The following is a 71164-nucleotide window of genomic DNA, read 5'->3' on the forward strand; positions in this document are numbered from 1 at the left end:
TTAAATGTATTTAATTTACTATTAGCAAAAAGGTAGGTCCGTCTTTCAGCTCTTTTTATTGTGTTAACGCGTATAAATTATGAATGATATTTTATATGAAATTTTGATTTTGACTAAAATTATAAATACAAATATTTGTGGCTTTCAAACTGCGACAGACGCAAAAAACTATGTTTATCTTTTTCAATTACAACAATAATTTTAACAAATACTAGTATAGGCTTGGGACATGAGAGTGTGCTCCTCTACGATGTCTCAGGTTCGATTCTATCCGATGCTAATTTGGATGCGCTAATTTAGCTTCTTAAAAAAAAAATCAGCTCATAATCTCTATCCCCTTCATATATAATATAGATAATATTGTTCTTTATTGTTCTTATTGTTTTGAGATATTTCTTATTTTAATGAGATTTGATTTTTTTTAATTAAAATTTAAAACAACTTTGTTAAATAATAAAATTGTTTAAATGAAAAGTAAAATAGGTAATGAAAAATTCGGTCTAAACTCATGTATTTTATTTATACTAGCATTCCATTAATTGGTGGTCGTTTGATTCTTCTTAAGTCTGTCCTGACTGCTCTACCTGTCTATGCACTTTCCTTTTTCAAAGCTCTGTCAGGTATAATCTTTTCCATTGAATCTTTGTTTAATAAAATTTTTTGGGGAGGGGGTGAGGATAAAAGAAAAGTTTCTTGGATTAGGTGGGATACTTTGAGTTTGAGGAAGGAGTATGGAGGGTTGGGGGTTACGAGGTTGAAAGAGTTTAATTTAGCTTTGTTGGATAAATGGTGTTGGCGGTTGTTATTGGAGAAGGAAGCTTTGTGGAGAAAGGTGTTGGTGGCTAGGTATGGTGAGGCGGATGGAGGTTTGGAGGATGGGGGCCGGAGTTGTTCTTCGTGGTGGAGGGAGATTGTGAGGATTAGAGATGGGATAGGTGACGGTGGAGAGGGTTGGTTTGGATCTTGTGTTAGGAGGAGGGTGGGAGACGGTGCAGAAACGGATTTTTGGCGTGATTGTAGGTGTGGAGATGTTCCTATGTGTGACCGTTTTAGTCGCCTATATGACTTGACTGTGAACAAACCAATCTCTGTTAGGAATATGTTCTTGTTGGGGGTGGATGAGGGTGGGGAGGCGTTGAGGTGGCGTAGGCGGTTGTGGGCTTAGGAGGAGGAGTTGGTAGAGGAGTTTAGGGCTTTATTACTAACAGTTTCATTACAGGAATCAGTGACAGATAGATAGCTTTGGTTACCAAATCAGGATGGTGGGTACTCTGTACGTGGAGCCTATGACATGCTGACATCACAGGAGCAGCCTCAGTTACATCAAAACATGGAGTTAATTTGGCTTACACAGGTTCCTCTCAAAGTATCTATCCTTGCTTGGCGACTTCTGAGGAATCGGTTACCTACAAAAAATAATTTGGCAAACCATGACATTTTACCTTTGGAGGCGCGGTTGTGTGTTTTTGGTTGTGGGAATGTAGAAGTTGTCAATCATTTGTTTTTGTCTTGTGCAACTTTTAGTGCCTTATGGCCAATGGTGCGGGCATGACTTGGAGTGGTAGGGGTCGACTCTCAATCAACTTCAGATCATTTTATGCAATTTATTAATTATGCAGGTTGTTCGAGAGGGCGACGTTCTTTCTTTCATTTGATTTGGCTGCTTTGTGTTTCGGTGTTGTGGAATGAACGGAATGATAGGATTTTAGAAATAGACAAAGTTCTTTGCCACAAATGCTAGATAAAGTGAAATCAACTTCTTTGTGGTGGTTAAAGGCTTGTAATGTTGTTTTTAGTTTTGGTACTCATCAGTGGTGGTCGAGCCCACTTTCTTGTTTGGGTATTGACTGATTGGATGTAATTTTGTTTGGAACTTGACACTTTTGTGATTGTTTTGGCACACCTTGTGCAGTAACAATTACGGTGTCAGTATTAATATATCTCATTTTCGCTTGTTAAAAAAAAATTATGGATTAAAATATGTAATATATAGTTTTTTTTTATATACTGTTCATATTTTTATTGGTGCTTGATATTTAGAAATTCTAATCACCATGTTAATTTCTTTTCATACAATATTAAAGTTTTTATTTAGTTATTTATCTTTATAATATTTACTTTTAGTGTCATGCGTAATAATGGTCTCCTCTAAAGCATAACTCTGATTTAGGCACTTAGGCAGGTGAAATTACCTGATATTGATGTATATTTGTCTAACCGAGAAATAATTAATTAATAACTAGGGAAAGAAGTCGAAAGAGAGCGAACCTTGAGAGTAAGATACTTAGGGAGGTGACATACCTAATATATATACACACACACCCACACACACACAAACACATTAGGTATGTCACCTCCCTAAGAAACAAGTGACTTCATGGCTTAAATCAGCCCAACAACTTTCCACTCTTCTTTCACCTTAGTAAGATAGACGCTGATAGGGTTGCCCGTTTGTTGAACTTGAGAGAGAGAGAGAGAGAGAGAGAGAGAGAGAGAGAGAGTGTGTGTGTGTGTTATGTGCTTCTAAGATTTATAGACGGACATACCTTTAAGAACATTAGGACTGCATTGATCAGAATTTAGAAAAGTCAACTTAAGTTTATGTTTAAATTACCACTGAGAGAGTAAAACATACGCGTACGTTCGCGTGATCAGCAGGTGCAACTCGACAACTTGAGGGAAATAAGTCCATATCTTTGAGAGAGTAAGGCCCCACACGTACTATCGACGTGTGATTAGCATGTGCAACTTGATAATTGATATGTAGTAAAACCCAACGAACTCATCACTAAGATAGATAACAGTTAATAACATGAATAAGATTTGAGTTACGTAATTCCAACAATTAATTATATGTGATTTGAAGAATTCTAACTGTCGCTAATATTCTGCAATCAAACGGGTAAACTTTGCTCTGTTTAAAACATATTAACTTTGCAAAAGTCTAAACCCTTATCTCTTATTTATTTTAATTGTTCCCAAATATGTAGCATGAATTGTTTGATATAAATGCTTATAATTTTAAAAACACCAACAATATAACATTAATATAGAAAAATTTGTTTAAGGGTGTTGAGGCAAAATCCCTAAAATATTTTAAAGATAAACAAACCTTGATGATTAGATGATTAATGAACTTTGATAAGTTTTCTTGGTTTTTATTATGTGTTCTCGAGTGATTAACTAAGACAAAAATAATTTATAAGTCAAATCAAGAATCAAATGATCAAAAAAATTAAAGATTATAAACCCAGTCAGAGTTTAGAAAGTTAGTCAAAAGGTTGTTCATATCGTTTATCAAGAACAAGCCCAAAATATGATGATCATACAAAGAGCATTCATGTGACATAAAGAAAAGTATAGAAAAGGACTATTGTTGGAACAAAATATGTTTAACAATAATAATCCTTAAGAGTTTTGATGATAACAAAGTATTAAAAATTGTCAATTGGATACGCTAATATTTGTTCAAGTGTACAGGGCTATAGACAAAGTTTGACATCTTAAATTGGTCCTGAAAGAACAAATAAAGAGCAAGTATAAAAAGGGAAGCTTAAAGCGTCTGAAGAAAACTGCTCCTGTAGTCCTCCTGAAGACAAAGTGCTTCTGAAGTGATGACGTCATCAGAAGCTAATTCATCAGAAGCAAGTTCATCAGAAGCTGTGAATCACCAGAAGTTGCAGTTCATCAGGAGATTGAACTTAAAGTTTCAAAAGATGTTTCAAGGACTCTAACTCGCCTAAAATTGCAGAAGACTGGAAAAGTGTGGCAACGACTATTTTGAAATGCATTGGATGCCTATTCTTCAAAGAGCGTTGACATAGTACGTCTGTACAAAAGTGTACAACCACTACTTCCACTACTCTGAGTTTGTCTCTGCTACAAGACAAGGATAACAGCTCTGCCTGCAACAATGTCTATATACATTGGGAATGCATTTGAAATTGATCCTTCATAGGACAATAACCATATCAAGCAAAAGATCAGTGATGATAGATCAAAGCTTCAAACGACTCTATTTTGAATGAGAAGACACTTCAACGTCTCTTTCACACCTCTATCTAAAAGAGTGGAGACTCGGAGTTATATAAGAACAATACTACACATCAGCTAAGCAAAAACTCTGTTGAAATTGCTCTTCACTCCAAAGTTCACTTAGAATTTCTTAACAAAGCTTACATCTTAGGAATTCTAGAGTCTTTAAGAGTTTGTATCTGATTTGTATTGTGAACACCACTGATTGTATATCAAGTGTTCAACCTCAAACATTTTTCATTGTAATTCTGTTTGAATTTAGAAGTCTCTTGCAGTTATGCTTGAGCAATAGAAGTCTCTTGATCTTGTTCAGGAGCATATGAAGTCTCTTGCAGTTGTGCTTGAGCAATTTGAAGTCTCATACTAAGTTTAGTAGTGAACATTTGTAATCAGATATTACATAGTGAACTCCCCTTGGTAGTGCAAGGGGGACAGGACTGACTTCTGGTTTGTGGAAGGAACCTGTATAAACTGCTTGTGTCTTTCTTCTCTCTGTTTTATCCGCTGCATCTAGTTCTGAACATCTATTCAGAAGTAGAACTCTATCTGCTTCTGAACTGCTTGTTTCAGTTAGGAGAAAAAGATTAAGAAAAAGCTAACATAATTCAACCCCCCCCCCTCTTGTGTTTTTCTCACCTTCAACTACGACCTTGGATTAAACAAGCAATAAAGACATTTATATGAATAAAGGCCAAACACACATTCATTGTTCATTAATGATTTAAGAACAAATGAAGTGCAAACACTAGAAATATTTTTCTAACAATATCATCCTACATGTTATACATGTTGCACTTCAATCAAGTTTCACTATTAGGTTATGATACCATCAAATGAAATTATTACAAATCATCCTTAGCGAGATAAGAAAAAATTCTGATGAACAAAGTACATGCTTTCTATGACAAATATCAAAATTACAACAAAGTACAAAAACAAAAGCAAAAGCAAAAATGCAATATCAGTTAGAACAAATAAGGATTCGACACACGAGTGAGAAAATACTGCTCATAGTCAGCAAATTCCCTAAAGCATCAGCATGAAGTGACAACTCCACTTTTCTCTCTCTTTCACAAGTTTCAAGACAACCAGCTAGACCATAAACCCAAAAACTTTCTGAAGTTCATACGAAGAACATAAAAATTCATATGAAGTTTATACAAAGAATCCAAAAATTCATATGAAGAACTCAATAACATTATGAAGTTCATACTAAAGAATTCATGAACATTTTAAAGTTCATGCGAACAACCCAAAAACTAACTCAATCTTATTCAATTAACTTCTAGCTCAAATAACTAACCTCTAACAAACTTGTGCTGATCTATGACATACACATCAAAACAACTATGTACTAGAATAATGAACCAACACATCCTCTATGAAACACCTTTTGTGGTGGATTATATTTATATGTGTTTCATCTTCTTAGGTGCATCCTATGTACCTATAGTTTGAATTATCAACCAATACAAATATTTATCCCGCGTAAATATTAAAAAAAAATGAACAAATATTTATCATTGATAATACAAAAGAAAAGCTAGACAAAATTTTATGTTGTTTAAACTCAATTGCATTAGTTAAAGCTTATTAGTCCTATTCTTGGCTATGAAATTAATTTTTTTATTAGTCCTTTGAATTATTTTAAGATTGAATTTTATATAACATGTAACGTGCACACTATTTGTGTTGTACCTAATTGACATTCACTTAAAAGTAATTTCAATTTAGAATTTAAGAATATGTTTTCCATATTGTCCAAAGAAACATTTTCTAAGCTTTCCAAGTATAACTTATGTGATTATCAGATTATACTATTACCCCTCAACCTTATCAAACAGATAATACTATTTTTGGTCATCTACCACAGAAAAAACCTTGGTTCTCTAATCCACTTCATCAACTTGTAATTATTATATGCTACTACTATTACTTTGTAAAATTGGTATGATGGTGTCGTGTGCTTTAATTTGTCCAAACCATTTGCTACTCCTTCCGTTCCATAATAACTGATCCATTTGCAAAAAAATATTATCTCAACAAAATTGATCCATTTCACTTTTCAATGCAATAATAACTACTTTTTTTTTCCTCCAAATTATAACTTTAATTAATATCACTTTCACCACTCCCAATTCAATATATTCAACTTTGCATTTATGATAAGAATGAATGCACCAATACTTGACAACACACTTAAAACTATTTTTCTCTCTGTTTCACTTATAAATTTTTTCTTAATATATGTGAAATGAAAAAAAGGTTCATTTAAAACGGAACGGAGGGAGTAGTAATTTTTATACAATGCTCGATTTTGAAAGGCTTAAATATGCAAACCGTCCCTGTAATTTGGGCTCATTTTGATTTTCGTCCCTGTAAAAAAAAAAAAATTAATTACATCCCTGTAAATTTTTTTTTTGTTTTAAAAATGTCCCTGGCCCCACTTCACTGGTGATGTGGCAACGTTTTGGGCCACGTGGCAGTTACTGATTGGACAACTCATGCCACATGGCGCTGACGTGGCAGTCCACATAATTAAAAAATTAAAATTATTTTTAATGTTTTAAAAATTATTTTTTTAAATTTAAAAATCTAAAAAAAAAATTAAAAATATAAAAAAAACATTTTAAAAAATCTGAAAAAATTTTAAAAAATTAAAATTATTTTCTGAAATTATTTTTATCATATAATTTAAAAAAAAATTATTTTTTTTAAATTATAAAATCTGATATTTCTGAAAAAAATGAAATGATTTTTTTTATTTTTTTTAAAATATGGAGAAAAAAATATAATTTTCAAATTTAGAAAAATTAATGGTCGAAAATTTAATTTTAAAAGTTTTTTTTCGATTTTTGAATTTATTTTCATATTTTTTTAATTTAAAAAAATAATTTTAATTTTTTAATCATGTGGACTGCCACGTGGCAGAAGTTGCACAGTCAGCAACTGCCACGTGGCAAGACCCATGCCACATCACCAATCAAGTGGGGCCAAGGACATTTTTAAAACAAAAAAAAATTTACAGGGATGTAATTAAATTTTTTTTTTTTACAGGGACGAAAATCAAAATTAGCCCAAATTACAGGGACGGTTTGCATATTTAAACCATTTTGAAATGATAATTACATATTCTTCTTTCTCCGGTATTCATCATTTTCAATTTCCTAAAAAGAAATCATTTTCAATTCCAATTTTTTTTAGAAATTAATAATCAAACTCCTACTCTTTTAGTTTTATTGCTTATATAGAGAAACATTTTGTGGGCTACTTGTTTAAGAAATTTGATGGAAAATTGTGATTTCATATCTCACATTGAGTAATTTGTGATGTTACTTGAAATGTTGAATTATGCTTCATATACTACCGTCACTTCAATAAAAAAAGTGTATTTGGTGTCCAACACACTGATATATATAGTTGCTTTTAATCATCTTAATTTTATTAAATACTGCCGGTATTTATGTGACAATGTGATTGTTGTGTCCGATGTTTTAGTCTATGTATGAGTAGGATTGTGTTGGCTCTTATCCTAAAAACATATATACTAATGTTTGGACAGAAATGAGAACATATAATCAAAACTTATATTTTCCTCATAACATCAATTACAAATAGAAATACAACATCTAGTATCAATTTAACCAATAGGGTTTGTGACACTATCAGAAGACATGTGTTTGAAATCACATTTCCATCTTTTCTTTCTAAACCCAATTTTTTCTCTAAATGAAACAGAACAAAGGAGAAAAAATCCCCAATGTAGGGAAACAAACAATAAACTTCAAAACTAAATAAAATTACAAATTTTCATAATTTGGATTATCCTAACACAAAGGCAGGTCCTCAGGAGGAGCTTCTATGGATTCCAATAGCCCTTCTCCATCCTCTACCAAAAACACAGTTGCCAAACCCCATCCAATGTGAACATCCAAGTGACAATGCATAATCCAAACACCTACATACATCAAAACAACCAATTACATAAGATCAAACATTGAATCATTGATTATATTTTTTTGTCTTCATTATACAAAAGTTTTATATCGCGGCCGCATATCGATGCTTAGTACTGCAGAGAATCGCAGTCAAATGAAATTGATGTGGCCTCAATTATGGTCACAAAAACATCAAAAACATTGATGTCACGATCCATATCATGTTTGTGAAACTTTAATGTAAAAACTATGGTTAAATATGTTTTTAATCCCTATAAAATTTACAATTTTTTGAGTTTAATCTTTTTGCAAATTGTCCGCTTTTAGTGTTTAATTTGATTTTATAGGGACTAAGTACAGGACTAAAAGTACTCCATTTTGTAAAAATTAATAAAAATAGGGACTAATTTTGAATAAAATTAATGTAGGAATTAAACTTAAACATTCATAATTTCATAGACTGAAAACTTGATTAATCCTAGCTATATTTTTCATGCAATGCAAAGTTTGAATTGAGCTAATGTTACCTGGATTGTCAGCAACAAATCTGATAACTGCCCAACCATTAACAGGTACAGCAACAGTGTTCCTCATAGGTGGATCAACAAGGTTAAATTTTGAAGCATCTTTCTTAGGGTCAAAATTTCCAAATCCCTCGGCAACAATATAGAAATCATATCCATGAAGATGAATAGGGTGATTCTCAGGAGTAACAATACTAGTATCTTGCAAAACAACCTGAACCCTTGATCCAAATCTCAACTTAGTAACTTTAGTCCCTTGAATCGGTTGCCACAACGACCGACTCACATTACCGGTGTAATCAAATTGCACGGGAGGTTTTGTGGGAAAATCCGTCGTAAAAACACCTTGTACTCCAAGTTTATGAGCCTGCAGGATTGAAAAATTGCTAGGAAGTACAAAAGACACATTGTTCATACTAGAAGTGAACCTCGTCCCGTTCGGTCCTTGACATTGATTTGAATTGAAATTTGATGGACAATTGTTGAGTCCTAATCCAATAGTGAAGAAAAGATCTTCATCAATTTCATTAGGAACTTCAACATTTCTTAGGCTTCTAAAACTTTTACTAAATGATGTAACAGTGTTTGTGTCATTGTAAGCAGGTAATGAAGGCATGATTGGTCTGATATTTGCACCCCCCTTTGCAGGACAAGGTGATGATTTGTATTCAAGAATGGCAGTGGTTGTTGTGTTATCGAATGCAGCGTTTTGAGCTGATTGGTAAGCGCGTCCGGCGATGTAGTATCTTGATGGTGGTTGGTCACCTTGGATGAGAACATCAGTGGTTTGGCCAGGTCCTAACATGAGGACATTGGTTGTGAATGGTTTGACATAGGAAGCATCAGCACCTACTACTGTTAGTTTATGGTTTGCAATTGTGAAGAAAAGAGGTTGGTTTAAGGCTGCATTGATTACTCTTATGAGGTTTGTTTCTCCTGAATCTATTGGAACAATTGTTGTGCCTGCATTGTCAATGATCATGTGTCAAATAATGGAAAAAAGTTTAGCCATGGTCATATATCATGAAGATTTTAATTTATATGCAATAATAACACATTCAATCACATTTCACTGTATTGATATTAGTATGTGCAATTCAGGTCATTGTAAGCTTAGCTCAGTTGATAGAGACAATGCATGATATATGTAAGGTTCAGAGTTCAAACTTCGGCCATCATCGAATATTTGACTATAGTATATTTTGAATATATATTTTATAAAAAATCTTATATGTGACATGTTGATAATGAGTTCACTAAAAAAAACTACTCAAAATTAAAAAATAAGAGAAAATAATCAAACCTTTGCTAGAGCACTTGTAAAGATCACCAGGTTGACCATTAATAGTGTATGCATCAGATATATTTGGAGCTGCTCCTGTTTGTGTGGCTTGTCTCACAACATCAATAGGGTTTGCATCCCACCATTCCCCTAATTAATAATAATCATCATAATTATTTTCACAGTTAAACCATCTCCATCATGAACATAATCTTTGTCTAAAAAGAAAAAGACAAACATATCTCATAATTTCATTTTCTTTATGATTTCATATCAATCACATCCTTAATTACCAAATTGAACAAAAACACATTTAATAAAGATAAGAATTAAAATAAGTTTGTAAAGAGTGACACTCTTCACTTTACAAATCGATGCTATACGCATCAGTTACATCGGATAAAATCATCATTACCTAGAAGAATGGGTGTTTCACGCTTTGGCTTAGTGAAAGGATAAGCATCTCCTTCCTTAGGATGAATGATTAGAGCTCCATAAACTGTGGCTCTAAGCCATGAACTATGAGCATGCCACCAAAGGGTACCTTCTTGTCCATTAATGGTAAATCTATAGGTGTAACTTTCTCCAGGACGAATAGGACACTGAGTCACAAATTCTGGTCCATCAGCCCACCCTGTTCTGATTTGTCTAACTCCATGCCTAAAGATTCAAAATGCAATAAAATCAAGCCATAAATTATTTGCATATATATGATCCTTTGTAGCATGCATGTAAAACATACCATCGAGATTTTAAATTGTGGTTGTAAATAATCTTGACTTTTTTTCAAAAATATATAGCTCAAATTATATACCCTACTATAAAAATACTATTATATGGAAGGTGTAAGAAAACAAAAAAGGAAATTTCAAAAATAAAAAACAAAAAAGGAATGTCACTCTACATGGTTGATCAAATTTAGAAACTAGTTAAAAAGTAACCAAAAGTACGAAAAAATGCCATTCCGAACCACCCAGAGAACATCCGGTCTGTGCACTTTTGCATAGGCAAAAGCAAGTGACGTAGCTTTTTTTCCGCTTGCTTTCTATTCATGTGTAGTTAATCATTGATATATATTAAAAACTTATCTTCATTCATTCACAATAATCATGCATAATATATTTTCCTATATACTAACGGCAATATAATTAAGGTGAGCTTGCAATCAATTCTTAGTACAAGTGTGAAGAAAAATACAAAAAGTGTTTGCTTGTGGGTAAAGCGATGTACTATTTTTTATTTATTTATAAATAAGCAAAGTAAGCTACTAATTTTGTCAAAAAAAAAATAGCTACTAATTTGTCAAAAAAAAAAAAAAAAAAAAAACTGAATCTACAAAGTTCTAGCTAGCTTGATAATTTACCAATGAATGGTGACATTGTAACGAGCTTTGTTAATGACTTTGACAACCAAAGTATCTCCATTATTAATTTCCAAAGTTGGACCAGGAAATTGTCCATTTACAGTGATGCTCATTTGTGTGTTGCACAGCCTCTTCACTGGAGTTGCTTGTACCTTTCACATTAATAAACATGCCAATTAATTATAATTAATCTCCCAAAGGTTAAATCAACAACTAAAAATAAAAAAACTTACGACAAACTCGTGCTCGTGAACTTTAGCATTAGCTAAAGAAGCAAAGAGAAGAAAAATTGCTAAGAAGATGGTGTTGAAAACTTCCATTGTTTAGAGTAGTAAACAATATAATCAAAACTTTAATGTGTATGAATGAAGGTTAAGGTTGCAAATTGCAATGGAAGTAAGAGTGGGAGATAATGGTTTTTATAGTGAAGATTAGAGTCTTTAAGGTTGGCAGATTTGGTAGTAATACGTCTATAAGTTGTAAAATACATCAAGAAACTTAGTTCAACCCTATAAAAGTTGTTGCACCAGATAGTTAATTATTTTCATCAACGTTTGCTTCTATCTCAAGTCTTTGTTTAGCTAGAGGTTGAATTTTCAAAAAAGGGTGATTATTCTGAGACTTTGTCAAGGGAATAAGACTTTGTTTTAATTTACTTTTTCTCACCTCCTTTTTCATCTAAGTATGACATTTGATAATTGATAGGTACTAACTAGAATTAAAAGCAAAACACAAAGGTTTTTATCTTTGTGTAAGATACTTACATATTTAGAATTTAATAACTATATGCCAAACAAGTTTTATAATTAAGTTCAAATATGTTTTTACAATTAAGTTTTATCTTTGTTGATATATTTTTTTGGCTTATTCAACAAAAATAAAATTTATTATTCAAAATAGTGAAAATTTGAAAAATGAAAAAAAAACATGTTTCTTCATGGTAATTGTGTTTGTGTGGGCATACGAAGAAATAATATGCTTATTTACATAGCTAATGTCTAATAATCTCAAATATTTAATTAAAAATGTGCTTATAATGTATCTTAGAAGTTTTGAAAGCAAAAAGAGTGCAAAGTAATTTTGCGTTAGTCCAATTAGACTTTTTATTTGGTTCGGTGGTTGTAGAAAATAAAGTGCTTAAAAAGAATGGTAATGGTTTGATGAAAAAGTAAAACCCATAAAAAACAAGTGTGCTATTATAAAACAAAGAACATGTTATAAAAAAAAAAATAGTTATAGAAAAAACAGAGAGCCTTTTATTAAACTAATAAATAAACAAATCCCCCCTTTTTTTTATCAATAAAGTTATCACTTCTTAAATATGACAATGATCTATATACTTATCGATCGGTCTCTAACCATGTAGTTCATTAGTTAAAGAGTTAAAACGTTGAAAGAGTTTAAGAAGAAGATCTAGGTTTGATCTCTGCTAATATTTTTCATTCTCTTTTAACAATATGTAACAATTAACATTTGTTGATGACAAAAAATACTTGATAAAAAATATATTTATAGAGTTAACCAAGTTTAAGGTTTGAGCGTTTTTTTTTTTTGGATGCATATAATAGCCTTATTTTCTTTTAGGATACCCTACCCCCGTTTTATTTTAGGATACTTAGGCTAATGAAATTGTTTATTTTAGGATACCCTCCCCTGTTTTATTATTATATAAATAAAAATGTGAAAAGTGTAGCAAATTAATAAAATATTGTCAACCATTTGGTGCTTAGCAAATAAAATAGTGTTGAATTGAAGTGATTTGATTGGGTCCAACAAGAATTTAGTTAGAGATACTTATGAAAAATGTGACTTAGAGTATTAAATTAGGTGGCCTGTCTCCACACATTTCAAACATGGATGATCAACAGCAAACAATAACACCCAGAAAGACCAGTTATTCTCATAGATACGTAATTTGACAGTTTGACAAATATAAGATCTACCTAGGCAACATATAATATTAAACTAAAAATGTCACAGCTGTTGATTTTTCCTGCCATCTCTTTGTTTTTGTTTTTGGCTTTTTGGGAAGTTTTTATTGAATCCTTTGAGGTTTCTATAAACGATACTAATATCACCCTAGTTTTCAAAATGCATTTATCTCCTCGTACTAATTAAAATAACCATGCTCAACATTTTTTCTGTCATACTTAGATTTAGGGGTGGGCATGATTTGATTCAGGATAAAAACTGAAATGAATTGAATTAAACTGCTTGCTAAATTTGAAACAACTGAATTGAATTGTTTGTATTTTGAATTGAATCGAACTATTCTAAACTGATCTGAACTGCTTTGAATCGAACCAAACTGTTATTATTGGTACCGTTGAAAAATATAAAAAAAAAAAAAAAAAATTCGAGTTTTAGTTACCGAACTGAACCGAATTGTTACTGAACTGTTTCGAATCGAACCAAACTGTTTTGAACTGAACAAAACTGTTTCAGTTCAGTTTCAGAATTGTTAGTAATGGTTCAGTTTTTTTTAGTTTGATTCGGTTCTGTTCAGCAATTCCCGTTCTGTTTTTTTGATTTTTTTACTCACCCCTACTTCGATTTTTATCCGTTATTTAGAAAGAAAGACGTTAGAATGCACATATCGGTTGTGCTACTAGAAAATAGAAACATAACCATATATTTCAAATTGCTTATACTAGATGTATGATTTGACCTCTACAAATTCACTTGAAAATTCTAATCGCATCATATAGCGATCGTGAGACGTAAGTGTGGTGAAAGAATGTCTAACACAATTTTTCTAATGAGTATAGAGGAGATGAATACTTTTTCAAACCTAGAGGAACTGCGAGTGTCATTTAAAGACATCAATATCTTAGCGGAGCTGATCAATGCAATTTCCTTTTTTATTTTTATTTTTATAAGAGTATCCAATGTGTACATTTTTTTTTTACCCTTCACATGAAAATACAACCAAATCAATATCCATGCAAAATTATTACTTGTACTACTTTTAATTTCTTTAGCTCTTATGAAAATTAAAATACATGATGAATTTTTTTATAGAAATCGATCGCAAGTACATGTCATGCTAGTGCTAACAAAAGATGTATTTGACTTTCATTGATGATTATATCATATAGCTTTATATATGCTAATCAATTTAGCTCCTCTCTAAACCCTAGTGATGATGAGGATCTTCTATATATCGACATTGGAAAAAGACATGGTAGCAAACTCTTGGACAAGTCTATTTTAGTATCCAATGTAATATGAATGAGTACAATTTCTCTACAATCTTAAATCACAAGGAACATGATATGTCAAATGTGTTGCTTTACTACCTTTGTTGGAAGGTCTATTTTCGCTGAAAAGAAAATCTAGCTAGCCAAGTATATCCAAAAACTATATTCTTTTGTCACAAAACCGTTAGATTTTAGATATTGAAAATAAAACCGTGTCAAAATGAAGGTGAGTGTAACAAATATCAATACAAGATAGAGAAACTAAATGGCTAGGATTGGATTGTTGAACAAGAAACAAAGAAATAGACATACAAAGGTTGTTAAGAGTTTGTTAATGACTTAATGACTTTATCATCATATTCTTAAGAATGAAAAATACTAGCAAGCACTTCAAAAGTCTTCATATAAAAGAAGTGAGAAAACTGAAAATTGACACATGAGCAGAAAAAGAAACTCAATTCCTTGTCAAATTTTGCTGGTGCTTGGTCTTTCTATTAAGAACTTTTCATTTTAATTTTCTGGTAAAATAATTATTTCTAGTCTTTTGGTTTGTTATTATTGTCTTGGCTTTTTTGATTTCTTGGGTTTTCATTGTCATGGTTAGTTAAAAGTGGGTGTGAACTTTGGCAATTTTATAAATCCACCGTCAACGTTTTGTCAAACCAATATAATTAGAGTGATTCAATCCAATTAAACTACTAATCCAGCGATTTTTATGTTTAATTTATTGCTAATGGGTCTATCTTAAATATCACGTTCAAATGATTTCTTGTAAAATTCACATGTTACACTCAATTGCTCATCAAAATTGTTCTGATGCCATATGCTCCTTCCTTCCCTATTTACAAATATTGAGATTTAAAATTACTTAAATGGTTCATGATCAATAAGTAAAACACTTCAAATTCTTAACATGCTTTAAGCATGTTTTTCAATTTTGTTTTTTAAAGTGTTTCTTTTTTAACTCGTAGAATGAAGTATATTTTATAAGTTTTTGAAAATATACATAAAACTTGTGGTTATTTATATGTAAATTCTAGCAATTTTTTTTTCTTCCCAAGTTGACACATCACATTATGTGTATTTAGGTGGATTCTAAAAGAGAGCTTGAATTAACTTGATTTTGTAAAATTAATTTCTTTAAATTTGAATTTCAAGTGAATTGATTTATTCTTTCAAAAAAAAAAAGTGAATTGGTTTATGTTTAAATGCTTTTAATTTAAAATCAAGTTGATATAATATTTTCCTTCAAAAAAGTTTGATATAACATTTATAATGAATTTTTAAACCTTATGCTATGTCTATGGCAATGAAGAATTGGAGGGTGATGATAGAAGGGAACAAAAGGGAGTCATCATACACATCCTCAAATATCATGCATATGGAAGACAACATTATTTTATTAAAATTATTCCATAACAGCATAAATTAGAATGCACATTTAAGATAGATCAACGACACTACCTTTTCTATGAACCCTAGACACATTGAAATGGAACAACGATCTCCTCATCATACTTTTCCAAACGTTCTTTCCAACCTCCACCTCTAGGTAATACAAAACTTTAATTTATACAAACAGTAAGTTAACAAACTTTTACACATTTAATCAATGATACACGTTGCCACATCAATTAATAAGGTATAACATATCATGTGTATTTAATTCATTAAATGATTTAGAAAAACATTATTGAAACTTTTAAGATTTTTTTTTATCCTTTTTATAAGACCTCTTTATTATTTTCAAATATATAATATTTTTTTACCAACATACCCTTATTTATTTTACATATTTTTCTTCAATCAATAATAAATATTATGTTGAAAATAAGTATAATATATTTTTTTTCTTCAATTAAATACAACACATCTTTGGTCAGCAAGACCCTCTAATTGTCGAGAAAGGTTAATCCAAAAAAATCCAACATATCTATCCGGTTGTAGTAGTACTACGTACAATAACTTTCTAACATTAATCCAATTAGATTTTGCCATCTGGATCATGTGACGCTATAGTCGAATCTGGTCAGCATTCTCCAAATCCTCAAAACACTGCCACCATTTTTGTCTTTAACTAAAATAATCACTTTTTCATTACTTTGGCTTCCACGTCAAACAAGCTTCATAACTTACAACTCCTGAACGTGACACATAGACTCAAAAACGCGCTTCTCAGCTTATTATGTGTCACCCATGTGATTATTATCCAAACAACTTTCCCGTTTCCGAGTTAACTCAACAAAAATTCTAACTCACTCCGAGTTTCATCATCTTCTTCTTCTTCACCATGAATAATCCATAATCCAAAACCTCTTAGAATCGAATTTTGAACCAACAAAAATGATGAACCAAGATCACGTTCTTCGCGCTTCCCAGGATGATGAAATGGAGTCATTAGTCCTCCATGACGACGCCGAAAACGGCGGCGATAGCTCCTCCGGCAACGTTCAACAACCTCCGCAAAGTCCTAAAGCACCGTTCAATTCATTCCTCGATCCTCCTTCTTACGCTGAAGCAATCTTCACTTCATTCGATTCCAACGGTCACGATCAAACCCTAGAAAACTTGACTCGAGCCGGATCCGGATCAGGAACTGAATCCGATTCGATTCATATTTCGGTTTCTGATCCTCAAGAGGAGCAAGAGGTAACGAACTCGCTTGTTCCAGGTGGAAGTAGTTATCATACGTATCTGATCACGACGAGGACTGGAAAATCGGAGTATGGTGTCAGGAGGAGGTTTCGGGAGGTGGTTACGTTGTCGGAACGGTTATCGGAGGTTTATCGTGGTTATGTCATTCCGGTGAGGCCGGAGAAAAGTTCGGTAGAGAGGAAGGTAATGTTGGAATTAGTTTATGTTAGTTGCAAATTAGTTAGTGTATGTTTGGTTCTGCAATGACAAAAATTGATTGTGTAAATTGATTATGTAAAATTGATTCTTAGTTGAAGTTCAAGTGGTTTGTGTTTGGATACACTGTGTAGAAATAAGTTGAAATCTAAATTTATGTGTAAAAATCAATTCTATAAATCCTAGCTTCGAGTAATTGCAAGTTAGTTGGATTAGTTTCTAGTTGGCTGTAATAAAGTGCATCCCACATCGCTTATTGTAATTAACATATATATTTTTTATAATAAATTTTACTTCCACTTTTCTCTCTTCGGTGCTTAATATCAATATTTTGCATATTCTATCAGGTGATGCAGAAGGAGGAGTTTGTGGAGCAGAGGAGATTAGCGTTGGAGAAGTATCTGAGGAAATTAGGGTTGCATCCTGTGATTGGGAAGAGTGAGGAGTTGAGAGTGTTTTTGCAGGTTCAAGGGAAGTTGCCGTTGATGAGGACGACGGATGTGGCGTCAAGGATGCTTGATGGGGCGGTGAGGCTGCCAAGGCAGCTGTTTGGGGCGGAGAGTGGGGTTGTTGATTTGAATGATGTGGCTCAGCCGGCGAAAAGTGGAAGGGATTTGCTTCGGATTTTCAAGGAGTTGAAACAATCTGTTAGTAATGATTGGGGGGGTGCTAAGCCATTGGTTGTTGAAGAAGATAAGGAGTTTATGGAGAAGAAGGATAAGTTGATGGAGTTTGAACAACAACTTAGCAATGTTTCTCAGCAGGTAGCGATAATGTGATATCTGATTAGTTTCTCTGATATCTGATTTTGTTTACGAAAAAGGAACATGATGTTAGTAAAATGTAGATTCATTGTGGATATATTCTAGATAGCCCTTGTGTCCTCTTAGTGCATGTTAGGAAGTTCATTGACGACATCTCAAGCATGATGCATTAAATTCAAAGTAGGTTTGAAGTTAGGGTTTTAGAAAAAGGTTCATAACCACAATATGGGTTTGATATCTCAGTGACCGCAATGTGATGTTAGTTAAAAGTAGGACTCATTGTGGATATATTCTAGATAGCCCTTGTGTCCTCTTAGTGTGGGTTTGGAAATTCATTTAAGATATCTCAAACATGATGCATTAGCTCCAAAGTTAATTTGAGGTTAGGATTTCCAAAAAAGAATTGCGTCTGCATGGTTTTTATTAATATCTCCGCGACTGCAATGTGACCATACTTGGGTCATATCTGAATTTTAACGTGACTCTCTTCGATACCAATGATCATTTAAAATCTTGTTTGTGGTGTAATCAAGTATTAGATCGCAGCATTTCCAACTTTTTCTCCAAGTCTTTCTTCTAGTTGAGTTTCTTTACTAAATATGATATAATAGTCGGTTGATTGAAAAACATAATTGTTCTAGTGTCATTGTGTTTTATGGACTATTATTTAAACTATTCTCCTTTGAAGAATTGCATTACCATTTTTTGTCACGTGGAACTTAATGAATTGTTTTGGAATGGTATTGATATTTTACTTCTTTGATTGCTAGGGTTGATTTTGTTTGTTCATCTGCATTTACTTGTTGCAGGCTGAATCCCTTGTCAAGTTTCAGCAAGACATGGGTGAAACAATGGGTGAGCTAGGGTTGGCTTTTGTGAAACTTACTAAATTTGAGACAGAAGAAGCTGAATTCGAATCTCAGAGAGTAAGGGCTGCTGATATGAAAAATGTAGCAACTGCAGCTGTCAAAGCAAGCAGGTTATATAGAGAGCTGAATACACAAACAATCAAACATCTGGTTAGTGCAGATTCTAATTACTTATCATTATGATAGAATTTTTTTCCAATTATATGATTGTATGATGAAAACTATGTGTTAACCTCCAAGTATAATCTTTAGCTGTCTTTTTCTGTTGTTGATGAGTAATATTTTGTGTGTTGCAGGATAAACTACATGAATACCTTGGGACAATGCTAGCCATCAACAACGCTTTTGCTGACCGATCAAGTGCATTGTTGACAGTTCAAACACTTTCATCAGAACTAGCTTCTTTACATTCACGGATTGAGAAGCTCGAAGTTGCTTCATCCAGAATATTTGGTGGAGACAAGTCTAGGATGCGGAAAATTGAAGAATTGAAAGAAGCAGTTAGAGTAACTGAGAGTGCTAAAATTTGTGCAGATAGAGAGTATGAACGAATCAAGGTAACATAAACTACATTTTTTGTATTCGGATTCACGTCTCCCTTAGCATCTTAACTTCGATTTCACTGTATTCCTGTAAATTTGTGCTTCCCCTTCAGCATACATATCATCATATTTTTGCTTTTAGAGCTGGCTTTCTGTTTTTTCTTTGCCATATATATTCATGTGTCTATATTTGCCATTATTATGAAGATTATTGTCTTTGTTAGCTTTCATTTCACAAGTACAGTTAAATTTCTAAATCAGTGACCAGATCTACCACTGTTTGATAATTTGACACACTAGAACTCGATGACTTCAGCTTGTACTGTTGACTAAACTTCAATAACTTGCATAACCTTATGGATAAGTAACAGTGCCATCTAATTAGATTATCAAAGAAATATTAGTGTCATCCAAACACCCTGGTATTAATTTGACTGGTAGTGATTATGTTTTCACATGATATTCTTCCTCTCTATAATGCAATGCAATTGTCTTTATAGACAAGTTTCATGGTGAAAGACAAAAAGAACTACAATATTGTCAAAACTATATTTTGATGCATTTGTAAAAGTTTTGTTGTGCGCTGCATTGAATGCTTTCATCAAAATCATCAATCAATAGCTGATTTGGTATCCTATATGTAAACTTGACTTCTAAATCTGCTGGTATCCTATATGTAAAATCCAATGTTTTAAAAAACCAGAATGTAATAGCTGATTTGGTCACATATGTAAACTTGACTTCTAATTGAATTTTATTTTCATACTTTGATGCATTTATAAATGTTCCATTGAGAGCTTCATTGGACGCTTTTATCAAAATCATCAAATAGTGGTAGATTTGGTCACTGATTTAGAAATTTAAATTCTAAATCTATTTCCATCTCAATATGTAAAATCCAATGTTTTATTGATCATTGAATTAGTAGAGAACTAGTCGACAATTCACTAATCCAATCAGGGTTGATGGTGCAAGCATACAATATAAGTTGGTGAGTGGAATATCCAACCAAGTACGATATAAGAAATTTAAAATCCAATGTTTTATTGATCATTGAATTAGTAGAGAACTAGTCTACAATTCACTAATCCAATCAGGGTTGATGGTGCAAGCATACAATATAAGTTGGTGAGTGGAATATCCAACCAAGTACATAACATGTATAAAAGTCGAGGATAACTATTGTGTTGCTTAGTGCTTAAAATTTCAACACAAGATAGTTAGTGATAGTATAAACCATGCATGAGATAGTGAGTGGAGTATCCAAGGTATAACTTAACATGGATAAAAGTGAACAGAGAAAGCCATCTGACCATCTCATATCCATGGCTGCAAAATCTTGAGTTAACTCAGAACGCAAGAGTTTATCACTTTAGGCATCAAAATTGAGTTCACTCACATAAAATAATTTTTCTCTAAACTCCAGTAGACTTCTATAGACTTGAATAGAATGCGAGTTTGAGGACGGTTAAACGAGTCTTTAACTTGATTGTGGTTATTTTCTACTAGATATGCCTAAAATGATTAGGCTTTGTAGCACTTAACTCCATAGATGCATCTAACATTCCCCTTTTTATCCATCTATAAAGGCCGCAAACGATGTTTCTTGAGTTTCAATCCCATAGCTCCCAACAAGATGAAGTCTCAAACTATAGAAAACACAGACATAACCATGGTTTCAAGTCTGGAAAGAGTCTGCAAAGAACCCAATAGACCATCCAGCTGATGAATCAAATGGCAATGAGGGGAACCCAATCCACCACATTTCACCCTTTGGCCTTTAGTGATTTTGTCCATCAGTTTGAACTTGTTATGCTCTTTTTGTATTCTGTCCTTTGAACCTATCTTATGATATATGAAAGCTTCTATCAACTTCAAATTGTGATGCTAGGTTGGCCCAGGGTGGTGTAGTTCTCTTTATTTTGTCTGTTATTCAATCTCATGCCATTTAAAATCTATATTTCTATTAAAAAAAAGAAAAAATAGTTTTAAGGAACCAATGCACTGAAGTCCTTTTTGAAATAATGTCAATAATATCAAGTGTAAATGTGGAAACTTTGCAGGAAAATAATAGGAGTGAGCTTGAAAGAATTGACAAGGAAAGGCAAAGTGACTTTCAAAACATGCTGCGAGGGTTTGTTGTAAATCAGGTAACCCTCGTTTATCTTCTCTTTTCTTCAGGCTGTTATGTTACCTGGCTATTTCGTGTTCTGATCTGAACAGTAATATACTCTTCTACATCACGTGTTTTACAGGCAGGCTATGCAGAGAAGATGGCTGCTGTGTGGGAAAAGCTTGCGGAAGAAACATCTACGTACTCAAGTGACAGCAGCTAGAATGTACTTGGCTGTAAATTTTTGTTTCATCCTTTTCATGATACTCTAGATTTTTATCTCATTAGGTCTAAAGCTTATGTAGTATAAAAATACTGAGCATTCGGCGGACATAGTTTTAACTAACCAGAGTTGTACATGATATATTATTGTCTGATGACATTCAATATTTCATTGTTGAAAATTATCAAAGATCTCAACCTGGAAATGTCTTGTAATTGTTGTCCTGTAATCTTTGTAGATAGTGTTTCCATCACAGCAAGCCACTCCTTTTTTTTTTTTTTTTTCCTTCTTTTCTTCATATTAGTCATTAGCTGTATTAATTGGAGGAATTTCAATTTTTTTTGCTGTAATAAACCGATGAGGCGGCTTTTCATAGTAATATTGAAGTTTCCAGATTTGATGCTAATCCTATTAGGAACAATACTGTTTCGTTTATGGTTGTTTTTTGTGGTATCACCCCTTGGTGATTGTTCGCTAGTGGGGAGGACTTTGGGATTACAGTTTGTTCTGGCAGGCTTAGTATCAAGACTTCCAAAATGCCGAGTTTGATGTCGAATCGAGGATTGTAGCAGATGCCACTGTTTCCCAAAAGCACTCTATTCTGAGTTTGGCTTAATGATTCAAAACTATAGGACATATTATACGCAATTCTGTAAATTTGTCAGTATGCTTTACCTGAAAATAAGGTAATGTAGTAGTTGCTCATTCTGGTAGTTTGGTTGCTCAAACCCAAAAGGGCACTTTTCATCAATTTGTTTTCTTGCCGGTGTTTTTCTCATGATTATTATTAATTGAGAAATGTTAGCAACACATATTTTAACACACTTTGCAATACACTCTCTTTAAGTGATTAAAATTCATATGGGATCCACCAAATTTATATGGGATCCACGTGATTCAGTGAGACCCATGTGAATTTTAACAGTGTATTGGAAAATTTGTTAAAATGTGTGTTGCTATCATCCTCTTACTGATATTCAACGAGTCTCCTTTTTCGGTCAGAAAGTAGTCACGGGTTTGACCTCATTTACTTGGGATGTAAAAGAGGATGTGAAGAAATAGTTGCATTTCATGGTTTTCAGATGTGAAGAAATAGGATTTAATAAATTCTGCATGGAAACATTAAAATAAAAGTGGGGAGGAGAGGAAGTTGAACAAATAGTTTCCATTATGAAATGCTGAATTGTGGAAACACTCGGTGAATTAAAACAAAACGTAATTAATTATTTGTAAGAATGAAGGAATAACAAAATACTATCCTAACGATTATCCAAACTAAGGAGAAACAAATAATTGCAAAAGTTGTGACACATTAATCACTAGAAATGGCTGATGATATCTGGGGTCACCATTTGCTGAAAAGCAGAATATTATTGAGACAAATTAAGACTATGCAGGTTGTCAATGACAAATCGAGCTGTCTATGCATTGAAATGTTTCCAATACTTTGACGAATGTAACCACTAAATTGGTTATGACTAGAGAAATTTCCCTAAGTTCCCTTAAGTTACTTAAAGATGCAAGAATGCTTCCAGTGAAGAAGTTAAGAATAGAACCCCAGAGATTATTGTGTTGAAGATATGAAAGTAAGAGAGTTCAAGATAGTTAGGGTAGTTGGTATTGAAGCTCATGCCTAAGGAATTTCCAAGGATCTCAAGGATTTTCTTTTTTGGAAAGAAGGATCTCAGGAATTGTGTTGTGTTTTATCATTTTTTTTTTATGTGGGATTTCTAGCTTTATAAATATATAAAAACATTTATAAAGAAATATTCTTGTTTTTATCAAGAAATATTTTGAATTGAAATGTTTTGAATTGTTTTATCATGCCTAAACAATTCAATTAAATTGTCTACATTTTTAAATATTCTTGTATTTTTGAATGGAGTAATAAAAACATTTATTGTCATTATTTCTTGGCAACTTTTATAATTTGTAATTTTTTGGGCCAAATTTAAAATTAAATTAGTTTTTTTTTTTGGGAAAAATCTTGTTAATTAGTTAAAATTACTTGAAATAAAACTTAAATGAATATTCTGTGTTTTTCGTGTGACAATAATCATATGAAAACGCCAACAAAAATCCAACTATGTTTATTGTTTAATGTCTAGTAAATGCTAGTACAATGACCAGGACAAAATTATTTTACATAGGACAAGTATGGACCAGTCCTACGGGGCATAAATTTGATTTTATTTTTGGAGAGGAGGAACCATAAAATTTTAATGCCCAAAATAATAAATAAAAAAATCAATAACTATTTAAAATTACATAAAGAAAAAATTGACATGTATCTTCTTCTTTTTGTTTTGCATGTGATAACCATACAAAAGAGAGAGGATACATTACAATTTTATCCTTAGATAATCGCGTACACCGTTGGCTCCATGTAATAACACAAGATATTTATTTATAGCCAAATTGCCTCTCCATAAGTCGTAAACTTCCGATGTGGGATTCAATTTTTGTGACCACCCTTAATTTTGTGAGCATCTTTCAATGAAGTTCATGAGTATGAATTACCATTGCTTGCTTCCTCCATTCTTCCTTATCTTCGTCTCAACCATGGTGTCCATAATGGTGTACACATGACATGCATGTTCCGAGGAAAACTTATTTTATATTCTCTTCGTTCAAGAGTCTGTTGACCATTTCACACAGATTAAGAAAAATGTATAAATAAAAGAGAGAAAATGGTTTTAAGTGTCTTTGTCAAGTATTTGTGCATTCTTCTTTATCATAAATGTAAAGTAGAATATACTGAATTGGAAGTGGTGAAAATAATATTAATTAGAGTTATAATTGGAAAAATAATAAATGTTGTATTGAAAAGTGAAATAGATCAATATTTTTGGACAATATTTTTTTACAAATGACTCAGTTATTATGAGACGGAGGGAGTATATACGCAATGTTTTATTCTACATATCAAATGGTGAGATGAGAATGAGACCGGATTATATAAAGTTCATTAATTTTTTAACATTTGAACTAAAAACACAACTTAAATTTTAGAGGTAAGCAAAGATAAATATGAGAAAAGATCGAAACCATTTATATTTTTATTTGTTAATTCAAATTCATGACATGAATTTTAAAAATTCTGTTTTTCTTTGTGATGGATGATGCAGGGGAATATTGTTGCTTGAAGGTTGTGATTTTGAAGCCTTATGTGAGTTAGTTAAATTAATATATAGCTCTTCATCATTATTAAATAAGTTCCTCTGGACAATAAGATTGGCCGGTGAAGATGTAATAGAGGCATATATCAATGTTAACTTTAGCAATTGATACATTTGATAAAAAAAAGATTAACAGATCTTGAAACAGTGATGTGAGTAAACTTTTTTTCATAATTTGTTCATGCATGTTTTGGTTACATGGTCATGGGGTAGAAGGTTGTCATGGAACAGAAGTATTCTGAAATGTTTTGTCTTGGATTATACATTTTGTTTCGGTTTCAATTGCCTTTGTGTTATCAGGTAATATTTGTTTATTCAAATATATATTCTGATGACTTGAGTCATTTTCTATTTTGTACTTACATATGGAGACATGAAGTTGATTTTCAAGCTATTAATGATGATAATATCTTGCTAAGTTTTTTGTGAGCACAATGTGTAATATTTTGTAATTTTCTTTCTCATTTACATACAATTTTGAGGGATATGTAATATTTGTCATTTGTAACTCTTTGAATAATATTTTTTTACCTAGTCCGTCTTATAATTAATATTAACTTAAACTATAAAAATATATTTTAGGATATTGTTCTCGGACATTGCTGACGTAGTAGATACTCCCACCAATAACTTTGCAACCCTCTAAAAATGAAAAGAAAAAAATTCATACGTCCATCAACAAAATCGAAAAGTAAGCATGGAGTGTAAAAAATAAGCTAAACTTTACAATGAAGTTGATTTTCATTATACATTTTACTAGGAACAACTAGACAGAGTATGGACCAGTCCCACCACAGGGGCATAAAATTTGTAAGGCCCAAAAAAATAAATAATAATCGTGATTTAATTATGGTTTTCGCTGTAAATTTTTGTTTTTATCCTTTGAACATTCGGCGAACTTGATTTTAACTAACCAGACTTGTATATTCAGCATATATTTTTGTCTTATGAGGTTCAGTTTCAACTTGAAAATGTTTTCACTAATCGTGATCCCCACTAATCTTTGTAGATAGTTTCCTTCACTACAAGACATTCTTATTTAGTCCTCCTCTTTTCCATATTAGTTACTAATCATATTAATTGGAGCAGTTTTGAATTTTTCATGTAATAAATCGATAGCATATATAGATAAGATAAGATCTGGTCGTATGAATAGTCATTGGTTGTCAACTGATCGAAGGGTGTGCGAGTAATAGAGTATGTTGGAATAGCCCATATTACGGTTGCAACAGGAAAGTGGTTGAAGGGAAACATTGAATTAGAGACTGGACTACGTAAAATTCTTTCATTTTTGAACATTTGAACTAAAAAAAAAAAAAATGTTTTGTGACTGACACTTTTTTGTTTCTTCACGACTTGTTATTTAGAACAAATGTTAATTACTCTTTATTTATAGTGTAATCAAGTATTAGTTGGAAGCAATTCCAATTGTGGCTCCAAGTCTATTGACTATTTCAGTTTCCTTACCAAACATGACGTAGTAGTTGGTTGATTGAAACACATTCCTATTCTAATGTCATTGAGTTTTATGGAATTTTTTGTTTAAATTATTCTCCTTTTAAGAATTACATTACCATTTTTGTCATGTGGAAATGGCTGATTTTGTTTGTTTATTATCTATATTGACTTGTCGGCAGTCGTTGCAGAAGCTGAATACTATGAGATTTAAAGAGAAATCAGGAGTATAAAGAACATTGGTGAGGTATAATGTGGGAGAAAAAGTAACAGTGGCTGAATATTTTGCTATGACAAATGAACCATTTGGTAAACAAACATTTATGCGACGAATTTTGCAATAAGAGCTTAACCAATGTAAAGAGGAACAGACATGATCATTGGCTCCTGAGTCAATGATCCAAAATTGGGATTTAGTGTTTATAGAACAAGAAACACTAGAAACAATACCTGAAATGGTAGGACCAGACAATGAAGCAAATATATGATTGGAACTAGGAGAAGGAGTAGAATTACTACTGGAGGAAGTAGGTAGTAAATTTGTTTATTGAAGTAAAGCCATGACTTGAGTGTACTTATCTTGAGAAATATTGAATTGGTTCCTTGTTGAAGTATCTTCATTAGTTGAAGATTGAAGATGTGTCTCTATACCATCACTGCTAGACACATTTGCAGAAACATTTTGTCTCCCAAAATGGGGAGGAAAACCATGTTTCTTATAGCAAGTTTCAATGGTGTGACCTGACCTATTGCAATAAGTACACAATCTGCTAGGTTTACCAGATGAACCATAATAAGATCCTTTGCCACGAGGTTGAAATTTTCTGGAATCAGCAGCATTTATGAGAGTATTAGGATCATCAGCAGATAGAACAGGATCAAGTTTAGTGAGTAAAGCAACATTGTTACTTTCTTCTTGCACAAACATAGAATAAACCTTGTTAATAGAGGGTAAAGGTTCCATAAGTAAAACCTGAGATTTTACAACTGAAAAATTATCATTTAATCCAGTGAGGAATTGAATTACTTGATCTTCAAGACGAAAAATACGAGCTGAACGCATAGCATCGCATCTACACTGCTGAGGACTAGTGCATGCTGGCATAGGCCTGTGAGAATTCAGTTCTTCCCATAACCCTCACATCTCAGTGAAGTAGTCAAGGACTGATTTAGAACCCTGCTTGAGATTGTTGATTTCAGAACGCAAATTTGCAACGCGAATACGATCTACCTTTGAAAATTGTTCTTTGAGATCTTTCCAAACGTCAATAGCATTCTCAAGAAACACAATAGTCTGTGCAATAGGAGGAGTAACAGAATTAAGAAACCAAGAATGAAGCAAATAATTGCATCGTTCCCACGCACTGCGATTCAAGTCAAGAAGATCAGGAACAGGGATGGAAGCGTCAATGAAAACCAATTTGTTCTTGGCCCCCAAAACTCTTTGCATTGATCGCGACCAAGAGAGATAATTGGATCCATTCAGTAAGGGAGTGATTATCAGAGTTTGGACTTCGCTGGGATGAATATAGTAGACAGAATCAACATCAGCATTGGAAGGTCGAACAGGATTCATGCGTGGAGGCATGGTGGAAACGAGAAAATGTAAGAAAATAGGTATAAGGATAAAATGCAAGAAAAAACTGCAATATGAAGAAGGATTGCAGAACTTGCAAAGAAAATCAAAGCAAAAACAATGAAGGAGCTGGAGAGGGACATGAAGATGAAGACCTATGACCAATAGTTGGAACAAGACCAGAGACGTTATTATGAGAAACATTGAAGCAACTAAGACTATGTAGGTTGTCAAAGGAAACTGCAATTTATCCACCGAGATTACTCCGTGACAAATCAAATTGTTTAAGATTTGAAATATTTCCAATACTTTAAGGAATGTGACCACTAAATTTACAGAAGCAGGAATGCTTATAGTCAAGAAGTTATGATTTAAGATAGATTTTGAAGCCTAAAGAATTCATTTTTGAAGCTACGAACCCATGAGTTAGGAATAGAACCTGAGAGTTATTGTAATTAAGTTGAAGAGAAGTGAAAGTGAGAGAATTCAAGTTAGTTGCTAGTTGGTATTGGAATAGAGAATTTATTGAAGCTCAAGTTAAGCCGGTACAACTTGGTGGAATTTACAAGGCTCTCAAGGATTGTGTTGTATTTTTTGTAGTGCTTTTTGTATATTTAAAAAACTAGAAGTCCCACATAAAACAATTTTGTGAGATTTTGAGTCTTTATATACTAGTGTGTAATGTACAATTATTGACAACTTAAAAGAGGGGACTCTCCATATTGTGTTTTTTTTTTTGTTTGAAGTTCACCAAATTATCCTTGTGTAAACTTTTGAAATTTAATATTTGTTTACCGTTGAATAAGGCACTCGTAGTTATTATGAACCCCCTAAACAAACAAGTGATCACCCGACCTTTTAAGTGAATTCGTTTTAGTTTGAACGGTTTTACTTGAAAAGAAAGCTTTATACAATATATTAATTTACCCTTAAACCATATAATTTGTATAGTTAGTCATTAAATTTGTTAATCTAGTCTCTTCTGTTATATGTTGAAGGAATAGCTCCTTCATCACTAGAAATGTCTGATGATACTGTGGTCTAATATCTTGTAGCTGTTGAAGTATGAGCTGAACTTCTGGCCGGCCGTACTAATGGAGAAGGATCAGCAAATGCAAAGCAAGCTTTTCAGTGTTAAATTTGGCATTTGATGATGAATCTCTCATCAAAAACCTCATTTGTCCACTCCTCTTTAACAATAGAGGTAACCCATCATTCATTTCCTCATAAGGTGGCTTCCTTGTTCGGGGTTCGAGCAAGATTATACCAAGATTGTATACATAATTTAAATAAAAATCTTAATAACTAATTAAAAATTACTTAAAAATAAAACTAAACGGACTTTTCTTATATGCTTTTTATATGGTATAACAATACAAAAGCAGCAAAGAAATGAACCAGTAGATTTAACTCTAGTAATAGTTGCAAACAAAAATACAATGAATGCCCGATATTTTTATAGCCAAATTGCCTCTTCATATTTCTTAAACTTTCGGTGTGGGATTTAAGTATCCCAATGGTTTTTTACGGACCTCATAGTAGGAGACCATCCTATATTTTGTGAGCATCTCTAATATAAATTTCTCATACACAGGAATCTCCTCATTGCCACCAAGAAGTTTCTGAGTATTACCATTGCTTCCTCATTCTTATTTGTCTCAGTTTCAGCCAAGTTTTCCACGATGGTGTACACATGCACGGTAACAAAAATATCACCTTTTATTGTACATCTCAAATGGTGAGATGAGATGAGCATGAACCGAAATAGCATACCAGCTACTATATATATATATATATATCATGTATCTGATACTTTGAACATTGCATATTGCCTACCTGAACACATATCACATACCAAAGTGAATTGCGAACAAGGTGACTAAATTTTGAGTTTTTGGTGCTTCATTTGGTTAGACCGTAATATTTTGAAATATTTTCTAATTATTAAATTTACACTTTCTTTTTATTTGGGGTCCACTTTTAAATATTAGAACCTATTTTTATGAAGATCCTAATTTTTAAGATTAGAATAGTGCCTCCAAAATATTTAAGACGACCCTGGGTATGAGGTGTAATCAAGTATTAACAGCAATTCCAACCGTGGCTCCAAATCCCTTGCCTATTTGCGTTTCCTTACCAAACATGATCTAGTAGTTGATTGAATTTTATGGAGTTTTTTCTGTTTAAATTACTGATTTGTTGCAGAAGCTGAGCTCGAACCTCAGAGAGTACGAGTTGCTGACATGAGAAATGTAGCAACTGCAGTTGTCAAAGCAAGCAAGCTACATAGAGAGCTGAATAAACTAACATCTCGTAAGTGCAAGTTCTAATTAATTATTATGATAGAACTTGTAATTAACCATTTATATAAATGTAGTATGAAAATTAGGTAATAGCCTCCGAGTATAATCCTTAACTTTCTCTTTCTGTTGTTGATGAGTACCTTGGGACAATGCTAGCCATCAACAATGCAACTTCCGATCAATGAAGTGCATTGTTGATGGTTCAAACACTCTTATCAGAACTAGTTGCTTCATCCAGAATATTTGGCAGAGACAACATACAAGTCTAGGATGCGGAAACTGAAGGAAGAGTTGAAAGAAGCCGTTAGATTAACAGAGATCGCTAAAATTTGTGCAGATAGAGTATGAATGAATCAAGGTAACAAATAGGTACATTTTTTGTTTTCCGGATTCTCCCTTCCGTTTAGCATCTGTAGCTCATCCTTCAATATATTTTCTTGTAAATTTGAGCTTCCCCTTCCCCAGTGCATATTAACATATTTTTGCTTTTAGAATTGATTTCTCTATTTTTATTTGGCACACATACATTTCATGCCTCCATATTTTCCATCATTGGATGCTTTGATCAAATTCATCAATATTAGTGGTAGATTTGGTCACTGATCAAAATTTGAATTCTAAATCTATTGGCATCTCAATATGTGAATTCCAATAATAGCACTTGGCTGTAAATTTTTGTTTTCATCCTTTGAACATTCGGTGAACTTGATTTTAACTAACCAGAGTTGTACATGTATGCAGCATATGTTTTTGTCTTATGATCGAAGATAAGATTTTGAAGTCTAAAGAATACATATTTGAAGCTACCACCCCATGAATTAGGAATATAACCCGAGTGGTTATTATGTTGAAGAGATATGAAAGTGAGAGCATTCAAGACAGTTAAGCTAGTTGCTATTGGACCAAAGAAAGCTCAAGTTAAGCCAATAAAGCTTAGTGGGTCTTTCTAGATTAAGGGATTGTGTTGTGTCTTTTTATATTTTTACGTCTACCATGATTCTACAAGAATGAAGTAAAATTTGGGAGCATATATAAAGGGAGTATATTATGATAATAGTTTGTTACTATTTAAAAATCACAAATTTATATAAAGGGAGCATATGATTTTAGTTGACTGAATTTTTCAGTTATACCTTAAACAAACTTGCTTTTAAAAATAACAAACTTATTGATCAAAAAATAAAAAGTCACAAACTTAAAGACAAATGACTATTTACTTTATTGATCAGATGTCGTGATCAAGGTTTGAAATCCAACGTCCATCTACAAACAAAAATACATACAATCATTACTGATAATTTATATAGCACAGTAAAAAAACAAATAAGCTCTTGTAAAATAAACTGACACAATGTATCAATCTAATTAATAAATATAAAACTTTTACTAGTTTTTTATAGGGGAAAAATTCTTATAAACTAGTTAAAATTACTTAAAATATAACTTAGATGCATATTTTGAGGTAATTTTTCTGTAATAAAAACTAGAAAATACCATAAAAAATAAGCAACTAAGCTTTATTTTAAGTAAATAGATAATCAATGGCACAGGGACTGTAAACCTATAGAGCATTGACTCTACATGTATCTACACAAGATATTTAAAGCCAAATTGGCTCTCCATATTTGTTTAAACTTCCGATGTGGGACTTAAAGTATCACAATGTTTTTTTTGTGAGCATCCGCAATATAATATTCTCATACACGGTCATCCCCTTTCAAAGTTGATTTTCTAGCAGAGGCCACATATCTGTCTTCCTCTTCATCGCTTCCAAGAAGTTCTTGAGTATTACCACTGCTTCCTCCATTCTTACTTGTCTCAATCTCAGCCATGTTTTCCACACATCACATCCATGGTCTGAGGAATGAATCACTCATGTTTCTGGCTAACTGCTAAATTACAACATTTTTGTCACGTGGAAATGGTTGATTTTGTTTGTTTATTTTCTGCATTTAGAGACTGAAGAAGCCGAATTCGAATCCCATAGAGTTCATGCAATTGACATGAGAAATGTAGCAACTGCAGCTGTATTGTCAAAGATAGCAGATTATATAAAGAGTTGAATACACAAACAATCAAACGTCTCGTAAGTGCAAGTTCTAATTACTTACTATGATAGAACTGTTTACCATTTAGATAAATGTAGTATGAAAATTATGTAATAGCCTCCGAGCATATCCCTAACTTTCTTTTTCTGTTGTTGATGGTTCAAACACTCTCATCAGAACCAGTTGCTTCATCCAGAATATTTGTAAATTGAAGAGTTGAAAGAATCTGTTAGAGTTATATTGAGAATGTAAAAATTTGTGCAGACAGAGAGTATAGACGAACCAAGGTGACATTTAGATACATTATATGTTTTTCGGATTCTCCCTTAGCATCTGTAACTCGTCTGATATATTCTTGTAAATTTGAGCTTTCCTTTCCTCGTGCATGTTAAACATATTTTTGCTTTTAGAACTGACTTCTCTGTTTTATATTTGGCACACATACAATTCATTCCTTCATATTTGCCATATTAAGTACACTAGAACTCAATGCATGCCCTTATGGATATCCTATTAGATTATCATAATAAATATTATTTTCATGATAACACCTTGGTAATGAATTTTTTTAGGAGAACCTTGGTAGTAATAACTAGTAATGATTATGTTTTCTTGTGATTTTCTTCCTGTCTATATTTACAAATTTCTTGGTGGAAGACAAATAACTACAACAGTGTCAAAAATCATATTTTGATGCATTTGTCAATGTTTTGTTGAGATTATTGAATGCTTCCAGCAAAATCATAAATTAATAGATGATTTGTCACATATTTTCCAAATTTTGTATGTTGCAGGATAAACTACATGAATACCTTGGAAGTTGGGACAATCCTAGCCATCAATAATGCATTTTCCGACTGATCAAGTGCATTGGCGATAGTTCAAACATTCAGAACAACTTCTTTAAATTCACTAATTGAGAAGCTCGAAGTTGCTTCATCCAGAATAATTTGACGGAGACAGGTCTAGGTTGCGGAAAATTGAAGTGTTGAAAGAAGCTGCTAGAGTAAGTAAGTAGTAACTGAGAGAGTGCTAAAATTTGTGAAGATAGAGAATATCAACGAATCAAGGTAACATATAGGTGCATTTTACCAACCTCGTTGACACAAGTGGTAGATGCTTAGGTCTCATAAGCATTTGGTCTAGTATTCGATCATTAGCCAATTAATGCGTGTGAAAAAAAATATATTGGGAGATTTCAAATCCTTAAATGAATCTCAGTTATCTCGAGAGATTAGTCTCCGCAGTTGTATGTAGGGATACATTGGTTTAAAAAAATTAAGATAGAAACAATATAAAAAAAAAATTAATATAGTGATTAAGGTTATACACTATTGTCACATTATTTAATGACGTATTCATCTTGTATGTTGTGCTACACTATTGACCAAGTTACAAGAAATCTTGAAATTGGGTATGAAGGAAGTTATCCTAGCTAAAAAAAAAGTATAAAAAATTTACTATTTATATATTGATGCAGGTGAATAATTAGAGCTGTCAAAATGGGCCGGGCCGTAAGGGCCGGCCCGAATAAAATGTAGGGCTTGGGCCGAATAATTGGAGCCCAAAATTGAAGAGGGCTTTTTAGCCCGGCCCGTAAAAGCCCTTGGCCCGTTAGGGCTAGCCCGTCCGGAAGCCCGCAAAAAATACAACTTTTTTTTTTTTTGTGGTCTGTGTGTGAGAGACTGATACGGGCCCGGGCTGGCCCGTTAGCCCGGCATATTTATGTATGTTCCATACTTAAAATAATGGAAAAGGGAAGAAAAAAATACGGGCCAGGGCCAGCCCGTTAGCCCGGGAGCCCGTATAGGGCCGGGCTCGGGCTCATTTTTTGCAGCCCATATTCAAACCGGGCTTTTTAGCCCGGCCCTTAAAAGCCCTTGGCCCGGCCGGGCCGGGCCTAAACGGGCCGGGCCGCCCGTTTTGACAGCTCTATGAATAATGCAGGTGTTCCTGGGGGCAAATTAATAGATGGTGATGCTCTACTTAGAAAGGTGTTCTTGGGGGAAAATTACTTTATTTAATTTTTTTTGTTAGGTCTATTCTATATATGATGGAGGACTAACAAGTGAATAATATATAACATATGAATTTATTGTAGAGAAATGGAGCAGAAATTGATACCAAGGAATAGGGTATGAAACCTATGAGTTAGCTGAAAAATGTTTGAAAACAAACTTCTATGGAGTAGAAAGAGTAACTGAAGCTCTTGTTCCTCTTCTTCAACTATCCACTTCTCCAACAATTGTCAATGTTTCCTCCAGAGCAGGACTATTGAAAGTACAATTTTTTTAGAATATGTTGTTTGGATTCTTCATGTCTCTATAGATCATCTGACCATAGATCAATCGTTGAATTAATATAAAATCTGATAGTTTAACAATTGAGCTATAGTCAGATGAACTATAAAAGACACATGATGATCAATGTCTAAAAGCTGGTTGATCATTTCACTATAATCATTGTGATTTATTATTGTTATTATTATTGTTAATATTATTATTTAATTTAACTGTTTCAGAATATATCAAATGACTGGGCTAGAAAAGTGTTTAATGACATTGACAACCTAACAAAGGAAAAAATAGATGAGGTGCTAAAAGAGTTTGAGAAAAATTACAAAGAAGGATCACTAGAGATCAAAGATTGGCCAACTTTTGCTTCTGCTTATACAATGTCAAAAGCAGCTTTAAATGCTTACACAAGGATAATGGCCAAGAAATACCCTCATTTCCACATAAACTCTGTGTGTCCTGGCTTTGTCAAGACTGATATGAATAACAATATTGGAAATTTAAGCATTGATGAAGGTGTTGAAACTCCTTTAATGTTGGCACTATTGTCAAATAATGGTCCTTCTGGTTGTTTCTTTACTAAGGGTGAAGTAATACCCTTTTGATCATTATTTGATTATTATCCTAATAGTGTTCTTCTATTCTAGAAATGAAGTGACACCCTTTTGATCAAAGGTATATGTTATGTATTCAAGAGAATGAATAATAGGCCATATTCATGTTAGGAAATCAAATTTGAACCTAGCACAAGAAAAATAAAGTGGCACATTGATGGGAACAATCCTTCTATTGTGAATTGCATGATATTATGTTAGTGACATTATTGATTTGATCTAAACTTATTTTTTTTGGCTTTAACCTTCCGGTTTCCAGGGGAAAGGGACCAATTAATCTAAAGTTCGGTCGTAATAAGGATAGCCTGACAAAAAATTGTTCCACCCAAGAATTGAACTCGGGTTCTCCCTAACATTTCGTCTTTGGTCAAACTCATTAACCACTTGAACTCAATTGCTTAGTTAATTTTATCTAAACTTTAAAAGTACTAAATTTAATGTAAATCTTATAGTAAACTTTTCATCTAATCCAAAAGTTATTTTCTTCCACTTCTAGTTTTTTGTTGCTGAATATATCACTTCCAGTTAAAATTAAGATTTCAAGACAAAATCCATTTTGTCTAGCATCAAAGATATGTAATACTACTAAAATCAAATTTCATCAAGACAAATCAATTTTTACAGTCTTATTTTTTACTGTAAAATCAAACACTCACAATCTTTGTTTCAAACAGAATTGTGAGAAATATGAAATGTCCACTATTGTAAGAAAAGTGACAGAAAGGAGAGGCTTAGTGTGAAGCAAAACAATGAAGTGAAGTTGCTAAGAAGTTTGCTTTCCTACTTAAAGCCAAAAGTGCTTATTAAGATGCAACTGCTTATTACTAGCGTCATGATTCATCCAAACTTCACTTTAGCGTTATTCCTTTTGTATGCTGAGTTTTGAACCTATCTTATAATTTATGAACTATTTTCCTTAGAGCACTAACTTCAGATTCAAATTCTCTCTGCTTTTTAGTTATCTTTTGCCTTAATCATTTCACTACTGCAGCTTGACTTTCATCCTCTAATGTTGCCTTATACACTGTTGACTGTTCCATAGGTGCTAATTCCCATTAACCCGGCTGTTGCACACAAGAGATCATCAGCTGTAAAAGTGAGTGGTCTATCAAAATGAACCAGTTTACCTCCAGCATCACCGCCCACTTCAACTTCTCTAGCCATAGTAGAGATTCCTTTTCCTGTCCTGGCAGCAGCAGCCGCTGCTTCTCTCCCTGTCGCCAGACCCCTCAGCATTCAATGTTTTCCTTCTTCGAATAAGGCAGAAGATCAGCATGCAGCATACTTCTATCATGATGCTACTTTAAGGATTGTCTTTCATACCTAGTTTTTTGTGATGTCGGCGTTTTGATGCTTCAAAAGGTTCCGGTTCACCTTGTCCTTCAGAAGGATATGGGGAGGGACATGAAGTTGAAGAACTATGACCAGTTTTTGGAACAAGACCAGAGAGGTTACTATGAGAAACATTGAAGCATCTAAGACTATGTCGGTAGACAAAGGAAACTGCAATTTCTCCACTGAGATTACTCGGTGACAGATCAAGTTGTTTAAGATTTGAAATATTTCCAATACTTTGAGGAATGTGACCACTAAATTGGTTATGACTAAGAGAAATCTCTCTAGTTACCGTAAGTTACCTAAAGAAGCAGAAATACTTCTAGTCAAGAAGTTATGATATTAAGATAGATTTTTAAGCCTAAAGAATCCAGTTTTGAAGCTACCACCCCGTGAGTTAGGAATAGAACCTGAGAGTTATTGTTTTGAAGTCGAAGAGATGTGAAAGTTAGAGAATTCAAGTTAGTTGCTAGTTGGTATTGGACGGGAGAATGAATTGAAGCTCAACTTAAGCCAATACAACTTAGTGGAGTTTACAAGGCTCTTCAGTATTGTGTTGTATTTTTTTTAGTGCCTTTTGTATATTTAAAAATTAAGAAGTCCCACGTAGAACAATTTTGTGAGCTTTTGAGTCTATATATACTAACGTGTAATATTCATTTGTCAACAAGTTTAAAGAGGTGATTCTTCATGATGGTGACAAATTTGTTATTAATTGTGCATTATATTATTATAATATAATATAATATAATGCACAGTTAAGATATTTGTTATTAGGTGAAAAGTTTCTTGTTTTTTTTAGAAGTTCACCAAATTATCCTTGTGTTTATTAGATGATTAATCTATAATCATAGGAGAAGTTAATTACATTAGTTGGTTTTACTTAAAAAGTTTGTTAGTTAGTCAACCTAATAACTTGCACTCCAAGTTATGTGTATATAAATAGATTGTACTCTCCTAATTTCATTAATCAATGAAATAAACAAACCTCCAATAAACTACTTCTCTCTCAATAATCACCTTCCTCATTCTATCTTGTTTATACTCTCAATTTCATCCATTGTTATGATTGTTTGAATTACAAGAAACAAACATAGCTTCACTAATAATTGGCATCTAGAGCCTTTGGTTTTGATTCTAGGAAACACGAGAGATTTGTGAGGGGTTGAATCTCTGGGAAACACGAGTGAAGTGTGTGTGAATTCAGAATTTCTTGCTGAGCAATCATGGGTACTAATGGAGGTTTTGTTCCTTCAAATTTGTTAACTCTTGGAAACAATTGACAAAGATAGAGTGTGTTGATTAAGTCGCTTTTTGGTGCACAAGATGTTCTTGAATTGGTGCATAACGGCTATGAGGATCTTGGTGCAAATCCTACAGAAACGCAGAGAATAGCATTCAAAGAATTGATGAAGAAAGATTGCTACACAGTTCTACATTCAACAAAATGTTGATTCAAATCATTTTGAGAAGATCTCAAAGGTAAAAATATCGAAAGAAGCATGGAGGAAAATAAGAGAATTAGTGATTATTTCTCAAAATTGCTCTATGCAGTGAATCAGATGAAAGCATATGGTGAAGATGTAACATATCAACAAGTAGTGGGTAAGATCATGAGATCTTTAACTTCAAAATTCGATTTCATTATTGTTGCTGTACAAGAAGTCAAATATGTTAAGACAATGAAGATTGAAAAACTTCAATCATCTCTTGAAGCGCATGAGATGCTGGTGATTGAAAGAGGTTCAGAAAGAACAACACAGCAAGCCTTGCAAGCTCAATTTACCAAGAAAGATGGATATGACTAGTATTCAAAGGAGAAAGGCAACGGAAAAATGGTGTAAGACAGATGAAAAGGGTGAATCCTCTAGAAGTATTGTGGCTCTACGCAATCAAATTCAAAAGTGAAGCTTTAGAAGTATTCAAGAAATTTAAAGTTTTAGTTGAGAAAGAGAGTAAAAAAGCAATTAAGACTTTGAGAACTAATGGTGGAGGAGAATACACTTCAGAAGATTTTGAAGAGTTTTGTGTCAGAGAAGGCATAACTCATGAAGTTACCTCTCCTTACACTCCCCAACATAATGGTTTAACAGAAATAAGATATAGAACCATACTTGATATGGCAAGAAGCATGCTTAAGCAGAAGAACATGCCTCACCAAGTGGCTTCCTTGTTAGGAGTTCTAACAAGATTACACCAAGACTGTATACATCAGTTTTTATGTTTGCTATCTTAAGCTTTGATAACTCTGGTTCTAAGTATCCTAATGCTCCAGCAGTAGCAATCACATTAGAGTTAGCAGCAGTTGTCATCAAACTAGATAGACCAAAATCTGTTATTTTAGCATTTGTGTTCTCATCAAGCAACACATTGCTTGAAGTAAGATTCCCATGTATATTTTCATGTGAATATAGGTATATAACAAGCCACGAGCCATGTTCTATGTTCGCCTTTGTTGACTCTATAGACAAATTTCATGGCAAAAGACAAAAAGAACTACAACAGTATCAAAATCAGATTTTGATGCATTTGTAAATGTTTTGTTGAGTGTTGCATTGAATGCTTCTATCAAAATCATCAATCAATAGCTGATTTGGTCAACATAACCAAACATTAATTGTAAATGTTTTGTTGAGTGTTGCATTGAATGCTTCTATCAAAATCATCAATCAATAGCTGATTTGGTCAACATAACCAAACATTATTTGTAAATGTGTTGCCATCTCCATATATAAAATCCAATCCTATACAAACCAGATTGATCATTGAAATTATAGTATTGCCATATTTTAATAATTTTATAAATGTTTCATTGAGGGCATCATGGGATGCTTTGGTCAAATTCATCAATATTAATGGTACATTTGGTCACTGATCGAAATTTGAATTCTAAATCCTTTGTCATCTCAGTATGTAAAAAATCAATGCTTTTAAAAACTAGATTGATCATTGAATCGGCAGAGACACTAGTCTACAATTCAGTAATCCAATCGGGGTTAATAGTGCTAGCATACAACATAAGTTAGTGAGCGGAAAATCTAACCAAGTTTAAGAAAAATCTAAAAGCCAAGGATAAGTGAATAACTGTTCATCCTTTAGTAACTTTGATTTTTGAACCTTGTATTTTGTCCATCAGTTTGAACTTGTTATGCACTTTTTGTATGCCGAGTTTTGAATATATCTTATGATTTATGAATTTTTCCATCAATTTCGAATAGTGATGCTAGGTTGGCCCAAGGTCTGGTTCTCTTTATTGGGTCGATTGTTCAAACTCATGCCATTTCAACACTATATTCCTTATTGAGAAAACAAAAATTGTTTCAAGGAACTACTTCTCTGAAGTCTTTCTTGAAACTTGGCAGGATAATAATAGGAGTGAGCTTGAAAGAATTGACAAGGAGAGGCAAAGTAACTTCTGAAACATGCTGCGAGGGTTTGTTGACAAGGATAACCCTCGTTGATCTTCTCTTTTGTGTAATCTGTTATATCAGATTGCTTGGCTATTTATGGCTCAGAACGGTAACTTGTTCTACATCATGTGTTTTACGGGCAGGCTATGCAGAGAAGAGATGGCTGCTGTGTGGGAGAAGCTTGCGGAAGAAACATCCACATACTCAAGAGACAGCAGCTAGAATGTAGTTGGCTGTAAATTTTTGTTATCATCGTTTTTATGATACTCTAGATTTTTAAGTTATGGTTTCATCATGAGGGGTTATGGAGTGTCGTGCAATCTGCTTTATTTCAGCAGTTTAACTATGTTGGAGAGGCTCTATCCATGTTCTTGTGGTCCTCTCAACTGACCAGGCCAAGAAATTTGTCATGTATGGGCCATTAGAAATAATTTGGTCTGCAAGAGTGCGTGAGAGTTACTGCAGGAAGGTATGAGGACTAAGTGTGTTGGCCGTGTGGAATAAAGCATGTTGGAATAGCCCAGTTTCTGGGTGAAACCTGAACTGGCTAAATTGAAGTGCAAGATTGTCGCAGCTTTTTATAGCAATTTCAGAATTTCCAGCTATGGTTCTATACCTAGGGACAATACTGGTTCGGCTATGGATCTGCCTTTTTCGGTTGGCATCACCCCTTGGTGATGATTAGCTAGAAGGAGATTTTGGGATTATTGTTTGCTCTCTGGTTTGCTCAGGATCAAGACCTCCAAAATATGGAGTTTGAGGAAATTCATAGCAGATGCAATCTATTTCTGTCTTTGGGTTAATAATTCAAAACTACAGGTGTATTATACCTAATTCTGTTAACTTTCCATTTTGCTTTACTAAAGAGAAGGTAATTTGGTTGTTCTCTTCTTGGCTAAGAGCCTAAGATGATACCAAGTTGGTATTCTTTCCATGAATTAATTTTCTTGCCTAAGTGTTTTTCTCAAATGATTTCAAACTCATTTTTAAATTTGGATGTAAAAGTGGATATGAGGAAATTATTGCATGGTTTTCCTAAATATAATTCTGTAAGAAAACATTAAAAATAAAGTGGGGAGGACAGGAGCAAGTTGAACAACTAGCTTCCATTATGAAATGATGAAGTGTTATAGATGAAACACTCACTAAATTAAGCCACATTGGTATGTACATACACAATCACTCAAACAGGCAAAAATTTAATTGATATATAAGAATGAAAGAATAACAAAATACCATTTATCTAAACTAAGGAGAGAAAAAATGCAAAAGTTGCGACACGTTAAGCATTTTATTCACTCGTGGAAGGGATGGCTCCTTCATCACTAGAAACGGCTGATGATATTTGTGGTCTAATCTCTTCAAGTTGCTGAAGTATAAGTTGAACTTCTGGTCGTGCTGATGGAGAAGGATCAACACAATGCAAAGCAAGCTTCAAAGTATTCAGCAACTCATCACCATTTGCTGAAGAATCTCTCATCAAATCAACATCAAAGACCTCATTTGTCCACTCCTCTTTAACAATAGAAGCAACCCATTGAGGTAAATCCACACCATTCATTGCCTCACCAGGTGGCTTCCTTGTTAGGAGTTCTAACAAGATTACACCAAGACTGTATACATCAGATTTTGTGTTTGCTTTCTTAAGCTTAGATAGCTCCGGTGCTCGGTATCCCAATGCTCCGGCAGTAGCAATCACATTAGAGTTAGCCGCAGTTGTCATTAACCTAGATAGACCAAAATCTGCTATTTTAGCATTTGTGTTCTCATCAAGCAACACATTGCTTGAAGTAAGATTCCCATGTATAATGTTCTCATGTGAATGTAGGTAAAGCAAACCACGTGCCATGCCTTGCGCTATGTTCATCCTTGTTGGCCAATCAATTCTCATTTCAGGTCCATCAGCTGTAGGAAAATAGAAAACACTTTTTTAATTAATAAATAAACAAACAAACTTTGCAATCCTCAAAAAAAGAAAAGAAAAAACCAGAAGCTTTTACATTAGTCATACCATGTAGGAAAGAAGCAAGACTCCCCTTAGGCATGTAATCAAAAACCAGAAGCTTTTCTCCTTTAGGTCCCAAGTAATAGGCTCTAAGTGCCAAAAGATTTGGGTGTCTAATTCTCCCTAGAACACTAACTTCAGATTCAAAGTCTCTCTGACTTTTAGTTATCTTTTCCCTCAATCGTTTCACCGCAGCTTGACTACCATCCTCTAATGTTGCCTTATACACTGTTCCATAGGTGCTCTTTCCCATTATCTCGGCAGTTGCACACAAGAGATCATCAGCGGTAAAAGCAAGTGGTCCATCAAAATGAACCAGTTTGCCTCCAGCTTCACCACCCGCTTCAACATCTCCAGCGATCGGAGGGACTCCTTTTCCTGCCCTTGTAGCAGCAGCAGCTGATCTCCCTGTGGCCTGGCCACCCTCGGCCTCTGATGTTTTCCTTTTCCGGATAAGACACAAGAGCAGGATGCAGCAGACTATTAGCAGGACTACAAGGAGCACTCCTGCGACTATGAGGATTATGTCCTTTGTACCTAGTTTCTTGTGATGCCGGTGTTTCAATTCTTCAGAAGGTGCACCTTGTCCTTCCGAAGGAGCTGGAGAGGAACACGGAGTTGAAGGACTATAACCACATAGTTGAATATTTCCCACAAATGAGCTTGAGTTAAATTTCTTTGCTAGTAATGTTGGAACAGGACCGGATAAATTATTATGAGAAACATTGAAGAAATTAAGACTAGGCAGATTGTCAAAGGAAACTGGAATTTCTCCACTAAGATTATTCAGTGACAAATCAAGCTGTCTAAGCATTGAAAGGTTCCCAATACTTTGAGGAATGTGACCACTAAATTGGTTATGACTTAGAGAAATCTCTCTAAGTTCCCTTAAGTTACCTAAAGAATCAGGAATACTACCGGTGAAAAAGTTATGATCCAAGATAAGATTTTGAAGCCTAAAGAATCCATTTTTCAAGCTACCACCCCATGAGTTAGGAATAGAACCTGAGAGATTATTATGTTGAAGAGATATGAAAGTGAGAGAATTCAAACTAGTTAGGCTAGTTGGTATAGAACCAGAAATAGAATTGAAACTCAAGTTAAGCCAATAAAGCTTAGTAGCATTTCCAAGACTCTCAGGGATTGTACCTATGAGCAAATTGTTACTAAAGTCTAAAGATTGAAGCATAGGACAAAAACCTAATGAAGCAGGAATTGAACCTGTTAACCTATTATTGAAGAGTTGAACACCTCTTAGATTGTTGAGAAGTCCTAATGTTGAAGGGATTGAACCACCAATTTGGTTATTATGAAGACTAAGCTTTCTAAGACCTTCAAGTTGACCAATCCTCTCAGTGATTCTCCCCTTCAATCCTTTCCATGGAAGCTGAATTATAATCACTTTTCCTTGAGCACATTTGATTCCAACCCAACCTCCAGAACAAGCTCCAAAGCCACTATCATTCCAGCTTCTTAAGAAACCTTTTGGATCAATTAACTCTTCTTTGAATGCTTGAAGTGCTAAGAAATTTGATTGTGTTACAACAACTCCATCCCATTGCTCTTCACACAAAACTGGCTTCACAGGAAGTAAAAGAAGCCACAAAAAATTGACCCAGAAGATGCAAATGAAAAATGACCTGAAAAAATGAAGTGGGTTGTTGTAAAAATTGGAACTTTCTTCTGCATTTCTCATCCCAAGTTGCAAAACCTGAAAAGGGTCATTGTAAAAAACATTTAAAGTTAGAATCTTTGTCTTCATTAGAACAATGAATAGAAGTATAGAACAAAGATTATTACTTGATGAGTGTTGTTTTTCTTCTTTCTAGTAGAAGTGTCCATGAAGACACTGTTATTGTTATGTCAGAGAAGAGAGTTGTGTGTGTGAAAATAGAACATAGAAATGAAACAGTGGAAGAGTGTTTTGGATGAGGATTTTGTAATGGGGAAGAGAGAGAAAACTGAGGAGAAGCACGTGATGTTGGTCATAAGAAAGAGTGAGTGGGGCGCGGGGTATTGAGGAATCTTGTGTTGGGAGAAGAGAGAGAGAGAGAGAGAGAGAGAAGAAACTGAAAACTATTTGTCAGGTGGATTGGTACAGAATACAAAGAAAGCTTCTTCTTACAAATACAAACGGCTAGTTTTATTTTGAGCTGTGTTATATTTAATACACAGTTTTAGATCTTGTTGTACCAAGTGTCTCTCTTGTTCAAGTTGGTTTTAAAAATGTATAAATATATGTTTGAGTATCTTCGTTCTTTAAGCTTACTTTTGGAATAAGATCCAAACTTATTTAATATGTCTGACTCAATAGATATAGTCGATATTATCTTACGGATATAAAAAATTGTGTAAAAAAACATTTATGTATTATTTTTGCTTACAGCAATTGGGTGCTATTTTTTTTATTTGTTTATATTTGGTTATGTTCAATGTTGCTGAGATTAGAAGGTTGGTTATTATTTGTTTCAAAAAAAAAAAGAAGGTTGGTTATTAGTTACATAATGAAAGAAAGACACTTCCTTTTATTGCATGTCCGAACCCCAAAGTTCCAACGGCTAGTTCTTTCTTCTAAATAAAAAGTGTAGGTCCAGTACAACCAATTTCTGCATTATTCAGTTTACAAAATATAAGGCAATGACTCAATTACTCTTTTGCCACTTTACATATCTAGATTGTAGTTGATTCATATTCCTATGGTTTGGGAATCATGCGGTCACATAGTCTAATGGTCTATGCCTTCACCTTAAATTGACTCAAAATACAAAGTTGATCTTGATGCATTAGTTTAAATCATCACTTGGAAAACTAAATTCGTTCAAATTAAAATTTTGGTGGGTAAGGTTCTGTTTGGTAAAAATAGCGGATGATTGATAAACTAGTTGATAGATTATAACTGATGGCTGATAGCTTATAGTTGATGGCTTATAGCTGATGACTAGTAGCTGATAAGCTACTTGAAGTGTTTGGTAAAATTAGCGGTTCAATTAGCTGATAGATGTAAAATTACATAAAAAAAACATTTTTAATTCATAATAAATTTTATATCAATTAATATTTAAAGTATTTAAAAATTGTTAATTTAATATTATTATTAAATTAATTTTTAATTCTTAAATGTTAATTTATATTTATTTCCATTTTCCTAAAAAATTAGATATAAGTGTAAAAAAATTTAAACGTAACAATAAATAAAATATAGTTTTTGCAAATATATATATATATATATATATATATATATATATATAATGTTCTCATTTTTTTTTTTGAGAAAATTATTATCCTTGTTCTTATTCTCTACAATTCTGATATATCACACAAAAATAACGTGTCATTTCGCAAAAAAAAAAAAAAGGTGACATTAAATATTGAAATAGTCCCACAAAAAAAACATAACAATTGTAACGAAAAAAAAACTTAAACGTAACGGTAAAAAAAATAGCATTCATATTTAAAACATATGTATTTTAATTTATAATATAATAAATGATTAAGGGTAAAAAAAATGGAATTTAGTTAGAATAATAAGGGTAAAACTGAAATTAAAAGTGAGAAGCTATAAGTTATAAGCTCAAACGCTACTTGAAATAGCTTCTGAAAAATAGCTTATAAGCTCGTAAAATAAGCTATAAGCTCATGGTGAAAAAGTGTTACCAAACAGAGTTTTTTTTGTCAAACAAGCTTATAAGCTATAAGCTCTTTTTTAGGTGTTACCAAACAGACCCTTAGGGTGTTAAGTCAATATTTCTGGGTGCAGTTCCTAGAAATATACTTAGAAGACTAAAATTTACATTAAAATTTGTAAATTTTTATGTATCTTGAAGCTTGGTTGGATAGCTGATACTCAATAGGGAAAAATTATTTAATATTTGAATTTATAAAATAGGATATGAATTTAATTTATAAAATAGGATATGAATTTAAATAATTGGATGAGAATATCTACCCAACTAACTTCTAGAACTATTGTATTCATCTAAAATTTAATCGGGGTTAAATGTATATATGGTATCAAGGTGAGTATAACATAATTGCAAAAATCCATCGTAATTTTTCAAAAACTACAATATGTAGTTACTGCTAAATCACATTGGGTCACCATAATTCTAGCATATCTATCATGATACCAAATGTAGGTTAAACTTGAAAGCTTATGATTTTTTAGAGATTAAATAGAAAAAATTCAAACTATCATATAAGCTATGTTGCTTTTTGTTAAGACAAAGTTGTTGATTAGTCTTAAAAAAAAACTTAGGAATAGTTAAACAAGGCATAATTTGTCGTTAATTGTGAGAAACTATATTAGTTCCAACTTAACTTTTATTAATAAACAAAAGTATGCAATTAGAATTCAAATAAGTGAGGAGACAAGTTTGGAAAACAATGAAGGACAAACTAGAAAAGGGTTGTGTGGTACGTAGTTAGCGGTGATCGTAATCAAGTTCATCTTATTATATTGGCTACTTCCTGGCTATTGGTCCACAACAACAGGTTCGTAGAAAGCACAATACTCTGTCCTTTGACACCTTTTTCTTGTCGTTTGTTTCCTAAAAATAGAGAACAATGCCGTTTATTCTCCGACCTGTATGTGTTTGGCATTTCAGTGTAGTGGAGTGGAGCGTTTGTACAACCAACTCGACCCACATAAAATTAATTTCAGCATGTCACTTTTAATGTGACCAAAGAGCCATATTAATGAGACACTTTTTTAAATGAATTGAAGTTCTAAATACATCTCTAGTGGCCTTTTCTAAAAGAATTTTTTTCACAAATAATGTTTTCAATTTTGATTTATCAAATGAGTTGTATTATGTTATTATAATTTTTTTAATTCATACAGATGTTAATCTGAAAATCGTTAGTTAAAGTAATTGAAAGCTTTTAATAAAAAAAAAAAAAAATCAATAGAAAGGTTATTATTCATTTACGACAAACAAGTAATTATGATCATATAGTACAGTAATATGGATTTGAGAGCTTTATTATGGCATAACCATGCAAAATCAATAAATGACTCTCACGATTCGTAAAAAAGGGAAAAAGAAAGAGTCTTTAACTAGACAATTGCCGGATTTTGTCCAGCACCTCTTGCTTGATTTGAATCTGCTTATACCTTTCTTGTTGAAGGCTATTCATCCTTCCCTACCTTCCTATGAATATTGTAGAATTTAAGTGTTTTCTGGCGTTGCGATGGATTTGACAAAATCACGGTGAGTTGTATGATTTTGCAAAAAGTTTCTGTTATAATTTCAACAAAATGACGGTGTCATCATATTACAAAATATTTACCGACATTCGAATGAGCTCAAGTGAGGCCTCGAGACAACAAGATGTCTAAGATCAAAAGCAGTTAGTAATTCTAACGAAACTATTTCTTCTTTATTTTACAAACCAAACTATTTCTTTGACATACCTCACATTTTAAACAGTTGTGCACAACATGAAACTGAACACCAAGATACAGAGAAGCTATTATATGCAACAAAACTTTTGACGAGTTGATTGTTTAATCTGCAGGTTTAAAAATCCTAATAATTGTTATTCCTCCGAATTTGAAAAAACGTGAAAATTGAGTGAACACTTTATACCATTCAGACTTATTTTATTTTCTTTACAAAATGCCACACTTCTTATAATCTTTAAACTTGAAATTAATGTCACACTTCTTATAACCGTTAAGCTTGAAATTTTGAAAGGTTTTTGAGATCACAAGGGGAAAGATAATTTTCAATAGGAAAATAGGGCATGATCAAAAGGTGCAACATAGAAAATCTATTTGTACATGTAGCCCGTCATTACATCAAACGCCCAAAGGTATGCATCGGATAAAGAATGATTGTTATATGCACCCTCAATTTTGCTCAAAAGTCCCTCAGTTTATTGGAACATAACTTCAAATCACACAAAATATATTGGGGTTACGATCCAATTGACTTTGTTTGCATTCGAGACTCCTTATTTCAAAGGTTAGGCAATACACATGGCGCATAGAGCAATTTCCATCGTGCTTACTTGATATTTAATTCTTTAACATATGCTTTTAGAACACTTGTTAACATTTGTCTTATAGTTATCTTTATGAACGATTTTTCACTCACCACCGAACACGAGTGAAGAATTTAATAACTACAATTAAGATATATTGATTTAAGCCAATCAAACACAGGGAAAATTTGTACTTTTTAGTTTATGTTCATGTGTCAAACAATCAAGTACTAATTGAAGATAATAGGAATTAATAACTAGTACTAAACCAACAAAACCATAAAATCATTCCATGTCTGGTTTTTCTAGAAAAGATCCTCAAATCAAATTGGGGAGGTAATGTTGTGTATTATCAAGTATTAAAATGCTAATTGAATTATAAAGCTACTCCCAAAAGCTACAGCTTGGACATTCACATGGGTATGCATTTGAAGCGAGGCTCAGGGATACAAAAACAAGTAGAAATATATGGTAACTCTTGTGTGTGACCAAAATGTCACTCCCCATAGATGGCACCAGTAGGCTGTAACCCAGGCTTCCAGGTTCCAGCATTGCATCACATAAGCCTGTGCAGAAAAATGTTTTTACCTCTGCAAACGAAACATGTACTTAGATAAATGTGACTTTGAACGAAATTGATTTCATAAAGATATAGTAGTATTTGATAAAGATAGAGTTTAATGTGTAATAATTTGTTTGAATATGTTTCCTCTGAAAATAAGAGCCTGTTTGGAAACACAGTGGAAATAGCATTAACACAGGCGAAGAAAGTCTTCCTTCCAAGATGTATAATCACTTTTACCTAGTAAATAAGACCTGTATTTTTACCTAACTCAATGTTAATGATTTCCACATGTGTGATAGCTTTTCACGGTGTACCCCAATTTTATCTCACCCAGTGTGTAGTCAAACGAGCTTTAAGTCAATTGATTATACATTTATACTACACAGAATCTATATAGGACCCACAATCTGATTTGATCTCCCAACTCCCATTTTTCCAGTAACTACCAAACTCAAACAAAATGGCATGCTCCCAAAAGACTCTTTACAGACATAGGCAAAAAAAGAAAAAAGAGAGAGAGAACCAGTTTGGATTCTGTATACATCATTGAAAATTCAAACAAAACTAACCCAGCTGTCCCACCCAACCCCTGAATTAATCAATGCACCGAACTTCTCCAGCCATTGCATTATTACATCCAATAGATGCCCTACACTAGGAAGTCAGATGTACACTACACACAGCAAAGGAAAGGGATCTGGCTTCTCAGAGTTTAAAATAAGCAATATATCCAGCTTTGTGTTAGGTTATCCAATATTTGGGTGAGATAACGAAACTTTTCTTTCACTTTACATTCTACCTATTTAGAAGAGTCCGTTTGAAAATAAAACTTTAGAAGAGTCACATTCCACAGAAGCCACTTTAATTCCTTCTTTGCATTGAGGTTTTAATACACTTCTAATCAATAAAAATATCAGGATTTCTTCTCACAGCCCAAAGCCATCTTTCTAAACCCAATTTACCCATATTACAACCTAGGTAAGTCAATCCCGGCCAATCCCGGAGAGATCCCAGAGAACAGCGCGTCTCAGTGAAAAACTGCAACGAATGAGAATCCCAGCACACTTCTGGTTCCCGGCCGCTCCAGGTGGGAGAGCAGGTTCCAGGTTCGTGTGCTCTGGTTCCCTCAGCAGAAAATCATGATTTTGCCCATAAAATCTGAATCGTTTAAAGGGCAATTAAAGTTTCTTGCAAAACTTATCTCTTCTTTCCATTCTCTCTCTGTATCCACCATTTTCAACCCTTTCCTTCATTACATGTTCTCTGTTTTTTTATCAATGTTTTTTTTGTTTATTACATTGGAATTAGCTACTACTTGAATAGACATTAAAAGACACATTGAATCTCTCCTCAGTTACATTGAATCTCTAACTAGTAATTGTTTTATCATATATTTTTTTGTTCTCTGTTTTTTTATACAATCCTCTATTCTTATACAATCTATCCTTTGCAGTCACAGCAATCCCACTACCCGGGATCCAACGATACCCTTGTGGGGTCCGCACTGCTATACAGGATTGACTACCTAGATTACAGCAGAAATATTAGCACAACAAAATTGTTGTCCAACACGAACTTGGATTACATGCAATCATGGGTTCCTGCATTTAATGCAGTCAGCCACAATGATGGCCGTTGAATCAAGATCAAAAGATGCAGATTTCAAACAGAGTTCTTTATTTTTTTTTTAAATAAATAAATAAATCGAGCTTGAAATCTGCACCGTCCGATGTGGCTGACAGTGAGAAAGCAGAAATATTAGCACAACAAAATTGTTGTCCAACACGAACTTGGATTACATGCAATCATGGGTTCCTGCATTCAATGCAGTCAGCCACAATGATGGCCGTTGAATCAAGATCAAAAGATGCAGATTTCAAACAGAATTCTTTAGTTTCTTTTAAAATAAATAAATAAATCGAGCTTGAAATCTGCACCGTCCGATGTGGCTGACAGCGAGAAAGCAGAAACATACAACTACATGGAATCTGAATTAATCCAAATAAATAGTTATAAATGGTAAATTTTTATACGGTGCTAAAATAAGAAGTACGATTTCTAAAGTTCATATAACTTCACATGCAGAAGTTGGATTCGCGGTTTGGGTTTGGATTGACAGAGTTTGACATAATCACGGTGACCCACAGACATTATGCAAAAACTACACCTAGAACTTCAACAAAATCACTATGCCACCGTGATTTTGTCGAACCCAACTTGATTACAGGCATGCTCGTAATTACCGCCAAAGAAGTTTTCAGAAACTAGTCAATAAAACAGAGTACATTTCAGTTTCCGCAGCGTACCCTGTTTTGTCGTCAACTTTCTGCAAATTTCTTCAATGATTTCACACTGATATCGTTCTCTAATTTTCAATGACAAATCAGCCTAATTGTGTGAATCTAACATCCTAATGCAACATAAACATGTAATCAAAACCGTAAAAGCAAGAATAGCAATAACCAAATAACAAATTCAGATCTAAAATGTGAACTAAACTGCATGAATTAATCATTAATAAATAGTACAATAATCTCTTAGCATAAAAAATATCACATAACTATAAACCCTAAGCAATTAGCTTTGGATCTAATCAAAAGAATCTGCAACAATTTCAATTTCAATTCAACCAACCTCATAATAGAAAACTCCACCAAATCACAGATACCGCCAATCACACGCGTTGAATCGCGGCGTTAGCAGCAGCAGCTCCACCTAGAAACGATAAGAATCCCGAACTACTCACCTCCTGATCATCAAGAAACAAATCTTCCGGAACACGAAACGCACCATGCGCAGACACAATCGCCAATCCAACCATAAGCGCAGAGATCAACAACGATCCAACGGTTGTAAGAAACACTACGAAAATCGTTAGAACCACAAGAATCCCTAGCGTTTCACGATCTGCAAACGTGCGTCCGAAGAGAACGAGAGGTTGATCGGAAGGACGGAAGAGGTAGAGAAACGACCACGAAGCAAGAAGACCGAGAAGAACGAGCAAGGAGAATGGATGTGTAATGAGGGAAACTGCGAGAGCGAAGATGATTAGGGTTAGGTAATTGACACGAAAGTATGTGAAATTCTTGCGGATTCGGGAGTATGCTTCGGCTAGAGTTTCGGGACGGGAGATGGAGGAACGGTCGATGAGTTCGGACCACGGACGGCGTTGGGAGAAGGCTTGACGGAGGGAGGAGGAGATGCGGGAGATGAAGGCGCGGAAAGCGGGGGTGGCGATCGGTGGTTGAGATTGGGTGGTGCTGGTGTTGGATATGGTGGATTGGGAAGTGGAAACGGGGAGTGTCGGTGGGGAGGACATGGTGGCGCGTGAATCTCCGATTAACGCGCGTGAGTTTGAATGATAGAGAGAGGTAGTGGAGATTGGTGCGTGTGGTTTTTGGGGCTTTTGAGTTTGTGAGAGGAAATGCGAAGATGTAAAGTAAAGTTGGGTCAAAAATAACGTTGCTAATATGGGATGGCTTATTATATTTAGAGATGTAAAGTTTTTTTTTACAAATAATAATAGAATAAGCTAAATAATGCTAGTGTATCATAATAACCACCAATTTAGATTTTTATATTTACATCACACAATTTTATTTTAGAAATATTTTTACATCATTGTATTCTTTTTTTTTTTTTTTAGATAGACGAAATGGTAAAGTCATTATAAACTCACACACACAAGTGAAAGTACTGAAATTCGAACCTCGGTCATAGCATCCGGTTTAACAATTTTTGCATTTTGCGAGTTGAGCTGAGACTTCTAAATTACATCATTGTATTTATTACATTACATTCGATTCGAAAAAACCCGAATTTAATTTTAGATAAATAACATTTTATCAATCTTTATGACAATTTTTCACTAAAAATCAAGAGTCAACAAAAAAAACATATTTTATTATCGCTTATTTTTCCACTTTTTTCTTTCACATCTTGTCTTATCAATTCAAATATATGGCTAACAATTTTTTTAATTTAGATTAGGTAAACTTATTATTTATTAAAAATGCAAATATAACCTAGAGGGTACCGAAAGTCTCTACAAGAACTACAGGAGATAGACATTTTGGTTGAAGCATAAGCGCTTCTATTAGTTTGTCGAGTGGTGAAAATAAAATAAAAGGTTACGATTAGATAAAATAGCTCTACAATAATCTATAATGAAGTCTCGTTGAGATTTATTATGCTTGACATTAAGCACATCATCTAGGATACTTTTACAATTTAATTCAAAAATAATATTTGTGCTTACGAAAACAAAGATTCATTGACGATAATGAAGTAAACTCCAAGCTTCACATTCTACAACTTGAAGTTCCGCACGCTTCCAGTCCATTCATGTCATGACAAAATCGTTCTGGACATTTCTAAGACATCAATGCCTGAGCAACCTTGTTGTTCAAAGGTCGCGCCATCAACAATACATTTTAAAAAAACCTTTATGAGGGAGTTTACAAGTGGCATTAAAGCATGAAATAAAAAAAAAGATTTACGAGGGGGTTTACAAGTGGCGTTAAAGAACGAGATAGCCTAGTTTTAGTCTTGTAATTTGAATGAGTATGTTGCCATAAGTGTAATAAATCAACAACTCTTATAACAACTGATTAAGTTGTCTCGACCTTTCCCGTTCCTAGCTTTGCATATCTTTTTGCTAAATACATCAAACTATCATAACAAAAAGGAACATTTCAGAGTCGTTGAAAGGGTTCTACACCTGCAAAAATATCATCATATCCATCTGCATATGTTATTTCTGGCCAAAACAACACATATTTTGCAAGCAACAATCTTGTCTAGACATGCAAGAAAAAATTGTCCAAAACTCGAGCAAACTCGTGCTCCAATTTGAAGATCAAGATCCTCTTCATCACTATAAATAAATGGAGGGCTCTATATGCCAAAGAGATGACCCGTTAAGAAGTTAGGTGGGTCCTACCAAACTTGACTCGCCAAACTCCCTAATGTTCTAAGGTAAGGTAAGCTATCGGTCTATTTTTAAATATGATTTTTTAAATGATTGGGAAGAAAAAAAGATTGTTATGAAGAATTTGATTTCGATTTTTAGATAGAATAAATTTTAATCAGACTTTAAGTTTTTTGGGTCGAACTCTAATTTACTAGTGGTCTCTTCCATTATGAATAAAATGGTTAATGGGAAGAAAAAAAACTCAATGATGAATTTAAAAAGTTTTAATTGAGTCTCTAAATTTATAAATATAAAAAAAAAAAATCATCATCAAGGACCTTTACAATAGTCAAACCAAGAATGTATTTAGATAGTCTCATCTCATACATCAATTATATCCATTGAATTGGTCTTCCTTCCGCCATAGGTTAGAATTAGAATTGGTTCGATGCTTAGTTGTAGATAACCTTAAAAGAAGCACACAATATAATGGTCTTACAAAATAAATAAAGCACGCACCAAATATATGCATGCAATCATAGGAGGAAAAAAAAATCTAAATTCATGCAAATTAAAATAGGTAAATGATAACATGTGCCCAAAATTTAAAAAAGAAACAATTGTTTTAAAAGTTGTGTATTCAACTTTATTCAACTTTTAAAAATCAAAATTTTATTGTAATATTCTATAAAAAAATTCTAATTTTCAATTTCTTACTTTATATCTTAAAGGTACAAGATAACAAGACCCATTAAAATATGGGTTGCATGATTGGTGGATCATGTGCATAGAATAAAAAGAAAGTCTTTTAGTAGTTAGGATTAAAGATTTGGTTAAGCTTACCACTAGTTTTCAACTTATTTCTAAAGATGCAAACCAAATCATTGATAAATCAGCTGTTTGGTTTAGGCTAGTGATATAGTACTATTATACAAAGTGAATCTTCTCCATTTTTTCTTTCTTTCTTTTCTTCTCTCTCATAATTGTCTATCTCTCTTTTAATCTTACTCTCTCTCTCTTGATTATATTTTAAATTTTTTAATGAAAAGAGATAGTAAGATTAAGAGAATTTTTTTTTTCTGACCCTTTTGTCCAAAAAAAATACAAGTCTGACCCCCTTTTCGTTTTGACACATGTCACATCATGACTGATCAATTATTTTTTTTCTTTTTTTTTTGTCATTATCAGAAAAAATTTCAATTTTGCACTCAGGGGAATCGAACCATGCGCATATGGGTCATTGTCATTCAGTGTTACCATTAAACCAATATACATTTGATGTTAATTTTTGCATCTAATAATATATATACCCTTTTTAAAAACAGTTTCACACACAACAAACCATCCAGTTTTTCATTTTTGTTTTTTTTATTGGATAATTTAGGATCTCCGACGAATATATATATAATTTATCGGTAAAAAATTATCCGACGAAATAATTTTTTTCACCGATAAATTATATATATATTATTATTATCCGACGAAATATATATTTTTCACCGATAAATTATCCGACGAAATGATATATATATATATATATATATATATATATATATATATATATATTATTTCAAGATATATATATCCAAAATAAAATCTAGATTTTGTTCATATTCGAGTAATTTTTCAAAATAAAATATAGAATCCAATTAAAATTATAAAATCTCCTATATTTTTTTTTGTCAAATAGCCTAGTGGCTAGAGAAATTCACCTTAAAATCTAAGCTCATGGGGACCCTATATCTATTTTTTTTTATAAGACTTATATTAAAAAAACAAAAATGATTTTTTTTTTGAGGGAACAAAAATGAAAAATTGGATGGTTCATGCCTCATGGTGTGTGAAACTGATTTAAAAAATGGTATATATATTATTGGATGCGAAAATTAACATCAAATGTACATTGGCTTAGTGGTAACACTGAATGGCAATGACCCATATGCGCCTGGTTTGATTCCCCCTGGGTGCAAAATTGAAATAAAAATATCGGTCCCGCCATTTGAAATGGCGGTAATGACAAAAAAAAATTAAAAAAAATAGCTGACTAGTCATGATGTGACATGTGTCAGAGCGGCGGCTCATTCCCGCCGTTTCAAAGGGCGGGAATGAGGAAAAGGACAAAAAAAAAAATCAAAAGTGGGTCATTTTAAATTTTTTTTTTTAAAGGGGGTCAGACTTGTATTTTTTTTGAACGAAAGGATAAAAAAAAAAAATAATATTCAGATTAAGAGACAGAGAGAGTTAAGAGAGAGAATGATAGAAAAGGGAAAGGAAACTATTTATATCCTAAAATACTTACAATATTACCATTTTTGTTTCTTTCATAAATTTTATTGAAAGATCGCTGACCTCTCCCAATTCGTAATTTGATTTATTTGAAACGTCTTTGATTTAGTAATTCCGAAGGTTTAAACAAAATGACAAATTAAATTATTACTCATCGTGTCTCATATTTAACTAAATTAAAATTTATCATCAATTTATAAAAATTATAGAGTTTGAGTCCGTGCTTATGACCAAAAGAAAAAAATTAGGGGTAAATAAAAAGGGTTTGAATCTACCAAAAATAAGAAGGGATTGTTTGATTATGAATTAATGATGATAGATATGTTTCTTAATTAGGTGATAGAGAGTATTTGGTGTATGTTAATTAATTTGGTGATAGTTTTAAGCTTTTGGATTAAATTAAATGAATGGATAATATTTGGTGTCAAACTAATTTTGACACCATGGTGTCATTTGATCCTAACCATATATATATATATATATATATATATATATATATATATATATATATATATGAGAGGGGATCCGTTGACACCAGGTATCAACGGATTCGTTAACACCAAATCTCATCCATTAAATTGGTTTAATCTAAAGGCTATTAATTATTATAATGTGACATCAAAGTTATTTTACAGACCTTATTACCTCTTGATTTATTTCTTTATCCGTTTTCTTGCCACATACCATTTATTGTTTTATTTTATTTTTTGGAATTTTTTTTTTGTCTCTGGATGCGATTCAAACTTAACTTCATCGTTCTCCTTGCTTTGAGTCTCTCACCATGTTGTTAATTTGTGGACTAATTCCGAGAGCCATGGTTTTATCTCTTTGCTATCTTTGTCTCTCTTTTTCAATGTTTTTTTTCTTCTAATATTAACCTAAAAAAAATTGGAAATTGAATTGATTTGTTAAGAAAATGAATATTATATTAAAAAAGAATAGATTAAATGAAATGATTAGAGATCGGGATCAAAATTTGGGGTTCTAAACTCATTTGATAAAAAATTTGGATCTTAATTTGATTGTAAGTTAGGGGATCTTGATATGATTTCATTGTATATGGTAGAGAACGTATCATGAGAAAACAAAAATGGTACTGCCAAAAAATAAAAATAAAAACAGTAATGGAATATGGAGAGAAAACGGATAAAGGAAATAAGGGAATAAAGTGTGGAAAATAATTTTGATTTCATTCCTAGATTTTTAAGTGAATAATTAATAGCCTTTAGATTAATTCGGTTTAATGGATGAGATTTGGTGTCAACGGATCCTATATATATATATATATATATATATATTAATCATCTAGTACTCTTTTTTGTTGTTGAAGCAATCATCTAGTATTCCTTGTGGTTGGAGGTTATCCATTTTCTTAGTTTTGTTACAATAATTAATTAAAGCACTCTTTTCGTATCAAAAGTTTTGTGTATTTTCAAAGTAGGAATATACATTCACACATTAGGTTTACCGGTTTGAAATTTGAATACGCTGAAACTTAAGTAGGCAGAAAGGCAAAATAAAGTCCGAAGCATTTATGTATCACAGAGAAAAATGTCGAAGCATTTTATGAAAGATTGCTTACAACAGAAGTCAAACTATATAGAACACATGAACTTATAACAAAAATATAGATAATGATAACCGATGCTTTAAGATATTAGTTAAGAAAATAGAATTTTTAAAAAGTAGTATTTTAAGTTTTAAAAGGTTAAATGTACCACTTTTTACAATTTTTTATACAATATTTCAATTTTACAATTTTCAAAAGAATATATATAGAACATTTTAACTTTTTTGTTTTTCTTTGACTGGATAGAGCATCTGAAACTTTTTTCATAAGTTAGGGATGGTTTGTCTTAAAAGCACATAGCATATTATTTGAAGACAATCTCCAATCAAATTAACACGTGCTGAGCTGCTCAGATGCAATCTCCAACCTATTTATATAAAATGGAGGATTTTAAAATAAGGGATCGATTTTATGAGCGGGTGAAAATAAAGAACTAAAATTATAATTAAGTTTAAATAATTTTACACAAGCTTCTAATCAAATATCCATATTTACAAATTTGATGTACAAATTAAACATGCTCAATATAAAATATTATGAGTGATAGGAGATTTTTATCGGTGCTACGTCGTTACTGTTTTTGATATGGATCCATGCAATCGATTGCATCTACACAATCAACACAAACCAGCTCGTGAGGTGATGATTGCCCCCACTTATATACACATTGTCAGATTATCTTCTATGCGGTCCAATGGATCTTAAAGAGGCTTTGATACCATCTTAGATCTTAGAAATCATGGTTGAGCCTAACACAACCCTATAAAACAAACTTGTGAGGTGATGATTGCAACCACTTATAAACACATTATCAGATCATCTTCTATCTGATGTGAAACTCTTAATAGATATATTGATTGAATGCAGATACGGACACAAAATCCTTTCGTATCACCTCACTCAAATTGATTAATAAGTCAATGAATGTCGTGTAGTACATTCAATCCAAATCATTAAATTAATTACCCTTGTTATGCGATTATCTAATTTTGTGGTTATGCTAAAGCCATGCATATGATTAATACGAGCACATCTGATGGAAATCATGAAGCTCCAAAAAACCAGTTATCTTCTCCTACCACTCCTCTCTTTGTTTCAATTATTCGTCGTTATAATCTCATGCACTACTTTTGACTTTTTTTACCTAACAAGAATCTTAACTTTGCGTCCATAAAACAAACAACTCTCAAAATATATATGAAGCCTAGCTCAATAATGACTATATATATAACAACCACATAGAGCAATAAAATTAATTAAATTAACTTAGGTTGCATTATATATCAATCTATGGCTTATTGCAAATCCCTTGATGTGTTTTCATGGGTTCAAAATCTTCCACCAATATCCGAATGGAAAACAGGTTCTATGTCCTTAAGCTTATGTTCATTGCTAAACTCATCTCAACCATCACTTAATCTTACCATATCAAAAAACCACCAATCCCAAAAACTCTCTTTTGCTATTGTGGCAGATTATAATATCCCTATTTTTCTTTGGACCTCAAAACCATTCAAACCTAGCAATAAAATATCACATGAAGAAACCATTTCAAATCTCCTTGTTAATTTCATACAAGACATCCTTAATTATGGTTCAAAAAATAATCTATTCATTAAATTTCCAAAACTTGAAACTATTCCAAACTTTAGTGACATTTTCAACCTTGCTTTTTTAACTCTCTTATTCTTGGTTTGTATTTACGAAGCTCCTTCGGATCTTCGTTATGGGTGTCTTAGTGCATTAAAGGAACAATTATCAGGTTGTGAATCAAGAAAATCGTCAAAGTTGTTGATGAAACTATTAGGTTCTAATTTGGAAGAAAAGTGGATGCGTTCTATTAACCTTGCTATTACAAATTGGATTGTGGAATTAAAAGAAGTAGCTAAACATCATTATAGCATGTTTAGAACACCATCTCCTTTATTTTCTCATGCATTTTCAACATTTGGGTTGTGGAAAGTTCAATTGTATTGCCCTCTTATAAATATGGATGTTGTTAGTGCTAATAATCATGCAGCTGATGAGAGACTTCAATTCTCTCTCAAATATCAACAACTTGAAGGTGTTCTTCAATTCAACCACAAAGCCTTTATCAAAGAGAAGTGGGTCGAAATCATGGTGAACATTGACAACATAAGGTAATATTAAATCTGTTTAGAATTTGTATTATTTTACAAATTGACCTAAAAGTTTTCAAGATAGAATAAAATTATTTTGCCATCAAACCTAAAAGTTTTTATTTTTTTATTTTTTACAAAACATCATATCTAAAAGTTGCATATTGTAATTAAACCATTTGCCATAAAAAGAATCCAAACAAAGGAAAAAAACTAATACTATCAATTAATTACTAACATTTTTCCGTTAATATGTTTTTTAACAGATACTAGAACCAATCGAATCTCTACTTTTTCTTCGTATGTTCGTGTATGTATTAGGAGTGGTTTTCAAGCCCTATCTTTTGTTTTGATTCTTAATGTTTGTTTAGTTTTAGAGTAGGTCAAATACTCGTTGTACTTAAATTTGGATTGTAGGTTGAATACTCTTTGTACTTTTCTCCCTTTCATCAAACAAAAATTCTTTGCAGTAGAAAAAAACTTATCTTAATATAAGTAACTTTTTATTTTATTTTTCGTTTTAACTTGATTTTTTTTATGATATATAATCAATTAATTGAATATTTAAATTTCTGTTTAGATGTGATGTTTTCAAACTAGTAGATGACACCCTTATGAAAGAAAGAGGAGCTGGTGCATCTGAAAAACATTTCCCATCAAGAATATCATTGCAACTCACCCCAACACTTCAACATCAAGTCTTAAGTGTATCCGTTGGAAAATCCTCAGAAAATCCAATAATGGAAATAGGCATGGAAAAAAGTGTAGAAGCTACATTTCAACCAACAAATCCCTATATAGGACTCAACGTATCAGCTGGAGAATCCACAACGATGAGTTTAAAGCCATGGAAATTCGAAGAATCGGTTTATGGTTATAGTGCAAATTTGAATTGGTTTCTTCATGATAGTATGGATGGCAAAGAAGTGTTTTCAACAAAGCCTTCAAAATTTGAATTAATTAACCCTAAGTCTTGGTTTAGAGATAGGTATTCAAGTGCTTATCGTCCTTTTACTAGACAAGGTGGGGTTATTTTTGCTGGTGATGAATATGGAGAAAGTGTGTGTTGGAAAGTTGATAAAAGTGCTAGAGGGAAGATTATGGAATGGGAAATTAGGGGTTGGATATGGTTAACTTATTTGCCTAATAAATATAGGACATTCTACCATGAAACTAGGAGGTTGGAGTTTAGGGAAATTGTGCATCTCAATATTCCTTAGCTTAGGAATAACGCAGAATATGAATAAATTACTTTAGCTACCATATGATGAAAAATATAATTTGTATTGGTATTGTTGCGATTCAATATTATTTTAACAAGTAATATTATTGTAATTCTTTCAATAAAAAGGTAATTTTATTGTAAAATAAGTTGTTAGACATTTGTAGCAATCCCAATGCAATGTAATCATATAATTGATAGAAACTTGATTTTAAACTGGTTTTCAAATTTCAAAGCCATTGTTTTTCAACCTGCTTAAGATGTCTCATTTTAGTATATGTTACATTTCAAGACGGCTTTCAAACGGCTTCAAATAAAAAGTCTTAATTTAGTTTCGATAAATATTCATCTTAAACGTTTTATTAACAAATGACTTTGTGTAACATTTGTTTACACCGATCTTCAATAATTAAAATAACAATAACCGGCTACAAACATTTTTATATATTTATGTTTTTTACTGGAAGTTGTTTTTATGTCAATAAATAAATATACGATAATTGTTCATCATTCATCATCATCAATTGATGGGTGTCAAAACAAAAAACTTATCGGAAAATGTCTAAAAGGGATTGCCTTATCCGGATTCATCCTAAATCTTTGGCCACGTCTAGTCCCTACTCATTGTGAGATTTTCCACAATCTTGTTGAGATGATAACATTCTTAGTACTTACATTTTTCTAAGATCACCAATGTATCCATACCATATGTACTAATATATGGAAAGAATCTCAAAAACTTTCTCATCTTTAATATATGAAGATGAAGATTTCATCATTAAAGACTTAAAGGTTTCTTCATGATTAAGATCTGTTTTAATCTCATAAGGAGACGAATATACAGTTTCTGAAATTCAGTGGTCCCACACGAAAAAGAAGAGATCATTATTATGTTGTTAGTTAAGAATGTTCCGTTCTTCATCATGTGTGCATTAAAAGACAACATTATTGTACTTGCAAGATGAAATTCAAGAGTGAATGGCACCATGTATACTTTTCAAAAAAATTTAGTGATAATTTGTACTCCCAGCTTACACGTACTTCTCTGAGTTAAGAATATTTTAATTTTATTCACACTTAATTAATGACATCACATGTATTGAAGACCATTTTGAAACCTATAGATTTGTGTCCAACGACTATATTCTCATTTCAAGTTGATCAAGTGAATCTACTTATTTATAAATAGAAGCACTATCTAAACTTGAAGATCACGAGTCTTGTATTGAATAATTTAATTCACTTATTTTATAAGTGTTCATTAAGGCTCTTATTTTATCAACCACTCCATCTCTCGTAAATATATTCATAGATATATAACAACTACATTCTTAACATTAAAGTGGCAAAATTGCTTCATGTTATGGAGAATGGTCCTTTTCAGAAATGGATCCTTTTTATTTTGTTTAGTTTGGAATAAATGTCATTGATAACATGATGAGAAGTATCATGAAAACATTCTTATCACATGAAAATGTTCAATATCGCTTTGATTTACATTTGAAATGCCACTTTGATCAATTACTTTTTTCAGTCAGATATTGATAAACATCTATTCTGAAATATACACAAGCACAAGTAAATAAATAACATGATCATAATTATTGACTTAAGAATTGTAATTTAAGACGTTTGTTATCATCAAAACATAAAATATGGATTTTGCTTCAACAATCTCTTTCTTGAATTAATTTTTTAAATTTTAATTTTAATTTTAATTAATTTACTAGTGTTTACTTGTGATGCCTTCCATACTACTCAAGACGACTACTTTGAATTTAGGTGCATTATTTCTTCCTGTCGTACTCTAGTTAGTTATTTTTTTACCAACTCTAGAGTGAAGTTTGTTAGGCGACAAGCCAATGAGGTTGCTCATATTCTTGTAGGAGAAGCCACATTACTAGCTAGTCCCACCATTTATTTTCATATGCCCGAATGTATTGAATCTCTTATTATTAATGAAATGCTATAAGCATATTTCCTTAAAAAAAAATTAATTTACTAGTGTTTTTTTTTTTTTTTTGTCAGGTGGCCTATTGGTTAGAAATTCACTTTTAAAGTGAATAAGTGGGGTGTCCGGGGTTCGAACCCCGACCCCTGCATATAATAATGCATTGTTCTTGTCAACTGAGCTATGCTCACGGGAACTTAATTTACTATTGTTTATACATGTACAATCACAAAATTTATGCATTTAAAATTTTGAACGAAAATATTGTCATTCATTAAAAAATGAAGTTGTTACAAAATGTTTGACATTGAATATTCCATGATTCAATTTTTTTAATCATAATAAGAGAAATTAAAATGACATAAAGATAAAAGAATAACAATGGTAAAACATATCAATTCTCCTTAAAATAAGGGAGCTTCTATGAAGAAGAAGTCGGACAATTGATTATGACAAAAAAAAATCCTTAAAATCTAACTATTCGCCCCATTTTGTCAACATAAAAAATGGAGGGAGCACAATGAAACTATTAGATGGTTGGAGATTAATCGTTTGAAGATAATGTGGAAGCTAGGTTTGAGAATTTCCTCAGGTCATGGAGAAAGACAGAAAGTGTCAACACATAGGGGTTGATTGTGTCGGAAAATTTTGAAAACAACTTTGTAAGGACCCAAATTTTCTATTCTTTGTTCCTTAACATGCTTGCAGTAGACGTGTTTTGAATAATTGTTAATCCTCCATACACTTTGGAGATTTCCTTTCTAGTTTTTATTGTATTTTTCTCCATCTTATATATAGGGAGGATGAACTCTTAACAAAAAGAGTGAATAAATGAAACAATTTTTATATTGTACTAGGAAAAGTAGGAGCTTTTTGATTATTAAAATGATCGAGATTCATTTTGTAGATGAGATGGAGTTTAAAATTGAGTAGAGTTCGCTCGTAAAACTTGAGTATTGAAATACTCATGTAGAGTAAGTAGAATGCTCCTCAATAACATTCTCGATGAAAGCTTCAATGATCAAAGATTATCTTTTAAAAACATATTAGTTGAGAACGGTTTCTTAATAAGAATGATCTAATCCCTCATAAATTGCTTCTATATTTGACTATGTTGTATGCTTTCTTTCTTGATGACCCCAACATAAAAAACAAGATCATTTCATTTTGTGGGTTTTTTTTTTTTTTTTTTGAGTAATTTTCATTTTGTAGGTATAGATAGTGCAGCTTATTTTTTTCTAAAATAAAAAACTCTTGAACAAATGACCCATATTTTCAAGGAGAAAAAAAAGAATGTTGAAGTGTTTAAAGAATTTGGTTAACAACATTTCATAGGGCACACAATATATTTTCTTACACTATTAAAATAATTAAGAAATTTATTTTAAAAAATCAAAGATATCCAAATACATTTGTATTTTTTTCTTTAGACATCAAGATTCTTTTATTTCTCCTTGGGACACTAATTCTATAGTTTTTAAATATATCCAAATTCAAAACACAGTTCTAATAACTCTATTGTTGTAATTTTACGGACTAAATTAAACAACAAAAACACTTTTGAAAATTAAATTAACTATTTAAAATCAAATTTGAGAACTAAAACGACTAATAAAATAAACACTTGTAAATTTATTCGTAATTTTGATACATCTGTAAATCAATATAACAACGAAATGAACATTTAATGATCAAAAAAGTTTGAACCCCTGACCTAGGGTAGTGACAATGTCACTCTTTACAATTGAGTTAATCAAGTGACTTTTATTTTATTAAGAATCAAGTTTGGAACTACTACTTTTTTTTTTTTTTTGGGTACATATGCTATGCTCTGTGATTCGGTTCGAATTTTCATTCATGCATAATGGCCATGTTTGTTTAATATTTTTTTTAAAAAATCTATTTTTTCCCTAACGAAAATCATTTTTTTTTTTCATTTTTAAGAGTTTGTTTAAAATTTTTAGAAAAATAATTTTGCAAAAAATTCTATTTTGATCCTACAATGAAAAGCCATTAGGATCAGCTTTTCTCAAAAAAAAAAATTCAAGTTAATTAGGATCAGCTTCTATATGTACAAGTTAATTTTTTTTTTTTTTTTTAAATGAATTTTTATGTGTAATAGGCAAACAAAAAGAATTTTGGATTTTTTTTTTTTTAAATCTGTATATTAGCTCTTGGAGCTTAACTTAGTTGGTTTGAACAATTTATAATATATGCAAGGTTAGAGTTTCAAACCCTGACCACCACAAAAAAAATATTTAACTCAGTGGTAGAGACAATGCATTATATTTACAAGGTTTGAAATTCAAACCGGAACCACCGTAAATTTTTTTTTTAAAAAGAATCTCTAAATTATTTTAACACAAAATCTTTTTTTTTTTTTTTTAAAGCGGAAACAAACGCAACCAATATAATTTTAAATTGTAGTAAATATATTTTAAATTTGATGGATAATTAAAATATTCTGAAAAAATGAGTTTAACGTGATGCGGGGTGGAGAAAGTGAAGAGAAGGCGATGATTTCAAAGCAGCGTAACAACAACAACACGTTAAAAACTTCGCCATTTACATCTCTATAACAACAAGTTCCTCACACTTTACACATTCGCATCAAATTCCCATTTCTTCCATGGATTCCTCCGCTGCTATTCGATCTTCTCACTGTACCTCTCTCTCTCTCTCTCTCAAATTTAAATAATTGCTTACTCATTCATTATGCTTTTTTACACTCTCGATCATTAGAAACAATTTAACTTTATCATAGTTATAAACTCATACAGATGATTGGAATGTAATATGCTGACAATGTAAAACTGTTTACACCAACATTACAACAAAATTAAACTCTTGTCGTTGTGATTAATTTCTATGCACTGATGGTGTAAAACCATTTTACACATGCATCTAATCAAATCATGCTAAATAGATATCTGTAGAGATACTTTTGAAACTAACTAACTTAAAAGAGTGGCATCATAAAATGATTTCGTTCAATGCATGTGTATACTTGTTTTACACCGTCAGTGCATAGAAATTTAAACCCGTATTGTTATTTACAGATGATGATGAGTGAAAGAGTATTAAATCAGTGTCTGGCTAAAACAAAATCACATTGGTTGAGAATGTACACTTTATTATTATTCTTAATGTGTTATTGAAATAGGATGTTCTTCTTTCATTGTGTTATTGAAATAGATAATAAGTTCATTATTTTGTTTATGACAGCTTCAACTGTGTCTTTGTTACACAAAAAAATGTTTTGAACTGGCCCCAACTGTGAAATTGTTTTTAATTCAGTCCTTATCGTTAGGTGTATGGAGTTATGAACACTGATTGGAGATGAATATGGGAAAGTATTCACTTACTATATGCGATGTCATGGACTGAATTGATTCAAAAACATTGTTCTTGTTAGGATCGGATTGATAATAGTGTCATTTATAGATGCCAAAGGTTTTATTAAACCTTTTTTATATAACTATTTTCTTTATTTTTAATATGGTTAAAGGGTCAATGTTCATAACACCTTTCAATTTTATTGCAAAAAGGTATTTGTCACTTCTTTTAATTGTAGCATGTAAAATAGTTAACTGATAAAACCTTTAGCAGTTTTTCAAATAAGGATATTCATGTATTTGTTATTGTTATCACTATGCTTAGTGGTCATATTAAAAACCATAGCAATAAGATGCTTACTGTTACCTTTTGATTTTCGATCCCACAGGCTTTATGTCCCATATGCAATCCTCACTTCAGAAACCAGGTCTAATTCACGTTCAAAATGTCGGATGCAATTTTCAAAGTAGGTCTTTCGTCCAGAACTTGGCAATTAGTGATAAACACATTGTTTCTCACAACAAATGGAACCGAGTGCTGGTGTCATGTACAAAAACAGCAAAAGAAATTGACGCTGCCAAGTCTGAGGGTGGGTTGTTCAGATTCTGAAATTAATTTTTACTTATGTTTGTGATTTTTATGGCTGTTGGTTGAAGGTGGGCGACTGGAAAGCCTTGTTCTTTTTATGCTGTTCATATTTGATTTCTAGCTTTTGCTGTGGTATAAGATTTTGAAATACGTTAATTATTATAGAAGTCCTGGGCAGCAGTTTTATATTTCTATACATATCATCGGAGATTTATATTTTCTCTTAACTATTATCCTGATCGAATTTGAATTTCTTAACTTCCACCAATGCTCATAAATTCGCAGTTAGTATGTGAATATGTTGATCTGTAATGGCTATGTGTCATTTCTTGTTGTTTTTTTGCTTCTTTTTAAGTAATTATACTTAGATGCTTATATTTAGGCTACAATTCTATTTCTGTTAATAATTTAAAACTGCAGTTTGGAGGTAACATGTTATTGCAGTTTGGTAGTTTGGCTGTTATACCTTAACACCTGATAATAGTGTTATAATGCTGCAGCTTCTTTGGAGAGCATTGCAAAAGAATCTTTGGTGAAAAAACCTTTGCAAACATTTCCGAATGGATTTGAGGTCTACAGCTATCCTTGCTTATATATATCTGAAATATAATATAGCTTACTATTGATAAAGGAATAGATGATATACTATAGAAAACCATTCATTAACCGCTGTTTTCCAATGCGAATTTGAATATCTTATCATCCCTTGCGAATGTGAGCTTTTAGTACAATGAAGCACATCTTAAAAAAAATACAATGAAGGACATACTTGGGCAATCATATTGACACTCTTTTTACCAATCTATAGGACAATGTTATATTTCCCACATTAAAATACTTCTGTTTGATGGTGATAGTAGTTACTTTTGATCATAATCTTGTGAACTCTTTTTTCCCTGACTTGGATAATGTCTGGTTTTCTTATGATCAGGCTTTAATATCAGAGGTATGCGATGAGACTGAAATTGCTGAACTGAAATTAAAGGTACCCTCTAGTCTCTTGTTTTCTGCTTCCATAAAATTTGAAATACACTTTAAGTATAATTAAAAGGATAAAAAGAAATTTCACTGTATGCTTATAACCATGTGGCTATAGACATATTATGGTTTCCACAATTCCTTTTTGTGTGTGTATATCATTAGTCTTAAAATTCGGTCTTTTAGGCCCTAACTAACCCCAAGAGGTGAAGTATGCTCAAGTCTTATTAGGAGTATGTGGGGTTAGCCATGTGAGTCAAATGACGTCATAATGTCCTATATAAATCATGTCTATCAATCTAAATCCTTCTTTAATTGTTTGACCTATATTATTTTATGTCTTCTTGAACTTCCTACTACTGGATTACTCTTCATCTGATCTGAAGACATGCAATCTAATTGAATTTTTTAATAGATGTTGCTGGCCTACATGTATATCGCCCTCTAATATGCTGTGACAACTATAGTGAATGCAATAAATATAGTTGTCTCTAGATATGTTACAGCAAATGTGGTTAATGATAATGTTGTTTCTGTCTTGCGTAGAAGATTGTAAATTCAGGTGCTTTGGGGCCTATTATTATGTCAGAATATATTACATTTTACTTTTCTTTTTTGTGAACTTTGAATTTTGATAATAAACAATTTTACAGATATTGATAAAGCAATGTATGTAACAGCTTAAATTCAACTGTGCATCTTTTAGTCTACCCAGTTTATCAAAAGAAACGTGCCTTTAGCCTATTGTATATATGGATCTTGTGAATGATTTTATTTGACTTTTGTTGTTATAACAGGTTGGAGAGTTTGAGATGCATATGAAGAGAAACATTGGATTATCAGCCGCTCCTGTGTCCAACATTTCCCCAACTAAACCTATGGTTGATTCTGCATCTTCAACTCCTACACCATCACCATCAAAATCATCTCCAGCAAAGACTAATCCATTTGTAAATGACTCGAATGATAAGTCGCCAAAGTTGGCTGCATTGGAGGCTTCTGGTAACAAAAATTATGTCTTGGTAGCATCTACTACGGTATGTAATATATAAATATATACGTTGAGCTTTGCTTACACCTATTTGCCATCTTTGACATGTGCTAAGTAGACTATACAATCACTATTTTTCTTCTATCTCTGTTAATAGGTTGGTTCATTTCAAAGAGGTAGAACTGTGAAAGGGAATAAGCTACCTCCTGTTTGTAAAGAGGTATTTAACATGTTCCCGTGCTATTATCATTTATCATTTGTGGTGTTTCATAAGTCATCAGCTTGTTATTACCTAGATCACAATTCACATAATTGAATACTCCTTTTGCATTTTACTTCTAATCACAAACTCCTGCATAGCGATGCGAGCACACACAAACACACATTATTTACATCTCAAGGCTCTACTAATTCACATCTCCCATTTATAGTTTGCTGACCAACCTAAGTCTACTAGCTCGACCTTGCTAACATGCATATGCTGACTTTTGTGGCTGAATTATATATTTTATCTTGAGTACTCTGATATAGGTTGACGTATATATTTCTACTAGGGTAATTTTACGTTGTATTCTTCAAATGTTAGCCAGATTTGTCGTATTTTTTGCATAAACTCAATTTTCTGTTTTCAATTTTGAAATCCACAGGGTGATATGATCAAAGATGGACAAGTTATAGGTTATGTGGATAATTTTGGCACTTCACTCCCTGTTAAGGTGATCTTGTCAATTTCTGTAACTATACATCCTTCCTAAGTACAGCTCCTGACTTTCTTTTTCTTTCAAACCTTGCAGTCAGATGTGGATGGTGAAGTGTTGAAGCTACTCTTTCAGGATGGAGGTATAATGTTTGTGACTTCTAATAAGTTACATCAAATTGTTTGATATTTGAGTCAAGTAGTTTGGGTCTTCTTTCATGAAAAAATAGTACGGGTCTTCTCAAGTAAGAATAGTATAAGTATGCTTCCATTAATTAAGAGTGGAAAAAATTATTGACGAAGACCAAAGAAAATGGTTTATTGAAATGACAGTAATTTCATTCTTGCATATATATGTAAAATAGAAAGAATTTCTATGTCCCAACTACTATTTATAGAATAATTTGAAGGCTATGGCCTTACTCTCTCGTGTCATGTTGATTTAATTTCTGTTGCTCTTTCTTAGCATGGTTCGTCATTATTTTCTGTATTGTGTCCAGTTGCAGATAGTTACTAACCACCTGCTGTCAACAACACTCGGACAATATTATGAATGTTTTAACTTATAATGACTCTTTGATGATTGGCTGTTCATATTTATTGTTCTTCTACTTTAATTGACGAGCAAATTAGAGGACATACATAGTTTCGTGTAATTTCTTAAGTGTGTTTGCTGTTTACTGTTTACAGAGGCTGTTGGTTATGGAGACGCTCTTATTGCTGTGTTACCATCATTCCACGATATCAAGTGAGCCTGCCTATCATACTGTTGATGATCAGTTATGCGCGTTTATTTTTTTGGGAGCTGAGATGTGAATTCAGTTTACGGCCTAGTTATTCTTAGTATCTGCAGCAAATAGCATATTGGCATTTTGGTGAATTTTTTCAACAATAGATTCATAAATAATGATATTTGCAATTGTATTGGGCTAAATTGGCATTTGACCGTTACTGCCATGTTTGGTATACTTTTCTTTTTTCTTTTTTTGACACTAGTTGCATAAGCTATATTGTAATGACAATTTCAATTTCGTTATTATATATAAGAGGAGGTAGGTGAGGCAAAATCACCAGCTGCTGAATTTGCCAGTTTCGTGAGTCCAGCTGCTGAGTTTGCCAGTTTTGTGTGTCCTTTTGAACCCCAAATATGTGTTAAACATGTTTGGAGATATTTGCACCAGTTTTGAAATACGCTCACATTACCATTTTGCTAGCATTCATGGAAAAGGAAATTATGTATGGAAAAGAAAATTATGCTGCCTGCGCAAAAGAGTTGTATTATTCTATCAAGTTCTAAACTCTGGACAGAATGGTGTTGGCAATAGATAAATATCATGTGCCATGATAGCGCAGAGATAACAATTGTAAAGTAAAGCAAAATGATAAAAGATGAAATATGCACAATTATCTACTATATTGGGTTAAGACCCATATCTACTATACTCTCATGCCATACCATAGCTGAAACATTTACAATTATCAATGTAATAATCCATAATGATCAAGTAATGGATGATTTTGAACATACTGTAGATATTTTGCTCAGTGGCCAAGAAGTGCGAGAACGGAAAATTATAAAACATAATTTTATAAATGAACATGGTCAACAAGATTATTATGCATCAACATTCAGTCTTTTTCTGGACCCAGTTCCTCTCTCATCCTTTGAACCAGCATCTCTTTAACTCTGTCCAAGGCACGTTGGAGGTTTTCCAGCTGTATATTTGACACAACTCATGAGTCTATCTTCATACACTTCTTTTAATGTTTCAATAATATGAATGATTATTATTATTATTATTCCCTAATACAAAGTAAATAGTTTTGAATACTATACTTCTGTAAATAGTAATCTGGCTGTCAGTTCCATACCTCTTGCTTAGCGAATCTGTTATGTACAAACAATCCACTGTACAGATCAAAACTATCTCTCATGGTGGTGTTCTTCTGCAATTAAATTGTGAAATGTCAATTAATCGCAGATTGGAGGAAGAATAGGTAAAGTTTGGAAAAAAAATGGTTTAAGGTGTACCAGTTGAGT

At 32.5% G+C, this 71164-nt stretch overlaps 9 protein-coding genes and 1 pseudogene across 9 annotated transcripts in view; 5 read left to right on the plus strand and 5 right to left on the minus strand.

Moving 5' to 3' along the window:
• The first annotated feature begins 508 nt into the window (after positions 1 to 508).
• Positions 509 to 1165, plus strand: LOC112422175 (uncharacterized mitochondrial protein AtMg00310-like). Its single transcript, XM_024784988.1, has one exon. It carries the CDS (start codon positions 509 to 511, stop codon positions 1163 to 1165), a length of 657 nt encoding a protein of 218 aa, XP_024640756.1.
• Positions 1166 to 7600: 6435 nt separating this feature from the next.
• LOC11434534 (laccase-5) lies at positions 7601 to 11539 on the minus strand. Its single transcript, XM_003616654.4, has 6 exons — positions 11376 to 11539; positions 11143 to 11294; positions 10195 to 10439; positions 9801 to 9929; positions 8501 to 9460; positions 7601 to 7993 (listed from the first exon to the last, which is right to left on the minus strand). Exons 1-6 carry the CDS (start codon positions 11460 to 11462, stop codon positions 7863 to 7865), a joined length of 1704 nt encoding a protein of 567 aa, XP_003616702.1. The 5' UTR covers positions 11463 to 11539; the 3' UTR covers positions 7601 to 7862.
• A 4911-nt stretch (positions 11540 to 16450) lies between these two features.
• LOC11434073 (sorting nexin 2B) lies at positions 16451 to 21956 on the plus strand. The gene is made up of 6 exons (XM_003616655.4): positions 16451 to 17180; positions 17540 to 17956; positions 18766 to 18975; positions 19122 to 19382; positions 21431 to 21517; positions 21623 to 21956. The coding sequence occupies exons 1-6, from the start codon at positions 16686 to 16688 to the stop codon at positions 21701 to 21703; spliced, it is 1551 nt and encodes a 516-aa protein (XP_003616703.1). The 5' UTR covers positions 16451 to 16685; the 3' UTR covers positions 21704 to 21956.
• Positions 21957 to 34198: 12242 nt separating this feature from the next.
• Positions 34199 to 35266, plus strand: LOC11434542 ((+)-neomenthol dehydrogenase). Its single transcript, XM_024784989.2, has 3 exons — positions 34199 to 34238; positions 34393 to 34544; positions 34786 to 35266. Exons 1-3 carry the CDS (start codon positions 34199 to 34201, stop codon positions 35161 to 35163), a joined length of 570 nt encoding a protein of 189 aa, XP_024640757.1. The 3' UTR covers positions 35164 to 35266.
• Positions 35267 to 36065: 799 nt separating this feature from the next.
• Positions 36066 to 37536, minus strand: LOC11424370 (probable leucine-rich repeat receptor-like protein kinase IMK3; annotated as a pseudogene).
• Positions 37537 to 41008: 3472 nt separating this feature from the next.
• On the minus strand, positions 41009 to 43975 carry LOC11418952 (probable leucine-rich repeat receptor-like protein kinase IMK3). The gene is made up of 3 exons (XM_003616665.4): positions 43723 to 43975; positions 41929 to 43633; positions 41009 to 41822 (listed from the first exon to the last, which is right to left on the minus strand). The coding sequence occupies exons 1-3, from the start codon at positions 43762 to 43764 to the stop codon at positions 41209 to 41211; spliced, it is 2361 nt and encodes a 786-aa protein (XP_003616713.1). The 5' UTR covers positions 43765 to 43975; the 3' UTR covers positions 41009 to 41208.
• Positions 43976 to 48135: 4160 nt separating this feature from the next.
• On the minus strand, positions 48136 to 51937 carry LOC11421277 (PRA1 family protein B3). The gene is made up of 2 exons (XM_003616666.4): positions 51107 to 51937; positions 48136 to 48497 (listed from the first exon to the last, which is right to left on the minus strand). Exon 1 carries the CDS (start codon positions 51789 to 51791, stop codon positions 51147 to 51149), a length of 645 nt encoding a protein of 214 aa, XP_003616714.2. The 5' UTR covers positions 51792 to 51937; the 3' UTR covers positions 48136 to 48497; positions 51107 to 51146.
• A 6518-nt stretch (positions 51938 to 58455) lies between these two features.
• Positions 58456 to 60682, plus strand: LOC11418953 (uncharacterized). Its single transcript, XM_003616667.4, has 2 exons — positions 58456 to 59381; positions 59941 to 60682. Exons 1-2 carry the CDS (start codon positions 58531 to 58533, stop codon positions 60578 to 60580), a joined length of 1491 nt encoding a protein of 496 aa, XP_003616715.1. The 5' UTR covers positions 58456 to 58530; the 3' UTR covers positions 60581 to 60682.
• Positions 60683 to 65005: 4323 nt separating this feature from the next.
• LOC11425562 (uncharacterized) lies at positions 65006 to 70226 on the plus strand. Its single transcript, XM_003616669.4, has 9 exons — positions 65006 to 65196; positions 66258 to 66458; positions 66958 to 67028; positions 67389 to 67442; positions 68233 to 68472; positions 68584 to 68646; positions 69074 to 69142; positions 69221 to 69266; positions 69814 to 70226. Exons 1-9 carry the CDS (start codon positions 65163 to 65165, stop codon positions 69873 to 69875), a joined length of 840 nt encoding a protein of 279 aa, XP_003616717.1. The 5' UTR covers positions 65006 to 65162; the 3' UTR covers positions 69876 to 70226.
• A 294-nt stretch (positions 70227 to 70520) lies between these two features.
• The window catches only part of LOC11423073 (arogenate dehydrogenase 1, chloroplastic), a 2109-nt gene continuing 1465 nt past the window's right edge, over positions 70521 to 71164 (minus strand). Inside the window, exons 5-7 of the mRNA XM_003616671.4 lie at positions 71156 to 71164; positions 70996 to 71070; positions 70521 to 70839 (exon numbers count right to left, since the gene is read on the minus strand). The exon at positions 71156 to 71164 is cut by the window's right edge and continues 61 nt beyond it. Coding sequence (XP_003616719.1) covers positions 70753 to 70839; positions 70996 to 71070; positions 71156 to 71164 — 171 coding nt within the window. The 3' untranslated portion in view covers positions 70521 to 70752. The remainder of the gene's footprint in view (positions 70840 to 70995; positions 71071 to 71155) is intronic.

The sequence above is a fragment of the Medicago truncatula genome, chromosome 5 (assembly GCF_003473485.1).
Source record: "Medicago truncatula cultivar Jemalong A17 chromosome 5, MtrunA17r5.0-ANR, whole genome shotgun sequence".
NCBI classification, from domain to species: Eukaryota; Viridiplantae; Streptophyta; class Magnoliopsida; order Fabales; family Fabaceae; genus Medicago; species Medicago truncatula.

Coding starts and splice junctions, on each gene's coding strand:
- LOC112422175 (XM_024784988.1), top strand. CDS start 509: ATGTATTTTATTTATACTAGCATTCCATTAATTGGTGGTCGTTTGATT.
- LOC11434534 (XM_003616654.4), bottom strand. CDS start 11,462: ATGGAAGTTTTCAACACCATCTTCTTAGCAATTTTTCTTCTCTTTGCT. Junction 10,440..11,142: donor TACAATGTCACCATTCATTG/GTAAATTATCAA, acceptor TTGAATCTTTAG/GCATGGAGTTAGACAAATCA. Junction 9,461..9,800: donor TTACAAGTGCTCTAGCAAAG/GTTTGATTATTT, acceptor TTGACAATGCAG/GCACAACAATTGTTCCAATA.
- LOC11434073 (XM_003616655.4), top strand. CDS start 16,686: ATGATGAACCAAGATCACGTTCTTCGCGCTTCCCAGGATGATGAAATG. Junction 17,181..17,539: donor AAAGTTCGGTAGAGAGGAAG/GTAATGTTGGAA, acceptor ATATTCTATCAG/GTGATGCAGAAGGAGGAGTT. Junction 18,976..19,121: donor CACAAACAATCAAACATCTG/GTTAGTGCAGAT, acceptor TGTGTGTTGCAG/GATAAACTACATGAATACCT.
- LOC11434542 (XM_024784989.2), top strand. CDS start 34,199: ATGAATAATGCAGGTGTTCCTGGGGGCAAATTAATAGATG. Junction 34,239..34,392: donor TGGGGGCAAATTAATAGATG/GTGATGCTCTAC, acceptor ATTGATACCAAG/GAATAGGGTATGAAACCTAT. Junction 34,545..34,785: donor CCAGAGCAGGACTATTGAAA/GTACAATTTTTT, acceptor TAACTGTTTCAG/AATATATCAAATGACTGGGC.
- LOC11418952 (XM_003616665.4), bottom strand. CDS start 43,764: ATGGACACTTCTACTAGAAAGAAGAAAAACAACACTCATCAA. Junction 43,634..43,722: donor AGAAAAACAACACTCATCAA/GTAATAATCTTT, acceptor GACCCTTTTCAG/GTTTTGCAACTTGGGATGAG. Junction 41,823..41,928: donor TCTTGCTTCTTTCCTACATG/GTATGACTAATG, acceptor ATTTTCCTACAG/CTGATGGACCTGAAATGAGA.
- LOC11421277 (XM_003616666.4), bottom strand. CDS start 51,791: ATGTCCTCCCCACCGACACTCCCCGTTTCCACTTCCCAATCCACCATA.
- LOC11418953 (XM_003616667.4), top strand. CDS start 58,531: ATGGCTTATTGCAAATCCCTTGATGTGTTTTCATGGGTTCAAAATCTT. Junction 59,382..59,940: donor GTGAACATTGACAACATAAG/GTAATATTAAAT, acceptor ATTTCTGTTTAG/ATGTGATGTTTTCAAACTAG.
- LOC11425562 (XM_003616669.4), top strand. CDS start 65,163: ATGGATTCCTCCGCTGCTATTCGATCTTCTCACT. Junction 67,443..68,232: donor TTGCTGAACTGAAATTAAAG/GTACCCTCTAGT, acceptor TTGTTATAACAG/GTTGGAGAGTTTGAGATGCA. Junction 69,143..69,220: donor GCACTTCACTCCCTGTTAAG/GTGATCTTGTCA, acceptor CAAACCTTGCAG/TCAGATGTGGATGGTGAAGT.